Genomic DNA, 72089 nt, shown 5'->3' with positions numbered 1-72089 from the left:
TCCTCTGGAAATTCGAATGAATTTCCTCTGGAAATTCGAATGAATTTCCTCTGGAAATTCGAATGAATTTCCTCTGGAAATTCGAATGAATTTCCTCTGGAAATTCGAATGAATTTCCTCTGGAAATTCGAATGAATTTCCTCTGGAAATACGAATGAATTTCCTCTGGAAATTCGAATGAATTTCCTCTGGAAATTCGAATGAATTTCCTCTGGAAATTCGAATGAATTTCCTCTGGAAATTCGAATGAATTTCCTCTGGAAATTCGAATGAATTTCCTCTGGAAATTCGAATGAATTTCCTCTGGAAATTCGAATGAATTTCCTCTGGAAATTCGAATGAATTTCCTCTGGAAATTCGAATGAATTTCCTCTGGAAATTCGAATGAATTTCCTCTGGAAATTCGAATGAATTTCCTCTGGAATGAATTTCCTCTGGAAATTCGAATGAATTTCCTCTGGAAATTCGAATGAATTTCCTCTGGAAATTCGAATGAAGTTCGAATGAATTTCTCCTGGAAATTCGAATGAATTTCCACTGGAAATTCGAATGAATTTCCCGTGGAAATTCGAATGAATTTCCCGTGGAAATTCGAATGAATTTCCCGTGGAAATTCGAAAGAATTTCCTCTGGAAATTCGAAAGAATTTCCTCTGGAAATTCGAAAGAATTTCCTCTGGAAATTCGAAAGAATTTCCTCTGGAAATTCGAAAGAATTTCCTCTGGAAATTCGAAAGAATTTCCTCTGGAAATTCGAAAGAATTTCCTCTGGAAATTCGAAAGAATTTCCTCTGGAAATTCGAATGAATTTCCTCTGGAAATTCGAATGAATTTCCTCTGGAATATCGAATGAATTTCCTATGGAAATTTGAATGAATTTCCTATGGAAATTTGAATGAATTTCCTATGGAAATTTGAATAAATTTCCTATGGAAATTCGAATTAATTTTCTGTGGAAGTTCAACTGAATTTACTGTGGAAATTCGAATGAAATTCTTATGAATGATTTTTTCTTTGGAAATTTGAATGAATTTCCTCTGGAAATTTGAATGAATTTCTTCTGGAGTTTCCTCTGGAAATTCGAATAAAATTCCTCTGGACATCCGAATGAGTTCCCTCTGGTAATTTAAATGAATTTCTTCTGGAAGTTCGAATAAATTTCCTCTGGAAATTCGAATGAATTTCCCCTGGAAATTCGAATGAATTTCCCCTGGAAATTCGAATGAATTTCCTCTGGAAATTCGAATGAATTTCCTCTGGAAATTCGAATGAATTTCCTCTGGAAATTCGAATGAATTTCCTCTGGAAATTCGAATGAATTTCCTCTTGAAATTCGAATGAATTTCCTCTGGAAATTCGAATGAATTTCCTCTGGAAATTCGAATGAATTTCCTCTGGAAATTCGAATGAATTTCCTCTGGAAATTCGAATGAATTTCCTCTGAAATTCGAATGAATTTCCTCTGGAAATTCGAATGAATTTCCTCTGGAAATTCGAATGAATTTCCTCTGGAAATTCGAATGAATTTCCTCTGGAAATTCGAATGAATTTCCTCTGGAAATTCGAATGAATTTCCTCTGGAAATTCGAATGAATTTCCTCTGGAAAATTGAATGAATTTCCTCTGGAAATTCGAATGAATTTCCTCTGGAAATTCGAATGAATTTCCTCTGGAAATTCGAATGAATTTCCTCTGGAAATTCGAATGAATTTCCTCTGGAAATTCGAATGAATTTCCTCTGGAAATTCGAATGAATTTCCTCTGGAAACTCGGATGAATTTCCTCTGGAAATTCGAATGAATTTCCTCTGGAAATCGAATGAATTTCCTCTGGAAATTCGAATGAATTTCCTCTGGAAATTCGAATGAATTTCCTCTGGAAATTCGGATAAATTTCCTCTGGAAATTCGAATGAATTTCCTCTGGAAATTCGAATGAATTTCCTCTGGAAATTGGAATGAATTTCCTTTGCAAATTCGCATGAATTTCCTCTGCAAATTCGAATGAATTTCCTCTGGAAATTCGAATGAATTTCCTCTGGAAATCCAAATGAATTTCCTCTGAAAATTTGAATGAATTTTCTCTGGAAATTGAATGAATTTCCTCTGGAATTCAGATGAATTTCCTCTGGAAATTGAATGAATTTCCTCTGGAAATTGAATGAATTTCCTCTGGAAATTCGATTGAATTTCCTCTGGAAATTCGAATGAATTTCCTCTGGAAATTCGAATGAATTTCCTCTGGAAATTCGAATGAATTTCCTCTGGAAATTCGAATGAATTTCCTCTGGAAATTCGAATGAATTTCCTATGAAAATTTGAATGAATTTCCTCTGGAAATTCGAATGAATTTCCTCTGGAAATTCGAATGAATTTCCTCTGGAAATTCTGATGAATTCCCTCTGGAAATTCGAATGAATTTCCTCTGGAAATTCGAATGAATTTCCTCTGGAAATTCGAATGAATTTCCTCTGGAAATTCGAATGAATTTCCTCTGGAAATTCGAATGAATTTCCTCTGGAAATTCGAAAGAATTTCCTCTGGAAATTCGAAAGAATTTCCTCTGGAAATTCGAAAGAATTTCCTCTGGAAATTCGAAAGAATTTCCTCTGGAAATTCGAAAGAATTTCCTCTGGAAATTCGAAAGAATTTCCTCTGGAAATTCGAAAGAATTTCCTCTGGAAATTCGAATGAATTTCCTCTGGAAATTCGAATGAATTTCCTCTGGAAATTCGAATGAATTTCCTCTGGAAATTCGAATGAATTTCCTCTGGAAATTCGAATGAATTCCTCTGGAAATTCGAATGAATTCCTCTGGAAATTCGAATGAATTTCCCTCTGGAAATTCGAATGAATTCCCCCTGGGAAATAGAGTGAATTTCCCGTGGAAATTCGAACAAATTTCCTCTGGAAACTCGAACGAATTTCCTCTGGAAATTCGAATGAATTTCCTCTGGAAATTCGAATGAATTTCCTCTGGAAATTCGAATGAATTTCCTCTGGAAATTCGAATGAATTTCCTCTGGAAATTCGAATGAATTTCCTCTGGAAACTCGAATGAATTTCCTCTGGAAACTCGAATGAATTTCCTCTGGAAACTCGAATGAATTTCCTCTGGAAACTCGAATGAATTTCCTCTGGAAATTCGAATGAATTTCCTCTGGAAATTCGAATGAATTTCCTCTGGAAATTCGAATGAATTTCCTCTGGAAATTCGAATGAATTTCCTCTGGAAATTCGAATGAATTTCCTCTAGAAATTCGAATGAATTTCCTCTGGAAATTCGAATGAATTTCCCCTGGAAATTCGAATGAATTTCCCCTGGAAATTCAAATGAATTTCCTCTGGAAATTCGAATGAATTTCCTCTGGAAATTCGAATGAATTTCCTCTGGAAATTCGAATGAATTTCCTCTGGAAATTCGAATGAATTTCCTCTGGAAATTCGAATGAATTTCCTCTGGAAATTCGAATGAATTTCCTCTGGAAATTCGAATGAATTTCCTCTGGAAATTGTAATGAATTTCCTCTGGAAATTCGAATGAATTTCCTCTGGAAATTCGAATGAATTTCCTCTGGAAATTCGAATGAATTTCCTCTGGAAATTCGAATGAATTTCCTCTGGAAATTCGAATGAATTTCCTCTGGAAATTCGAATGAATTTCCTCTGGAAATTCGAATGAATTTCCTCTGGAAATTCGAATGAATTTCCTCTGGAAATTCGAATGAATTTCCTCTGGAAATTCGAATGAATTTCCTCTGGAAATTCGAATGAATTTCTTTTGGAAATTCGAATGAATTTCCTCTGGAAATATAAATGAATTTCCTCTGGAAATATAAATGAATTTCCTCTGGAAATTCAAATGAATTTCCTCTGGAAATTCGAATGAATTTCCTCTGGAAATTCGAATGAATTTCCTCTGGAAATTCGAATGAATTTCCTCTGGAAATTCGAATGAATTTCCTCTGGAAATTCGAATGAATTTCCTCTGGAAATTCGGATGAATTTCCTCTGGAAATTCGAATGAATTTCCTCTGGAAATTCGAATGAATTTCCTCTGGAAATTCGGATGAATTTCCTCTGGAAACTCGGATGAATTTCCTCTGGAAATTCGAATGAATTTCCTCTGGAAATTCGAATGAATTTCCTCTGGAAATTCGAATGAATTTCCTCTGGAAATTCGAATGAATTTCCTCTGGAAATTCGGATGAATTTCCTCTGGAAATTCGAATGAATTTCCTCTGGAAATTCGAATGAATTTCCTCTGGAAATTCGAATGAATTTCCTCTGGAAATTCGAATGAATTTCCTCTGAAAATTTGAATGAATTTCCTCTGGAAATTCGAATGAATTTCCTCTGGAAATTCGAATGAATTTCCTCTGGAAATTCGAATGAATTTCCTCTGGAAATTCGAATGAATTTCCTCTGGAAATTCGAATGAATTTCCTCTGGAAATTCGAATGAATTTCCTCTGGAAATTCGAATGAATTTCCTCTGGAAATTCGAAAGAATTTCCCCAGGAAATTCGAAAGAATTTCCCATGGAAATTCGAATGAATTTCCCATGGAAATTCAAAAGAATTTCCCATGGAAATTCGAATAAATTTCACCTGGAATTCGAAAGAATTTCACCTGGAAATTCGAAAGAATTTCCCCTGGAAATTCGAATGAATTTCCCCAGGAAATTCGAAAGAATTTCCCCAGGAAATTCGAATGAATTTCCTCTGGAAATTCAAATGAGTTTCCTCTGGAAATTCGAATGAATTTCCTCTGGAAATGAGTTCCCTCTGGAAATTCGAATGAGTTTCCTCTGGAAATTCGAATGAATGTCCTCTGGAAATTCGAATGAATTTCCTCTGAAAATTCGGATGAATTTCCTCTGGAAATTCGAATGAATTTCCTCTGGAAATTCGAATGAATTTCCTCTGGAAATTCAGTGAATTTCCTCTGGAAATTGAATGAATTTCCTATGGAAATTCGAAAGAATTTCCTATGGAAATTCGAAAGAATTTTCTCTGGTAATTTGAATGAATTTCCCCTTGAAATTTGATTGAATTTCCCCTGGAAATTCGAATGAATTATCTATGGAAATTCAAATGAATTTCCCCTGTAAATTAGAAAGAATTTCCCATGGAAATTCGAATGAATTTGCCTGGAAATTCGAATGAATTTCCCCTGTAAATTCAAATGAATTTCCCCTGTAAATTCGAATGAATTTCCCCTGGAAATTAGAATGAATTTCCTCTGGAAATTCGAATGAATTTCCCCTGGAAATTCGAATGAATTTCCTCTGGAAATTTGAATGAATTTCCTCTGGAAATTCGAATGAATTTCCTCTGGAAATTCGAATGAATTTCCTCTGAATATTCGAATGAATTTCCTCTGGAAATTCGAATGAAATTCTTATGAATGAATTTTTCCTTTGGAAATTTGAATGCACTTCCTCTGGAAATTTGAATGAATTTCTTCTGGAGTTTCCTCTGGAAATTCGAATGAATTTCCTCTGGAAATTCGAATGAATTTCCTCTGGAAATTCGGATGAATTTCCTCTGGAAATTCGGATGAATTTCCTCTGGAAAATCGGATGAATTTCCTCTGGAAATTCGGATGAATTTCCTCTGGAAATTCGGATGAATTTCCTCTGGAAATTCGGATGAATTTCCTCTGGAAATTCGGATGAATTTCCTCTGGAAATTCGGATGAATTTCCTCTGGAGCATCTCTCCATCATCTCTCCTCTCTCGAGGAGTTTTGGCTACACTGCCACACGTCGGTCGTATTATTTTTGTGCTCCGTGGAAATACGTGAATAATATTGTATTTATTGAGGATAAATCGCGAGTGAAAGATGGAAACAGAATGAAAATGTTTAATTTGGCATGATGTGATTGATATTGCTAAAAATCAAGTGGTAAATGCCAAGTGATGTCCATAATCTGTTGTGTTGTGATTCATAATCGTTCTCGCTATTTTCTTTGTTTCAAATGCTACCGTACGGAGAGTGTGTAGTAGTATTGGTGAAGAGTGAAATGAAGATGCACAGTCATTTATATGTGTATTTGTGCTTCTGACGTGCTTTCAAAAAGCTCGAAAAGCGGTGTTTGTTTTAAACATGTCCGATTACGGAAATTATATGAGACAATCGGAAACCTGCAGTTCGCTAAAAGTAATCAGGGATGCTGAACTTACTGAAAACTCCGGTGAGATCAATCCATGTTATACTTTTATGTTGTTGAAATGTATTGTTTTCTGTCTCGCCTCTCACGTCCTTCGAAGTCAACATATTTATAAGCCTTACTAATCTGCCCTTAAAAGCATATCTGTCCCATATAGAGAGATAATCAAGCAAATATGGGACACTAATGTTATGAACTAAATATCGGCAACTATGATACTTAATCTGTTCGATTTCCATGCGTTCCTATTTCCAAAAAAATCAGCAACAAGCTCCCAAGTTACCCAACAGATGGCAACAATTAGAAATAGTATCTCACTTGTTCTAATAAATAATTGTGGAAGTTTTCTTTCCTTTTTGAAATCTTTTTTTTTTAATTTGAAATATTTTATGAACGGGAAATCGCGCTTAGATTTTTTGAACTTGATTGCGCACCTGTTTGCAGTGTCAACATTTAGGTGGAAGCTTCATGTAGTAGTCGATGGCCTGGTAGCTATATTGAATTCGAATGATTGAATTTTAGGTCGATTTGGATGTTCGAAAGAATTCCCACTGGTATTACGTAGCTTGAATGTATTATGCTTCGCTTCGACTGAGAATATAATAAAGGATTCATCAAATCAACGCGTTCATATCGTCTCCGTCATTTGAACTAGTGTTCTGATTAAGAATTTTGAGCGAAGCGTAGCGTTGAGGGCCACACAGAGTGGATGCTTTTAGATAGATTTTCCCATGGAACCCATAAATCCCATATAGGAATTTGCGGATTAATTTTTATATCAACAATTATACAGGAAACACATTTACATACATTGCTTTACAGTTGATATAGTTCATTAAGTACCAATAAGTATCGAACATCTGCTAAGCTTACCCGTAACGCTGGGTAGACACCTTTACGTGGTGCGTTACGGGGTAAGTTGTTAATTTTCAGGATTATTGGCTTTCAGTCGCGTGGGGGTGTTGGTGATTTCGGGTCATTGCCACATTTCGACAACCCGCGGATCGAAACGTTGGCAATGATTTGAAGTTATCAGCATTTTCATGTGACTGAGAGCCGAGAGTCCCGAAAATTAGTTACGGGGTAAGGTCTACGACGGTCGCATTGCCGGTTACAGGCGGGTCCTGACCCAACGAATACCTTCCCAGTATCCAACTCCGTGGTACTTTATGAGTGGTACCGTGGTACGTGGTACAATATTCAACTCCGTGGTACTCATTTTATTTTCATATATTTATTTTTTCATACACATTTATGTTTTCATATTTTCATACTTTTGTTTTCTCATATTTTTCTTTTCATAGCATGTAGGGAACGGTTCGCCACTTCATCTCATTGCTCCTATTTCCATCCCATCAAAAACGAAGCAATGGAAAGGAATTTGGTTTGTTTATTATTTTTGTGATTTTTTTAGCAGTGAGCACGCATGTTGACAAAAAGAAGCGAAGATATTGGTGCCGTATTTCTTTGTTTAGCGATGAGATGGATATATGTACAGTGAGATGGAGATCGGAACAGTTCCCTATATATAATAGTGTGAAAGTGTGAAATTATTTTCATATTTTATACTTTCTTATTCTTATGCTTCCATGCGTTATATTCTCATAATCTTGTTTGTTTAAATGTTAAGAGATAAACATCTCTTATATTTCCATATGTTCATGATTTATATTTTAATATACGCACATTGTCATATTCTGCTACTTTCATATTTTTATATTTTCTTATTTTCAAATTTATATATTTTCATTTTGTTATATATTAACATTTAACATTTATTTTTATCATAAAGGTTCATGTTTTTTTCATATTTCCATATATTTATTTTCATTCCCTTCATATTGTCATATTTTCTAATATCTATTTTTCCATATTTCCATATAAATTTTTATTAAAAAATTACTAAAACTAAAAATACAGGAAGATTGAGAGGGCATCATTTACCTAGGTCGTTATTATCTGACAAAACTTTGATAGGTTCGGTGATATAAAAACGGGAGGAGCTGACAAGATACAAAGAAAGGTATTGCGCATAAGCCCCAAAATTTTATTCCCACCTTTGGGTTTCCGCGCCGAGCACTCAGCGCCAGACTCGGCGACAAGGAGATAGTGGTCAAGTTGGTACTCCTGATTTTTTGACAACTGATGTCGATTGGTTGTGTGAGTGCACCGGTGTCAAAAAATAGAGCTTTTAGCTGAAAATTTAGTTGTCAAATGCACATTTTGACAGCAATGTAGATGTATGAGTGAATGAAATGTGCAAATGCTCTATCGCGGAAGCAGTCGCTGAAGACAAGTGTCAATGGTTTCAGTGACGAAACGAAAAGTTTCAATGCAAAAAGCAATAACATTTCCAATACAATAGAAGAAACATATTTATTCAAATAATGTTTACCATATATTTTTATTGACACATTATATTGGTGATCTGGTGGCGCTGATTTCTTGAAGCTGAGGTCCTTGGGTCAGGGACATTGTGAACTATTTTTCAAATAATGTAATCCCAATCTAAACTTTAATATTTCCTTTACAGCTGAAACGTGTTGCTGGTGAAGTTAATTTCACACCAAGGATCAATTTGCTCTCCTTTGATTTTTGAAAATTTCAACGTTTTTTCTATACTTATTCTTAATATTTCCATGGAGCTCCATATATTTTAAACAATCTCACCTTTTACAATATCAATATCAATAAAAATATAATATTTACGCTTTTTCGCCAAGAAAAGCAACCCTAATAACCCATCCAAACTCCAACTCCAGATTACCTATGAAGGTCGCGCGAGTTCTCCGCATCTTCTTAAGTAGGTATCTAATCAACACTTCCCACCCAAATCCCCACTGATCGTAAGGACCTGGCCAGGTGTTGAACAAAGGGATCGTTGAATGAAAAACATGCCAAGCCCCAGGCTGTTTTTCTGGCGCATCTAACGTCCCTATCGACAGCCAACCCAGGATAGTGTGCGGTCAGATATGCTATGCTATGCTATGCTAAATTCGGATGAATTTCCTCTGGAAATTCGAATGAATTTTCTCTGGAAATTCGAATGAATTTCCTCTAAAAAACTCGAATGAATTCGGATGAATTTCCTCTGGAAATTCGGATGAATTTCCTCTGGAAATTCGGATGAATTTCCTCTGGAAATTCGGATGAATTTCCTCTGGAAATTCGGATGAATTTCCTCTGGAAATTCGGATGAATTTCCTCTGGAAATTCGGATGAATTTCCTCTAGAAATTCGGATGAATTTCCTCTGGAAATTCGGATGAATTTCCTCTGGAAATTCGGATGAATTTCCTCTGGAAATTCGGATGAATTTTGCAATAAACTCCTATGACGTCCTCACGCCTATGGAGCGGACGTCCTAACGTCCCTAACCAGCTCACCTCGTTCTTTTTATCTCAGGGTCGCGTATGACCTGCTTAGGGAAGCACGATACCAAACCGAAGCGGACAACCACAAAAGTAAACCAAATTCCATGCAGGGCTAGTACTTGAATAAATAAGATATACTGGTACATTTTAATTCAATTTTATTTGTGATTTACTTTTCTTTTCTCTCATTGTTAGGTTAGTGTTTTGTTAGTAATAACGTTGCGGCCATTTGAGGAAGTGAAGGAGGCATACCTTTGTAATTCGATCAGTGATCGCATGCGAGGAGATCGGTGTGCGATACAGGCTTGTACCGGGTCGGCGACGATTTGGTCCGGTAATACCAGACGATTGGGGAGGATAGCTCTTGCTGCGTAGTCTTCAAAACTGGAATCGCTTACTTTCGGCTGCACAGGCTAGTGCCAGGCTCCTTTCCGTCTTGGCTCTGGTATGGTATACCTTTGCATTTTGGCCGATGAGATGGGCCACCGCTGGAAGGCAAGTCGATTTCTCCGGCGGTAGATCCCAGGGTCAAATCAATCCCCTTGACTGGGTCGATTCGTCCTTCGGCGTCGGGTGATACTCCTTGGGCTCTACCGTGCCATGAGGGGGCGTTTTCGGTGAAACTTCGTACGATGGATGACTTCCGGTATGATCCGGGTTGGAAAATCCGAACACGTGCCGACAAGCACTGGAGTGAAGGGTACCCGGGGAAGCAATGACACATTCAGGGCTTCCCTTTTACTGAACCGACTTCGATGGGCTTCTCTAGCAGGAACCAACGCTTTGGGACGCCACAGGAAAAATATCCACGTTTTCTGGGCTCCTCATCCACGGAAACAACTTCGGTTCCCTTCCACGTGGAGTGACCGTCCCTTTGTCACAGCTAGAGCACGGTTCTACACTTGTTTTCCCGGAAACGACCGCTTATACCTTCGGTCCCTACGATTCCTGGTCCTACGACCTCTTTTCCGGATTCACCACCCAAGACACTCCGATTTTGCGACACGAGACCAGAGACACACGTTCCGTTTTTTTCCTTTTTCCTTTTCGTGGAAATAACACGTCCGCTTCCTTTCGAGGTCTCCTTTCAACTCCCCGTTCAGTCGGCCTTTTTTCTCTCCTCTTTCCCCATTTTCCTCACCCACCGGAATTCGCGATGACATCTCTTTATTCGCCCGTCCAGGGGTGATAAGTCGAATGTTAATCGATGCACACTTAAGGTGGAATAACCGCTTAATGAGCTTGTTATTCCATCTTCGGGGTACTGCATGCATAGTCTCACAGTATATTTTCTAATTAGCATTCGGTTAGTAAGTACCGTACTGTGCAAAATATTATGAAAATTGGTCACAATTGTTATCGTCGGTAACAATTTCCTCGGGAAATTCGGATGAATTTCTTCGGGAAATTCAGATTGAATTTATGAATTTCCTCTGGACGTTCGGATGAATTTCCTCTGGAAAGTCGGATGAATTTCCTCTGGAAATTCTGATGAATTTCTTCTGGAAATTCGGATGAATTTTCTTTGGAAATATCGATAAATTTTGAGTTCGGATGAGTTTTGTTTTGAAACTTGCATGATTTTTTTTCTGGAAAATCGAAAAGTTTTTTGCTTATTCTGTCATCAGATTTGGATAAATTTTTTCTGGATAGTGAAATTTCTTTTAAAATTTTTATGATCTCCCGTGCCTGACACTAATCCCAATGAGCCTGAATTTGTTTTCAGACGGCTGTTTGCATTTTCTTTGACAGAAAAAAATCTGTTCGTGCCTCGGTAGTATGTTGATGGTTACGATAACTAAGGTCTCAGTGTGAGAGTCATTTACCTGACATTGTTGGTTGTCACACATGCTCTTTTCTGGTATGGTGGTTCTTATAAAAGATACATTGTCAGAATTAGCGAAATAATGTTCACCTGTCATAAGACGAGTTTGTACAATCCCATTGAATTCCACCACTTAATTGTATCTTGACAGATACGTATTTCGACCTCAACAGTAAGGCCGTCTTCAGTATCTCATACTTGACTCGACTTCAGTCAAGTACGAGACACTGAAGACGGCCTTACTGTTGAGGTCGAAATACGTATCTGTCAAGAAACAATTAAGTGGTGGAATTCAATGGGATTGTATAAACTCGTCTTATGACAGGTGAAAACATTCCACTAAAAAGCTCAAAATAATTTTCTTATCGAAATAATGTTGACAACTGCCTAAGCATGCGTGGATTGTATTTTTATAATAAAGAATTTTTTCTCGCTAGAAAAATGACGGCCAAATATAATTTACATTGCTGGTTATAAACACATTTTTGTCATCATGAAAAAATTTATCAAGCCTATATAAAGATTGCACAACCGTGAGTACATCAATGATTTAGATTTCATTGGCTTTTATCTGTGAGACGATACCTACTTACTTAGGTACAAAGCACAAAGTTTAGCATTTTAAAAGTATAATGAAAAACAGAATCGCGTGTTATCGCAAGCAAGCGAGAAGTATGAAACCGTATAGAAGATGAAAAGTTGGCAAAGGGCCGTTGAAGACCAACATGAATTAAAATTGCTATTTTGTATAACGGCCACCCACACACTTAATTTTTTACCGGGATCTCACCAATTTGTTCAACTTTTACCGAGATTCGCACAGCCAAGCCCCAGCAAACATGTTCTTCGCCGAGATTTCTGTCAAAGATGCTGAAAATCAGCAAATAATTTGCCAAATATCACTTAACAAACTTAGTTTTTGCCAGGATATTAGTTTTAATTTGGCTGGGCTCACGGCTGTGCGGAGAATTAAAACTGAGTGTGCATATTCAGCTTTACAAAATTCTAAACTTTGAGCTTAGTACCTAGGTTTTTGTCACCAACGAAAGCCAATGAAATATCAATCAATTTGTTAAGTCTGCCTGATACCCATGTCGATATCTAACCAGTCTGCTAGAATAAGACAATGTGTTACTCCATTGCTTTCCACATTGTTGCAAAGTAGCTGATTTAAATAAAAAGTCCCCCACTGTGATTTCAAAATTATCACAAGAAAAAGTCACGGTGCGACTCCCAAATGATAAACATCTGCAACAGTTCCATCCGCTTTGGAACTGAACTGAAAGTGTCAATCCCCAACGTCGTCGCACGCGATTTGCCTTTTTCCGTGCTTGTCGACTACGTACTTATCCGCCAAACACATCAGCAAGTCAGTTAACCGGCCTCAAGTCGCAAGCAATGCAGAACCGATCTGAATCCGCCATATTATGGCGATGTTGACGACGACGACCGACCGACGTGGAGGGGGCGTCGCGTGGCGAGATTTACGATTCCGATTACCGCAGCAGCGCCCCGCAAACCCTCGAACCGATTGCGCCGGGGAGCCGCGTCCGAGTTTGGCTTTCGCACGAGGCCGTAAATTGTCACGCGATTTCTGTGATTGCTGCTGTCGGCAGTAAAATTTTCCTCCCATTACTGGCCACTGCCAAAAAAGGGGTTCCGTTGCGAATTGGGAACGACTTAGAACACGAAACGTTGGATTTGCGGGGAACGGTTGAACAGGAGACTGTGGTGCATAATGCACCTCTTTGGAAAAACTTTGTTTCATCGAGATTAGACTTGAGAAATCATTTCAACAACAAATGCTAGAAAAATCTCTTAAATTGGCATAGATAGCTCTGATGGGGGATGGTAAATCAAACTGAAGGTTGTAGACAGACCCACACGCGTTTGGCATCCTTGAAAGAAAGTTACTTCTCATACTACTTGTTCGCATGGACCATGTGAAAGGTGAATGAACTAAGATTGGCGGATATTTCGTGAGTAGCGTGGTAGAGGTGACGTACGACTACAGATGGATTTACGTACTAAACAGAATGATTCAAGGACCTTTTGCTGAGCGGTAAAATGCTTGACTTCAAAGCAAACCTTGTTGAAACTGATACTCCTATGTCCCGACGTGCATTAGAATTCATTTATGGATTTTACAAACGCAATAAATCTTCTGTTTACTCGTGTTGAGATCGGAAACGTGGAAGCAGTAAAAACTTTAAGAATCAATAAATTAAACGAGTATCCTTCGGTTAGGTCCACTTTTCCGCATGCTTTCCAAAGCTATGCTCCAGAAAGAAAGCAAAAAAAACGGCAAGAATCCCTCCACCGACATCGCACAGCAGGCGGTGGCCATTATTCGAAGACGGAAAACCAAGAAGAGCTTTCCAACACTCATCACGGCTCCTTAGTCACGGCCAGCTGCGATGGTGGTGGTCGGTCATCGCAGAGTAGCCAAGCGAAAGGAAAATGAGGAAAATTTCCGAGCATGTAACGAAGACGACGACGACGAAGGCGGGATGGCGCGGACTCGCCATGCTGAAAATTCTGGGTGATAAAGTGAATCCGGAGATTCGAAGCCACCAGAACCGTGAGCCAAGTGGAATTGAACGTCCTCCACCGTCCTCGGTAACAGCTGCAGATACTGTGGGGGAGGCTATTAAATAAATTATACTTTTGATTCCGTTCTGGAGTGGTTTTCTTCTTTTACGGTTGATGTCGGTAGCACATGGATCCCGTTTCTGAGGTTGTGTTCCGTTTAGCGGCTCCGAGTCGTCCGAAACACATGGAATAATATCCGTAATTACGGCTGATTAATGCATACTTTTCTGTTTGCAATCAGTATCACATTGCTATCATTTTGTGTGATTTGTCTGGTTATGTGATTGGACTGCGGATGACGAGAAGAACAGCAAGGACGATAGCTATGTGAAAATCGAAAAAATTACCAATCCGTGACCATCAAGTGATTTTGCTTCAGCCAATCCAATCGGTTTTGCACATCCTACTCCTTATCCAGCATTTTATATATTTTTTGCTACCATTAATTCTTTTATTTAGATGTTTGTAATTCTTCCATGGCTCACAATTTCCCGTCGATTCACAGTTTTCTTTCATCGGAAGAACTTTAAAAGGTTTTATTTTTATCATTATTTACAAATTTACTACCCAACAAACATTGGAAGCTGAAGAAAAGCTTTAGCTTTTTTTAACACTTGAACAGGAAAACCCGCTGGAGGTGAGCTCCTTCCTTTCAAGCTACCTCCTCCAGCAGGCACAAAACTTCATCTTTTCTTTATTAAATATTTCGAACAATTGGTTTTGGTGGTTAAAGCAGCTTTAGGTCGCTTTAGCTTAGCTTTAACAGCTTTAGCCACCAGCTTTAGCTTAGCTTTACCCCACTCCAGCCCCCACCTGTTCACCAGCTCCCCAGCCCCACCCTTAGCCCCTGTTAACAACCTGTTAGCTTAGCTTTCCCTGTTCCCACCCCCAGCACCCAGCTCACTGTTCCCAGCTTAGCTTTAGCTTGGCTTTCCCACCCCAGCTTTAACAGCCTTTAGCTTAGCTTTAACAGCTGTTAGCTCCCTGTTAACTGTTGCAAACTGTTCCTGTTCAGCCCCAGCCCACTCCCCCCTGTTAAACAGCTTCAACAGCTGTTCCACCTGTTAGCTTAGCTTTAGCTTGCACCCCACCTGTCTCTGTCTGTTCCTCAAACTGTTCAAATTCCTGTTCCAGCCCTGTTAGCCTGAAAGCTTTCCTGCACCTGTTCTGTTAGCTGTTCACCCAGCCCTGTTAACCTTAGCTTTCCCCTGCTCCACCTGTTCCTGTTCCGTTCCAGCTTTCCAACTAGCTTAGCTTTAAGCCCCAGCTTAGCCCTGTTAACCACCCCAGCTTTAAGCCCAGCTCCCACCTTTAAACTCAGCCTCACCCCAGCCCAGCTCTTCAGCCCTTTAGCCCCACCAGCTCCCAGCCTCACCCCTTCAAAGCCTCACCCCAGCCTCAGCCTCACTTAGCTCAGCTCCCAGCCTGCCTGGCCAACAGCCTGCCCAGCTGTTCCCGTAGCCCCCACCCAAATTAGCTGTTAACAGCTCCCTGTTAGCTTTCCTTCAGCCCCTTTAACTCAGCTTTAACCACTGACTGTTAACAGTCTGTTCCACCAGCTGTTCCCACCCCTGTCTGTTCTGTTCACCAACCAGCTGTTCCACCCCACCTGTTCCTGTTCCCCACCGTTCCACCACCCTGTTCCTACACCTGTTAAGCTGTAGCTGTTCTCCAGCCCTAAGCCCCAATGTGTTCAACAGCTTTCCCACTCCCCAGCAACGACCTGTTAACCACTTTAAGCTTCCTGTTCAACTGTTAAACCTGTTCCCTGTTCAAATCTCCAACTGTCCACTCCACCTGTTCACCCCTGTTCGATTCCTGTTCCTGTCTCCTGTTCTGTTCCGTTCCACTGTTCCTGTACCACAAGCACCCCAACTGTTAAAGCAACCTCCGTTCCCAAACCACCAGTTCTCTTTAAGTTCCTGTTCCATCTGTTCCCCAGCCCTGTAGCTTTGTTCCCAGCTCCCCACCTGTTCCCAGTTCTCAGCTCCCTGTTCACCCCTGTTCCACCCCTGTTCACTCAGTCTCCAGCCCCCACCAGTTCCTCACCTCAGCTCACCCCCCACCTCCACCACAGCTCTCAGCCCAGCTCACCCCACCACCCCACTGTTCTTCAAACTGGCTGTTCCACCCCAGCCCCAGCCACTTCCACCCCAGTTCAGCCCACCCTGTTCCACCTGCACCCTGTTCCCCACCCCTTTCCCAGCCCACCTGTTCCTGTTCCCACCCCACCACCTGGTGCCCTGAGCAAACTTACCTGTTCCCCACCTGTTCCCACCCCTGTTCAGTCCCCAAGTCCACCAGTTCCAGCTGTTCCTGTTCCAGCTCCATTCCAGGCTCCCACCACCAGTTCCCACCCCACCCCTGTTCCACCGTGTCTCCACCCCAGCATCCCTGTCTGAGTTCCTCAGCAGCTTTAAACGGGCTTTCCTGTTAGCTTCCACTCCCCACACCCCAGGTTCCTGTTCCCAGTTCCCCTGTTCCCCAGCTCCCCACCTGCAGCTCCCAGTCTCTGTACCCCTGTTCAGCCTCCCCAGCCCAGCTCACTCAGCCTCACTGTTCCCAGCCCCCTTGAATTCAGCTCGAAGCTTCACCCCACTGTACTGTTCCCCACCACTTTAGCTAGCTTTCCCAGCCTAGCAAACGTTTTCAGCTCAGCCTCAGCTTAACTGCAACGGGGCTGCACTACCCCAGCTTTAGCTTATTTAACTAGCTTTAGCTTAGCTTTAGCTTATTTAGCTTAGCTATTTAGCTAGCTTTAGCTTAGCTTTAGCTAGCTTTAGCTTAGCTTAGCTTATTTAGCTTAGCTTTAGCTTAGCTTTAGCTAGCTTTAGCTTAGCTTTAGCTTAGCTTAGCTTTCAGCTTTAGCTTAGCTTTAGCTAGCTTTTAGCTAGCTTTAGCTTTAGCTTTGGCTTAGCTTTGGCTTAGCTTTGGCTAGCTTTTAGCTTAGCTTTTTTAGCTTAGCTTTAGCTTAGCTTTAGCTTAGTTCTAATGGTTTACCTTGGTGGGGCATAGCAGCCAATAGAACACACCATTGATCTTGGCTATCGCGACACCCTCAGCAGAGGATTGTACTTCGTATTGGATCTGGTCTAGATCCTGGACCCGTCCGCCACCTAGTAGCCGTTATCGACAGGGACGTTGTACGGGTCTTCCCGGAGAGCGACATCGGTCCTCAATTCTGAGACCGACTGCCACAGCAGCTGCTGGGTAGTTGCACAATGGTTAAGATTCAGCTGTGTTACTTGCACGGCTTCTTCTTGTATGTCTCTCCGATGGGACACGAAGATCCACCCATAACGTGGTTACAGGCTTGCTTTCTGCTGGCTCAGATGAAGCACTTTGGTGCCTTATCGCATTCCTGTGCCTTGTTCCCTTCCTCACCACAAAGTCGACACAGGTTGCTACGGTCTGGGCCCGTACAGTTGTAGAACTTGTGCCCCGAATCTAAGCACCGATCGCACCTGTCCACTGAGAGCGGCTGGAGTTTGCTTACTGGACATACCGACCAGCCTTCAACTTCCCTCGCTACAATACCTTTTGGCTTCTCTTTTGGTCTTCTCGACCTCTGTTCCGCACTGGCCTCTAACGGCAGAGACGACGTCGGCAGCGTTCGCGACCTTGTCCAGTTACTTGCACCGGAGGATTACTTCCGCCCCCGACGACCTCACCTCGGTTCCGTAACCCAAGACATCTTGAGCCAGCTTTCTATAGTCCAAGTTCAGCTCCCCGGTCTTACGGTCATGCTTCGCACGCCCTGACCCAGCGCCGAAAGCTTTTTGGCCGCCCACATCGATTTAAGAACTTCGGCGTACCTATCCTTATCAATTTTCACCAACAAGGCCTCGCCTCTGTCCTTAGCGGGTCAAGATGCGTTCGACTTCCGCTTTGCCCAACTGACCAGCTGCCAGGGATTTTCGGTCCCTTGTGCCGATGGCACCGGTCGGCTGGTACCCTCTTGCGGCCCGGCGACTTGCGTCTGGTTGGTGCCTTTCGCCTTTTTGGGCTGAGAGCTCCTCTTGGGCTCCTCTGCACTCCGATCTGCTTCGTCCATACAATGCATTGTGGTAAACTAAAATTGGTTTTCAGAGGATCTTGAAATTTTCAGCCGATTTGCTTTTCAGTCCTTGACAACCAAACAAACACGACCTTCTGACGCAAAACCGGTTTGAAGAATGATCTTTGATCTAACTCAACGGTAAGATCTACCAAACAGAGACCTAGCCTAATCCATTTTTTCTAGCTAGGGCAATAAGTTGTGGTAATTAAGGATTCATCGTATTTAGTCCCCGCTACCAACAGCAGTCTCAGAAATAAAACATATTAAATGTTACCTTGCAGACAGCTGAAAGACTCGAATTCCTCTTGTTTGAGGCTAAACTGTATGCAGCGGAAACAACTTTTCAAGCAATTAGTTAAAAAACCTCGGTGCCCGGTCCTAGGCTGAACTGACTGCTGGAAAATCGAGCTAGGGGTGAACTGGTGAAAATTCTAGTGAGAGGAACACACGGAAGTTCTTATTACTGAATAAATTTTCTTTCTTGAAATGTCTTGTAGACAGAGCTAAATCCCGGGTTTTAAGAGTTTTACTGGTGATATTCCAGAAGCAAGACAAGGATGTGGCTAGGGCTCTGATGCATGGACAAAACAGTATTACTGTTCTGTTTTCTCAAGAAAGGATTGATTTCCTATTGATAAGGGGCGCGCCTTCAATGGAATTGCTCTCTATGAAGGGTCTAAATAGCGGGACCTTGTCATGGTGGTCTTGAGAAAACAAAACAACAACTGTATCGAAACCGATACTGCATTGCTTCTCAATAGCACTGGAGTAATTCGACATGCACTTAAACACTAAGGATACGGGTAACGCTACAATAGATCTAATAATTGGTCGCAGTGGCACACCCGAACAGGAAAAAAACTCAACGGTAACTAGATAGATCAATAATATAGCAGGATCATGCTCTGTAGTGTAAAACGGTTATCAATCATTTTTATTTTTTTTAATTTGATTGATTTGATTTGAATATGTACACATTATATGCATATATATTTGAATGCATTACATTAATGATTTAGGTGTTATCATAATACAAATTTATATTTCAGATAAATAGAATATGTTAGTCGCTATTAACTGCGATGTTTAACAAAAGTTTATTTATTCGATTCTCTTCACTACATGCGCGGAAAAGTGGACGCAATTTTCACAAGCTGCTGTCATTCTTTTTATTTTTCAAATTTTTCTTCTAGTTCTTAGGTGTAAAACTATGGAGATGTAGTTCATAATTTAGTGAGAGAAGAGGTGTTTAGGTACAAGAGGTTCATATTAATGTAAGTGTCAGATGCCCCAAAACCATGCTCAAAATTTCCTGGAAGACACGAAGATGACCAAAACACTCATTGCAATGCCACAGTGTTGCTTTTTGCCGATTTCGTGCGCTTTTTAATAACATCGTTTCTGTTGATTTTTTCACTGCAGTTTGTTTGGAGAAGACGTAAAGATATGAACAGGGCCTTTTTTTAGAAAATCTGTAAAATGATTAATCCACCTAAAAGTGAGATAAAACATTTGCTTAACCATCGAAATCAGATATGAGAATAGTTTCTTCAGGAATGTTGTAGCGGATGGTATTTCAAGCCACTTTGGCAAAGAGACCCCATACCTATGACTTATATAGCACGAGATATGTGACATTTTCTGTGGAAGGTCCTAAAATCAGTTTTTGAGCATAACTTTTTTCCATGTGTCAGACATTTTTACCACTTTGAGCTTGAGCTTGAGCTTGATTGACTGCTCGTAGTTGCTACTCCATTATGACCAGATCAGCTGTTCTTGCACAGGGAACCAACAGATGTTTGCTTGGGACTAGCACACATCTTCAATGTACAAGTACTGGTGATCTCATTTGTTAGGTCATACTGGCGCCTGCCACGTCAGAATGCAAGTCAATGTAGGGAAGGGGAGGAAATGATGATGCAATCACTCGCCCGCTGCAAGCCGAATATACCTCTGCACTTGCCACGAGGTCATGCGGAATTTGTTGGAATTTCTGGGTTAGGTTGGAGGGCAGAGGTCCGTCTTGGTTAACGAGCTGCCAATGTGATAGATAGGAGAAGGTTACTGATGGAATTTCTAATTGGATGTAGGAAACGAGCTCTTTAGTTCATTTCCAATTCTAGCAGATTACTGTTAGAATACTCAAGTTGAAGGTATAGGAATAAAAATGGAAACGGTATGAAAGTCCATTTCCAGTTCTAGCGATTGCTAGAACATGAGAAATATAGAGGAAGATACAAAGTAGGAGAATGGAACGGAACTGGGATTGAACCTACGACCTCCTGCGTATGAGGCAGAAGCAGTAGCCATATGACTACCAAGCCCGCTTCGAAACAAGAGAGATCACGCTCAGAACTGATAAATTGTATTACCGGCCGCGCAATGCAGAACGCAATAATTTGGCCGACCGCGCGATCGTTCTGCTGTCTGAAACAAGAGAGATCACGCACTGAGCTGATAAATTTTATTACCGGCCGCGCAATGCAGATCACAATAATTCGTCCGACCGCGCAATCGTTCTGCTGTCCGAAACAAGAGAGATCACGCACTGAACTCTTCATGTGTCAGACATTTTTACTACTGTCTACAAAGTTGTTTGGCTAACAAAAATACACGTTTTTGTAGAACATTGCGAAGCTCTATCTCTTGAAATTGAAAAGTTATTTGAGAAAATGTGTTTTTTCTAGGGGTGTTTTAGAATCGTGTAACTTGTTCCGGCGCAAAATGGCGCACACAACTTTTTAGTACACTGAAACTGCTGTATGTCTACTCTTATCTCGTGGTTGAACCTTGTGTTTACACGAAATTACACGTGAGTTATATATATTTCAAATGTCCCACTTTTTGCTCTACGTGTACACTAAGTTTATGTAAATACTGTAGGATTTAAATAAAAATTAACCTTTGATAGGTGGCCAATAGGCCAACAGTATATCACAGTATATTGCAACACGATGAACTGAGCTGATGTCTGTATGTGTGTATATTCGTGTGTATCTGAGTGTGTATAAACATTTTGAAGACCCATTTTTTGGAATTTAGCAATGAACATTTTCACAGAAAAATGCTTGGGTAATATGAGTCTATTATTTATTCTCGAAGCAAGGTGGGGTGCGTTTTAGAAGAAAACACTGTTTTCCAGATTGATCGCGACACTCGAAATATTTACTTCGTTTGTCAACAGAAAATACTTGATATATCAATAGAAAACTTATTTTCACAAAATACTGCAAGAAGGTAATGGAAAAGTTTTGAAAAACCAGAATACTACACACATCGGTAAAGATTCCTTTCTCATTTACTATAGTCCAACAATCCGCCACCGTTCATTATTCACAAATTTTCAATAATAAATAATGAACTCAAATTCCTCTTGAAGGTTTTTGTGAACAATTGTAATTATCTAATTTCCAAACAGTGTGTCTATAAAATGACTATACTAGGGTGGTTCAAAAAATCGATTTTGCTCCACAGTGCTCATCTGATTCTTTACCATGTTCTGAGTGTCCTCTGAAACTTTGAGCTCATTTGGATTAAAACTGATTTAGCACAAGCCGTTTCAAGTTTGCATGCAAATTAGTATGGGGAATTTATTTTTCATTATACTGTTAATGACGTTTCCCCATAAGGCGCAGGTTAAAGAAAACCTACATAGCTAAAGGGATACTCAACAGCTTTCACCCAACGAAAACCGCATGTTGATTAATCGTCCCAATAATTAGTAATCGGAGAAAGTATCAGAGGAATTTTCGGAAAAACTGCTAGAGGAACTTCTAGATGAATTTATTGAAGAACTACAGGAAGAATTTCCGAGGAAATCCTGGAGGAACCTCGTAAGAACTTCTGGATGAATTCCAGGACAAACTCCTGGAAGAATTCTTGAAGGACCTCCCGGAGGAGCTCCCAGAGAAATTTTCCGAGGAACTTCTGAAGGAATTTGTAGATAAATTCCCAAAGAAAGCCTTAATGAACTCCTGAAAGAAAGTCTGAATAAATTTCCGGAGGACCTACTCGTGGAACTCCCGGAGAAATTTTCAGTGGAACAGCCGATGGAAAACCCGGAGTTGAATTTCTAGAGGAACTTCCGAAATCCCATTTTCCTTGAAATTCCTGCCAAATATCCTCAAAGAATCCCCTGTGAAGTTCCTGGAGAGATTACTAGAGGAACTTTTGGAAAAACTCCTGGGGAGCTCCCGGAGAAATATCAGAGGAGGAATTAATGCAGAAATTACCAGATGAAATCCAGAAAGTATTCCCAGATGAATTGCTGTTCTTTGTTTGTTCTGAAGAAATTCCTGTAAGAACTCTTGGAAGATATCCTGGAGGAACTCTAACATTAATTTCCGAATGAAATTCTGGAGTAAATTCCGAGTGAAGTCCGGAAAGAATTTTAGGACAATTTCGCGGAAAAAATCCCGGAGAAATTCCTGAAGTAAGAGAAGAATTTCCGGGGAAATACTTGGACGAATTCTTGGAGAAATTCCTAAAGAAATTTCTAGATGAATTCTTGAAGGGTATTCTGAATAATTGCGGAAAGAATTCCAAAATGTAATTCTAGAGGAATTCGCTATTGAATTTATTGAGGTGTTTCCGGAAAATATCCTGGAAGATATCCTGGAGGAATTTCAGGAAGAGTTCCTGGAGGAATGCCGGAGCAGTTTCTTATAGATTAGAAGATGAAATTATGGAGCGAAATCGGAGGATTCCTGTCATAAATTACTGAAGAAACTTCTAGTGGAATTTTGTGAGGAAATTCCGTATGTATTCTTGGAGGAACTCTAGAATGCATTTCTGAAGGAAGTGTTGCAGATTTTCCTGGAAGAATAGCCGAAGAAATGTCTAGATGTAAAACTTGAAGGAAGAAAAAATCTTCAAGAAACTTCCACATGAATTTCCGAAAAAAAAAATAGTTGGGGTTTCTAGGTAAGGAGAAATTACATACAGGAGAAGGATTTTAAAACGATTTTCAGAGGAATTTGTGGATAACTTTCCGGAGGAATTTAGAAGTTCCCAGGGGAGCTTCTAGAAGGATTTCTAGGAGAATTCTTGAGCCCGAAATGTTTCGAGTTGTTTTGAAATTTCATATAGTATGGATCCTGGATACCCTTATAAGTTTTTTTTGGGAATCTTTTGAATTTCAAAAACCTATTTCTGAATATGGTAAAGTGCACATGTTTAAACGAATTCATTTAAGTACCCGTTCAATCTTTCTAACATTTAGGGGGCGGAGCTTCCAGTAGAAGTCATGGATCACAGAAATGTGTATAAATATTCAATGGGTCCAATCAATTTAATTAATTTTATTAACATTCAGAAATGGTTATGGATCTACCGATTCAAAGCAAACATCCTAGAAATCGTATGATTGTCTAAAAATCTTTATGGGAGCTCAGAATTCATGACGGAGCAGATCTGTTTTTGGTTCTTCAGTTTTCAACGAATCTTTCGAAGTTTCTAGAAACACTTTTTTCCGTGGGCTTCTAACAATCCACACTCCTCACAGAGTCCAAAACTAAATGCACACGCGTTTTCAAAGGCAAGCCATTCAATAAATAATAAAAATGACAGTCGTGCGTTACTTCCGTATTGAATGGTGTGCCTTTGAAAACGCGAGTGCATTTAGTTTTGGATTCCGTAAGGATTGTCCTTAAACGTACTTTTTTTCTTATTTTATTGATTGTTGATTTCAGCAACTATTCTTTCACCTCTGGAAAACTTTTAGACCAAAGATGTTTTCGATCATTTAGTAATCTGGGTTCTATCATTCATAAGTGTGTCTATCACTCATTTCAGAGGATGAATTCCAAAATGTGAATGGTGAACTTCTACAACTCTTCCTACTTACAGATAAAAGTATGTTGTGATTTAAAATGTACATTCATACACATATTTGGAGCTTGTAAATAAGCGTAAAAATCAATCGATCTTACTGTTCTTTTAACTCGATATAAATATAAACTGTGTTTGTTTCTAAAATTTAATCAAATTTAATTGAATATCCAATGTTTATTCGTTTGATAGAGTTAGCTGCAATTTTACACGTCGTTGAATTTTCAAAATTATTTGCTGTGTAGTTCGTTGTTCGCACTATTTTCAATAACTAAAACTCAATGATTGATATTTTGTTATCATTTATTATAAGTTACTGCAACTAGCGTTTGAACTTCCTTTTTAGTTGAATTCATAGAATGATTTGTTAGTTGTAGAAAAACCTTCACGCTAAAAGTCCAGCATACAACACATTTTTTAATTTAGGAATGAGTTATTGACAAACTATTAAATAATCGAGCCCGGATTGCTAAATGATCGAAAACATCCTTGCTTTAGACATCCTGAGCGCTATCGGGATTATAAAGTGTCTAAAGTTCTGAAGAACAATCAAAACTCTATTCCTTTAGAATCCCAGAACCGTCTATGATTATTCTAAAGACTCCTATTAACTTTGAAATCACCATTTGATAATGCACAAATTCTTGTCAGTCAATGACTTCATATGTTCTTACCATAATCGTGGGTAGGACAATGCTTTGACTGTCCCACCCAGGCAAATTCATGCGTAGGACATGTCCTACTTGTCCCACCCACTCCCGGCGCCACTGTAGGTACTTATCTAGTTACATTTGCTACGGTGCTTACTTCTACTCGCTTGTTGCGCTTAATGCTTAGGTATAAACTTCAAGAGCCAGGAGCTACCATTTCCTTGATCTTTATTCAATAAACGCATTTGTACCTGTCGCTAAATTTCCAAGCTCTCAGCAGCATAAAGTTTCCACGGAGAAGAGACATTTCTCCGGAAGTGAAAGATTCCAATAACCACCATCCAAATAGATCGGTGGCCAATAATATTGAAAACACAGCACCTGAGCCCCCTCCTCCGGGGACCGAGGACGTTGTCCCTTTGTCAGGATATATCGGAAAAAGTGCCAATAATGAACCGAATGCGGAATCACTGCCTGCAGGAACGGAGAGCGCAGTTCCCGCCCAGCTGTCGGCAAACACCCTGGCCACCAGCAGCAGCGCTATCGATGACGATCATGAGGAGGGGGAAATTGCAGATGACGATGAAGACGAGGGAACTCTGGAGTACGAAAAGATTAATTCCGAGAAGGAGACGAACATCCGAGAACATATCGCGCTACTAGAAGCTATGGATGATGAGCTGAAGAAAATCCATGAAATTTCTGGTACCAACAACGAAGACTTGGGACATTTAGGTAATTTTCTATTTGCGGAACAGGGGTAGCATCCTTTATAAATACCGAAAAGATAGTGTGGCCGATAGCACAGTTTTCTGAGGATAGACAATTTTAAAGACTTAAATAATATTTACCGTTATTCTCAAACTAAATTTCTTATAGTCCACGTTTATTATCCAATGATCAAAGTAAAACATATTTCGTATAATTTTGCAAGTAACTTAATCTAGGAGAGTAAAAATGCCCACTGGAAAGAAAATCCGAGGCATTCTAGCGTGTTCTGTAAGAATTTGTTTATAGTCATAATTTCCGAAGATAAGATTCTAAATTAACTGGAAGTTCATCGTTGATTATTTTTAATATTTAATTCAATAGTTTTTTATACGATGCATGAAACTGTAACCCTCTATTTTTTTTATCATGTGATAAGCCATCAATAACAGACTGAAACAATGAGGACGTTTTTGAATGCATTTCGGATGAGGAGTATTTCAAACAGTATTAACGACGATACTAGCCGATTCCCAAGCCGAAACTGCTTCCGCTTCTGAGGGGTAGGAAAGTCCGCTCAATTCGACTGTCAGGCTCACTAAGATATGTCGGCCCGTCGAGTACATATCGAAGACATGAAACAAGGGACATAAAACGTAGAGCTGAAAAACGTAAGCATGAGCAATCGTCAGTGAGGAAAAGCAATGTGCATCGAACTCGGCATAAGCGAAGAAAACAACACATGGCACCTTCTACCTTGGTGAACATTGTCGATTCCACTGATTCGGATCAGGAATATCCACTAGATAGAGCACGGTTACAGGCGGCATGCAATATTAATGCTGGGAAAAAAACTAATAAATAAAACTGGGATGCATTGAAGCAGAAGTTGAAACTGCAAATGCAGAAAAGAATGCGAAAACAATTAGAAACTGACAAAGATAGTGCGACGAAGAGAAAGACGAAGAAGTACTTGAACTGCGACTACGTGCACTACAAAGCAAATCACTACTTCATCAAGCTGAAGTTATTAGCCTGGAAGAAGATCCATTTCCACCGAAGGTTGTGAACGAAGACCAACAGCTTCGTTTGGACGCTCTCCGTTCAGCTTTCACCAAAAAGCACGATAAAAGATTGCGTAAGAAGCAAGAAGAAAGACCCTACTCGCCTAGTGATGAGTTGTTCCTTCTTGCTTCGCCGATTGAAGATGAAGAAGATGACGAAGCTCAAATAATCGAAAAATTTCCTGTTGAAATTGCGGACAGCTCGTCAGAATCACATGGAAATCAGTTCTAATCCACAGTGCCATGAGCCACCAGAATTTCCTCGGAAGATTGATATGCCGCAAACATTGGATAATGGCTCCCGTAATCCCTCAATGATAGCAGTATCTAGTCATGACAACAACGATACCAAAAATTCGGATTCTACCATTGCAGAACCTCCCCCACCACCGATCATAGGCGATTTACAAAGTAGGCTTCCTGAAGAAGATGACGAAGAAACTCTTAGAAATCAACTGTTCCGAAACCGGCAACTGTTCGCATGACTGAAAACCGTACCATGACTCCAGATTCGATGGGTGAAGAGGAAACCGAAGAATTACGCGAGCTAATTATGTCCAAAATGCATAAAAAAAGTTTCAAGAAGCAGATCACATCTTTTGAAACTTCTCCTCTGTCATCAGAAGTTCCCCAAAAGTCTTTTTCGCAATACATTCCATGCAATTCAGTTGTTCTTCCATACGAAATGGAACTTCTTACCATCAGAATTGCAAACACTCTTCCGGTTCCAGATGAACCAAGCCAAATTGCATCACCCGCCTCAGTAAACCCAATCGTTACCGCAAGTCAATCAAAAGTACAATCCAATTCCAATCTAATAACATTGATTGGTAAGTAAAAAATTCTCGTAAGAAACGTAAAAAGTCTCTCTCGGCAGCAAAGAAAATGCTACAACAGCCCCAGCCTCCAATGTCGAGCGATCAGGTTGTAGCGATTGCCGTTCCGCGTCCTTCGCAAACGCTAATCAAAATTCCCATAGTTCAAACACCTTCCCCTCCATCACTAATGGTCACCACCAAGAAACTAGTAAACAACCCGAACAAACTTATCAATCTGAACGCGCCAGTACGAATTGTCCACTCCCCTAGGGATCTATCTGCCCTACTGAAAATATACGTCCAGAAGCCGGTTGCCAAAATGATTATACAGTTGGGCCATTCCGATTCGGACTCCGATCCGGATTAATATCCCACTTCTGATACGGTATCCAACCATCCCGAGGATATCGCGGCTGAGATCGCCTTGGAAGAAGCATTCCTCCGCGATATAGACAACGCAAGTCCGTCGCGAGTTATGCTGGAAAGTCCCAGTTACTCGCCAACACCGACGCCTGCACTCAATCCCGATGGGGATAAGGATTCGTTACCGGAAGCTCCCACTGTAGCTGCAGGCAGCAGCAACGAAGTGCCGTTCGAGCAACGGTTGAATCAGTTCCTAAAAACGGTGCGAAGCAAGATAGACCAAAGCCAGGTTGTGGCTGCCACAGTGGCCACGGCCGTTGCCAGGGATGCCGAGCCGACAAAAGTTGTAGCGAGAAAAGTGACTCCCACTTCGATGACGGCTAGAGGCGAAGCAGGTACGGAGCGGGGACCGGTTGTTCGAGCGACAAGGAAACCTATCACGGCACCGGCAGCGCCAATTACACCATCGGTGAGTATGCAAGGTTGCGGTTATGTTATACGGGGTGGTCGGTTAATGGGCGTCAATAGTCAATCAAGCTCAAGCTCAAGCTGTGTAGTATCGTTGCTTTGATTTAGAGATTGTCGCATTTTTTATGGGCCATACTGAACATGTTATTGACCCCACTACGGTCAGTAGAGGTTCCAAATTATAAACTGACCCACTATAAACTTGGAGTTTTATTGATCCAAATAGGTCCAAGAACCATTCCGACCATATAGATCGATCCAGGTTTGCATATATTTGTCAAATCTGGCTGAAATTCGGTAAAATTTAATGGTTCCACTGCTTCATTAATATTTGAACATATGTTTTTCTTGATTGATGACTTGTGAGGGAAAGGTGTTTAATTTTGATACACATAGTTAAGCTTGCCATTTTAAGATGTTTTTATGAGATATTGCGAAAAAAGATTCGGCTGCCGGTGGGACTTGAACCCACACTATTCCACGGACGTATTACCAATTCTACAACAGCTGCCCTTGCGAGAAGTTGTTCCATAACCAGCTAATAACGATGGGATATCCGTCAATTCCCCGTATCTATCGAATCTGCTGAAATGGCAAACTTTACTATGTGTATCAAAATTAAATATCTATTCCAAAAAAAAAAATTGAACATATGTTACGGGGGCTTACAGAAATTATAAAGAAAGTATTCAGTTAGTTGATGATTTTCAACCCTTCTCTCATGATCACATTTGATGTTTTATATGTTTCATCTGATATTTATATTCATATTTTATCATGCTTTTCAATCCCCCTTTCTTCCTGATGAACATTATAGTGCACGTCAGTTTCTTGATCTTCTAAAAAACTCATCGCGGCTTTAATCTACAATACCGCCGAATATTGACTGCTTTTTGCAGCATATTTAATCTACTAAATCTTTTAATTTCACTACTGTCAGGCGAGATTCAAATGTGATGCATATTTAGTTTGCCTTGGTCTGCCTTGGGCGCCTTTGAAGATTTCGCCAATGGCGCTAAGAATTCACGATACGGCTCTGTATGTAGCATACCGCGAGAGACTTTTTTTTTCGCAAGCTGTCATGATATCTATACCTCATAATAAATTTCTTTGAAAAAACTCCAAACGCGGGTATCACTGGTTCTGTAGATGCATTTTAACTTGTTCTACACAGCTGTGCGGTTCCCTGTCTAAAACTGTATGGAAGAAAAAGATTAAAATGGAAGTCAATCATTTAAATTTGTTTTTTCATCCAATCTTGACACATCTTCTTATTGCACCAATTCATTGGCGTTCGAGTAAGAAGAGCATTTTTCCAAAAGAATCCACTGCTTCCACAAGCAAATGATGAAGCTTCATATTGTTGAGCTTCCCGAAACACTCACTCAAACTCGAACCATCAACAGGAAAAAGAAAAGTTCGACGTCGTATCTAACGATGGCATGGTTTTCATAGTTCTGTGACTAATTAGTGTTTTGATGTTCGTCTACAAAAACAATTAAGTCGTGTTCAAAATTTGTTCTTGCAGTTTTCTAAGTGGTTCCTTTGAACTTCCAACGTTCGTTTATCCCGCTACCTCAGTATGTACTCAGGACGTCTTCCCGCTGCCTTGCACCGCTCGCTCGCTCGTTGGAACCCACATTAGATAACAGCACGACAGACACTTAACTAAATCGACAACAGCGTGCTAATGGTGTGTTAATTCACTCAAGCGCAACCGATCAGAGACGGCCGCAGCATCGCACCGTCGTCCCGCGGCGAAAGAAGAACCTCACGTGGTTCGGGGCGGCGGGGGAGCGATGCAAATGTGCATCGATCGACGATGACGGCCGCACAGCAGGCGACGACAATTTGGTGATGGAACAGAAAGAGAGTTGTCACGATGTGAGGCGCCTCGCAGCAGCCTGCTATGGGTTCGGTCGTAAACTGCATCTTCTTGTTTTGTTGCTGTTTCTGTTGTTTTCGGGCACATGTCGCTTGTCGCCGCGCGGTTTGATGCCGTACAATTCGCATCCATTTGTGGTTGAGCGGGACGACGACGACCGTTTGGGGGAGCGCGAGGCGGCACAAATCAATGAACGGAACGTGCGCTTCGATAATGATGCCGGGCGATTGTCGAACGAGCCAAATGGGACTCATTATGTTCGATGGGGACGAGTTTGAGTGCAGCGCAGGTAAAGGTGCTCTGCATGAAGGTATGTACGTAGTCGCAGTACAAACGAATCATCAAGAACTTGATGATTTGATGAACAAGAAAAAGAAAAACGAGACAACTTTAGTTTTGAAATTTGTCCCGTTGAATGTGTAATTCTTTGATAGTGTCAGAGAAAGGTCACCTAATTGAAATTCGGTACCAGTTGCATGTCTGGCTTCATTATACATTGATAGAAAAAAAACTGTATTTTTAAAGGTCAAAAATTTGAGAACTGTTGTTCGTGGCCTTTAACTAAAAGATTCTATGTGAAGCAATTCGAGTGAATTATAACTTTCAACAAAAGTCTATACCATGTCTACTTTTAAATTATCTTGAGACTGCTTGCGAATATATGCTAGCTTGACAATGACAAATAAAACGCGTTAGTTGCCAATTTGGTAAACACAAAACAGCAAATTTAGCTCTTTCCAACAAAACCCCTTCTGAAGAATAAAAAGTTTTCGCGTGCCGTGTGCAATAAAAAGATGTGCCTTCGAGAAAGTTTAAAGTTTTTTTTTAATGCATTTAGCTGCCAATGGCATGGTTTCACAGAAGAAAACTGATCCAAATAGTGCAAAATATGCTGCAAGTATCACAGCGAGAACGAGCCGAATGAAGGGGGAAGGACAGAAAACAGATAAAACTTTTCAATGGGTTGATTTGAGCAAAGTTAGTAAGAAAATAAAACTACTTCGGGAAGCGGTGTAAAAAGTGCTTTTTTTTGTTTTAGTCAGATGAGGCAAAAATAAGGAGTTGCAGAACCAAGTTGTCCGTGTAAACGGAATAGTACAGCATGTTTTTCGTGCCAATTGTAATCATTCTGGAAAAGTTTTATCTATTCACTGCGTGATATTTTTGTCGTTTCAAATAGTGAGGTTTGCTATTGTGTATCCGGAACAAAGTTAGTACGCTTTTTGTACCGAATTTTGATTTTTCTCCAGATGCAGGCAGTTAACCCGACTTCGGAAGTAGTGCGCTGTATTCGCCCAAAGATCCGCTAAACACCTACATCGAGTACAGCTAGGTTGACTGCTGATCTTTGGAATATTCCCCCTGCTGTCTGTACTGTTGCTTGACGCACTTGGCCATCTTTTGCGAGTAATGTGGACAAAACTCTTCCTTTCGGCCAACAGTTCCCCGGTAGCTTGGAATCTACGATGACGACTATATCACCAACTGAGATAGGTTTCGCCGGTGCGAACCATTTAGTACGTCGAGTGATGACGGGTATGTACTCGTTAATCCAGCGTCTCCAAAAATAGTTAGCCAAAATCTGTGATGTCTTGAACGATTGTTTTAGAGCTGCGGCACTATCGTCGAACGGCACAAGCGGCTTAAGACCATTGGTCGATCCTACCAAAAAATGATTTGGCGTTAACGCTGGAGATGATTCTTTTTCCACTGGCACGTGCGTAAGTGGTCTGCTATTCACTATATTCTCTATTTCTATCAGACTATTTCTCAGCACTTCATTTTTTGGCAGGCGGTTTGGTTTTGGCAGGCGGTTGGTTGGCAAGCTCGTACAGGACCTTTTTAACCGTTTGTATCAACCTCTCCCAAGGGCCACCCATATGTGGTGTAGATGGAGGGTTGAACATCCACGTTGTTGACAGTGTAGTGAATTCTCTCATTATCGCCTCTTGGAACACCACGACGAGCAAAGCAATTACGCAAGGCCATAATACACGAACCTGTGTCGAGGCTGTGAACCAGTTCTATGTGTATTGCACGCACTGTGAGGCATGTTACTAGAACTCTTCAACGTTTTTCTACACGATGTCCGACTGCCACTTGGATAGGTCCAAAATAATCGACGCCGACATACGAGAAGGGACGAACAAAGGCAGCTAGACGTGCTTTAGGTAGGTTCCCCATCGCCGGTGGTATTGGTAATGCACAGCGTACCTTACAGTGTTGACACTCAGAGCGCACCCTTTTGCATTCCGTTCGAAGCTTTGGAATATAAAATTTCTTGCGTGTCTCATTAACGAAGGTTTCATGACACTGGTGATGGTACGTTTCATGGATGTTTTGGAGAATCAGTTTTGTGAGCGCATGCCCTCGTGGCAGTATAATTGGGAATTTAGTGTAGTCCCCAACATAATCACATGCATCGATGCGTCCATGGATACGCAGTACTCCATCGTCGTCGATAGTAGGACTAAGTTTATAAAGGCGATTATTTTTTGGGAGAAGCTTACCTTTCTTCAGCAGGTTCAGTTCTTCAGCATAAATATCTTCTTGGGCACGTCTGTAATGGATCACTTCTGCTTTATGAAGTTCGGTCCGCGTTAATGGCCCGATCAAGGGAGGCTCACAAGGAATTATACGTCTAAAGCGCATTTTACACCTCCCGTGAACGTGAACGTGAACAAACTGTTTTTCGATAATAACTTCTTGATACGTACTCAAATCGTTAGGGAATCTTACTCAAATGAAAGGTAGATGCTGCATTTAGTAGTGAGATGCATAAAAACATGAAAAACATCAATAATATAGGATTTATGAGCATTCCACGGTCACGCCTGTGAAATCATCGTGAAATCGTATCTGCGGTGAACTCACCGCAAGTATAAATGCGACGGTGAACATGAACGTGGAGCTGTGGTGAATTCAAAAATAGAAGGAGAATGGATTGATTTTGATTGGGAGTTCACATCGACCGAGAGTGTTTACTGTTCGCGTTGAATCGGTTTCGGGTGGATTCCTGCTTTGTGCGTCACTGTCGCCCATTTTAATACTCGTATCGGTTTGGTCGGAAGGAAACTAACTCAGTAGTTTCTCATAAATAAATTGTTTCTTTTTGTTTCTTTTTTATTATTTTATTTCTTTTTAAATATTTTTGATTTTAATTTTTCAATCATTCGTATATTCAATCGAAAAAATATATTTTCATAGATAGATTACTTCATTCATAAAAAATAAATTCATTCTTTTTCTTCTTCTCCTTCCTCTTCAATGGCTCTATATTACCACTGAATCTTGGCCTGCTTCTTTACTCAATGTTCCATTAACATTTCCACAGTTATTATTTGATGTTTCTATTTCTGTGCCCGTCAATTGCATGGATATGTGTCTTATGTGGCAAGTACAAAGATACGCTATGCCCAGTCAGTCGAGAATGCCCAAAAACCCAAAAAAAAAATCTTTTGGACCGCACCGAAAATCGAGAATACTACGCCTATGTTGACAAGGCTAACTAGAAACCATTGTATTTGATCATAATTTTATTTATTATTTTGACGTAGGACTTACGTCTCTCTTTACTATACCGGGTGTCATTTCAAAATATTCAAATCGACCGCGTTACGCTGTGTTGAAAGATTTTAAACGTTAATAGCGTTCGTCTCAGTGGACGAATTTCTGCGGTAAGCCCCTCAATCGACAGATTTCAAGTATGCCTTCCATGTTCATGCTTAATAAGACCCGAAAAACTTGTTTCAATAGGCATGAAACTGTTTTCAATGAAAAACATTGAGATCAAGGGAACCTATAAATATGGGTACCGCCCAATTCTTGCATCATTCCATTACCACGTTCTGATTGGTGCAGACACCAGCGAATGAGCAGCCGCTGGGTCTGCCGAGAAGCCATAAAATAGCGCAACGCGATTTTTTCCTTTCATTCTGAACGGGACAAGCGAAGCAACCGCATCATCGATTGAACAGCACTCACACCTTTTAGCAGGGAATGAAGTCTGCACCGACCGCAGAAATTGCAGAGTTGTTACGGAGATCCTGAAATATTTTCCGCGCCAAATCCAGGAAATTTTTTAGCATTCCTTCAGATATTCCACAAAAATTTAGAAATTTCGATAAAAACTTCTATAGAAAAAAAAATGTATTTATCGGATAAAGCCTGAAGATTTTTTCTAGTGAACTCTTGCAGAAATTTTGGAGGAACTACCTGGAGATATTTTTTAAATTTTCGGCGGTAAATTCTGGAATTGAGTTTTAGTAAAGTTTGTTGAGTTGGAGAAGTAATTTTAAAAGAGTTTCAGAGGATTTTCTGGACGAACTCCAGAGAGAACTTTTATAGAACTTCTCAGAGGAATTGATTGCGGAATTACTGATAGAATTTCCGAGAAAGCTTATCTAAAAAATAAATCCGGGGAAGTTTTCGGAGGAATTCACGCTTGAACTTTTGAAGCAAATTTTAGCGGAAATCATTGACAGATTCCCAGAAAATTTCTTTGGAATATCCACAGATTGAAAGTGAATAACCTTTCGAAGGAATTTCTGGAGGAATACAATGAGGACTTTCAAAACGAGCTCTAGGAGTACCTTCCGGAAGAAATCCAAAAGGAATACATGAAGGAACTCTTAGATGAACTTCCGGAGGAATCCCTTGAGGAACTTCCGGAGGAATTCCTGTAGGATTTTTTTGTGGAATTCCTGGAGGTACTTCCGGAGGAACTTCCAGAGATTTTCAAAACGAGCTCTAGGAGTACCTTCCGGAAGAAATCCAAAAGGAATACATGGAGGAACTCTTAGATGAACTTCCGGAGGAATCCCTTGAGGAACTTCCGGAGGAATTCCTGTAGGATTTTTTTGTGGAATTCCTGGAGGTACTTCCGGAGGAACTTCCAGAGAAATTCTTTTAGGAACTTCCGGAGAAAATCCTTGGATAACTTCCGGAGGAATTCCTAGAGGAACTTTCTGTGATTTTTTTGGAGGAATTTCCGTGGGAATTCTGGGAGGAACTTCCGTAGGAATTCCTGGAGGAACTTCTGGAGGAATTCCGGGCGGAATTTCCGTAGTTACACCAGAAGGAATATCCAACTCTGGGAGGAATATCCGGAGTAACTCCGGAAAGAATTTCCGGGGAAATTCCTGGAGGAATTCCCGGAGGAATTCCTGGAGGAATTTCCGGAGCAATTCCTGGAGGAACTTACGGAGCAATTCATGGAGGAACTTCCGGAGCAATTTCTGGAGGAACTTCCGGAGGAATGTTTGGAGGAACTTCCGGTGGAATTCCGGGAGGAACTTCTGGAGGAATTCCGTGTGGAACTGCCGGAGAAATTCTTGGAGGAACATCTGGTGGAGTTGCGGAAAGAACTCCGAGGAGTTCCTGCAAGAACTTTCGGAAAAATTCCGGGAGGAACTTCCGGAGGAATTTCCAGAGGAATCCGGGGAGGAACTTCCGGAGAAATTCTGGGAAGAATTTCCAGGGGGAACTTTCGATTCTTGGAGGAACATCCGGTGGAATTTTGGGAAGAACTCCTGAGGAGTTCCGCCAAGAGCTTCCGGAAAAATTCCGGCAAGAACTTCCGAAAAAGTTCCGAGAGGAACTTCCGGAGGAATCTCGGGAGAAACTTGCGGGGAATTTGCTGAAGGAGGTTCCTGGAGGAACTTCCGGAGGAATTCCTGGAGGAACTTCTGGAGGAATTCCGGGTGGAACTTCTGGAGGAATTCCGGGTGGAGCTTCTGGAGGAATTCCGGGTGGAACTTCGGGGGGAATTCCGGGTGGAACTTCCGGTTGAATTCCGGGTGGAACTTCCGGTTGAATTCCGGGTGGAACTTCCGGTTGAATTCCGGGTGGAACTTCCGGTTGAATTCCGGGTGGAACTTCTGGAGGAATTCCGGGTGGAACTTCCGGTTGAATTCCGGGTGGAACTTCCGGTTGAATTCCGGGTGGAACTTCCGGAGCAATTCTTGGAGGAACATCCGGTGGAGTTCCGGGAAGAACTCCGGAGGAGTTCCGGCAAGAACTTCCGGAAAAAATCCGGGAGGAACTTCCGGAGGAATTTCCAGAGGAATTCCCAGAGGAATCCCGGGAGGAACTTCCGGAGAAATTCTGGGAAGAATTTCCGAAGGAATTCCGGGGGGAACTTCCGATTGAATTCCTGGTGGAACTTCCGGAACAATTCTTGGAGGAACATCCGGTGGAATTTTGGGAAGAACTCCTGAGGAGTTCCGCCAAGAGCTTCCGGAAAAATTCCGGCAAGAGCTTCCGAAAAAGTTCCGAGAGGAACTTCCCGAGGAATTCGTGAAGGAAATTCCGGAAAAATTCGGATGAATTTCTAGAGGAATCCCGGGAGGAACTTCCCGAGGAATTCGGGGAAGAACTTTTGGAGGAACTCTGGGAGCACCTTGAACTAGGAACTTTGGGGAATTTCGGGAGGAACTTTCCGAGTAATTCGTGGAGGATTTTCCGGAGAAATTTTGGGAGGAACTTCCGCGGAATTCTGGCTAGAAGTTCCGAAAAAAATTCCGGGAGGAATTTCTAGAGGAATCCCAGGAGGAACTTCCCGAGGACTTCCGGGAAGAACTTTTGGAGGAATTCTGGGAGGGCTTTGAACTAGGAACTATGGAGGAATTTCGGGAGGAGCTTCCCGAGGAATTCGAGAAGGATTTTCCGGAGAAAATCCCGGATGGAACTTCTGCAGGAATTCCAGGATGAACTTCAGGTTGAATTCGGGTGGAGCTTCCGGAGCAATTCTTGGAGGAACTTCCGGTGGAATTCCAGGAAGAACTTCCTGAGGAATTCTGGCAAGAAGTTCCGGAAAAAATCCGAGAGGAGCTGCCGGAGGAATTTTTAGAGGAATCCCGGGAGGAACTTCGCGAGGAATTCCGGGAAGAACTTTTGGAGGAATTCTGGGAGGACCTTGAACTTGGAAGTTAGGAGGAATTCCGTGAGGAACTACCCGAGGAATTCTGGGAGGAACTTCCCGAGGACTTCGTGGAAGAACTTCCGGAGAAATTCCGGGAGGAACTTCAGCAGGAATTTCAGGAGGAACTTCCGGTTGAATTCGGGAGGAGCTTCCGCAGCAATTCTTGGAGGAACTTTTTGGAAGAACTTCCTGAATAATTCTGGCTAAAATTTCTGGAGTAATTCCGGTAGGAATTACGGGAAGAACTTATGGAGGAATTCCGAATGGAACTTCTGAAGGAATTCCAGAAGGAACTTCCAGAGGAATTCCGGGAAAAACTACTGGTGGAGTCCCAAAGGATGAAGGTATACCTGCACGGAAACAAAAACATACCCACAGGCATGAATAAAAAACCATGAAATCATGCTTCAGGCCAGTTCATGAAACCATGATTATAATTCATGATTCCAGGAACATTATTCATGGTACTAGGCAATCCTCATCAGTCGACAGTATGCATAACCGGTTATACTTCGAACACTCCATATCCAAGAAGTAAGAACGGCTGAGAGGTAGCACGCCGGACTCTCGCTCAGTGTACTCGAGTTCAAATCCCCTGTTGATCTTTTTTTTATTCTGTCGATCTTAATAACCAAATTGTAACGCATTGGTTGCGTTACGCGAAAATAAATCATGAAATCATGATTTATATTCATGGTGTATTTTCATAGCATGAAAACACGACGGATTCATGGAATCATGAATTATTTTCTCTTTTCTGGGAACGGATTTTTACCCGTGTGGAAGAACTTCCGGAGGAATTGCTAGAGGAACTTCCGAAGGAACTTGAACTTGGAAAAATCCAATTCTATTTTCCGGACGAATTTCCGAAGGAATTTCGGGATGAGCTTCCAGAGGAATTCAGGGAGGAACTTATGGAAGATATCAGGGAGGAGCTTCTATAGGAATTCCGGGAAGAACTTTCGGTTTCGAGCTTCCGGTCAAATCTCGGGAGGAACTTCTGAACGAAATCCAGAACGATCTTCTTCCCGAGGAATTTCGATTGGAACTGCGGGAGAAACTTCCCGTGGAGTTTCGGGAGGAACTGCGGGAGAAAATTCCCGAGGAGTTTCGGGAGCAATTCTGAGAGAAACTTCTGGAAGAACTCCCGGATGAATTTCAGGAGGAACTTCCGGATAAATTCCGGGTGGAGCATCTGTAAGAATTCCTATATGGACTATGAAAATATTATTCCAGTACAATTCAAATCAACTTCCAATCCGTTCACAATCAAATTCAATTCCAACTCTAAATAAATTTCAATCGCATTCCAATCCATCATCACTAAAATTCCAATAATACGCCATTCTCGTTCCAACAAAATTCAATTCAATCCACAAACAATCTTTCAATCAATTCAAATCCAATCTAATTGCACTCCAATTCAATTCATCCATTTCAGTATTCGTGAAAAAGCACCATGGTTGCCAACAGCATATACACAAAGAAAATGACGAAATATTACGTTTGTTGGAGTTTTGGTTGTACCAACTGTTCGTCAGACGGTTGTACAAACTGAATTGGTCGCACACACTTGGGGGCGGAGTCAAAGTTGTACAACATGTTGGACGTGTGTGGGGCCCGTCACCTGTGCACATGTTACTCACGCTTTACGCTTCCGCATTCTATTGTCAGCGGGTCGGCATTGTTCGCTCAGTTTCCTCTATTGTCCGACGGCGTGGCTTGGGTCCCTTTGTCCGTCGGCTTGGCTTTGCTCCCGATAGCGTGGGAACCGCTATTGTTCGCCGGCGTGGGAAAAGAAGCAGGAAACGCGTTGACCTACAGCGTTAAGGCTCAAGGCTCCATCACAATGTTTTGAAAATTAATGACTGTATCGCTTGTCTGTAATAGTGATGGAATTGGTACGGAAAAGTGCAGCAGCGATAAATAAATTCTGTTTACAATTGGGGTGGGTGGAAATGGGGTGTTAAAAATATAGCAGCTGATGCATAATGTTGCCAGAATTGACGAAATGCTTATTTTATATCATAACACATGTTCATGGTGTATCAAATATATTGGTATTTATCGGTTTAAAAAATTTTATACACCACTTGGAATGTAACAGAAGCTTACATACCATGTTTAAATATTTATTTCTGGTTTATTTGTTCAATCCGATAAACAAAAATGATTTTTTCCAATAAATAAATCTGGCAACGATGAAGAGATGATTATTTTCTTGTGTATGCACACCTTTGTTTTCGTGTTGGCTGGCGTATGCGTTGTATTGTTCGGATTGAATGAAGTTGCATCGCGTAGATTTTGTACTCACCATTTCACTTATTGCGCTAGTGAATTTGAGTCTTCCGCATTTTATTGCATTCACAATACGGTCCTCAAATTTGTCTCTCACTTCGATTTTTGGAAAGCAGTTTTTAACAGTTTTTGAACGTGAAGTGAATTAATTGGTAGTCAAGGTTGAAGAAAAATGTGAAACTCAGTTAGTGAATATGTTTTAGGAGTGATAAAATCAAGGAAACAGTGGGAAAAGATCAAGTAAGAAATCAAGTGCGTGTGTATGTGTTTGCTCCGAACGTTTGGAGTTAGTATGCGTTCGATAAAAATGTGAATGTCGTCCTAGGAAAAAAGCAGTTTTCGCCGTTTTTCCACCAATTTCTCAGTGAATGTTAATTTGGATGAGTGAAAAATTTATATGGAAATGTAATGAATATGAAATTATGGAGGTAAGTTGGCAAATAGCCCCACAATATTGAATTTAGTTCAAAACTTTATTAGTATTAGTTAGGATTCGAATAAAATCATCGTCATTATCGGATTGATTACGGTTTATAGAGCCTTAAGCGGTCTTGCTGGTGAGTTGATTCCCGATCACGTGGTGGTCCAAATACTTGAAACTGGACCGCCGATGCTGTTAAGCTTATCGACGGCAGACCGGCTTGGGGATTCAAAACGGCCCCGGTTACGGTTCGCACTATGAAGGTTTACAGGTGGGATCACTCACTTACGTGGACGTAGATGCGGGATGATGTTGGGCGCGATATGAACGGCGCGGCCCCTTCGGCCACCGATGGATGTGGGCCGGCGGCTTGCCTGGTGGATGTTCACGACGGTTGTTTCACAAAGTGCCTATATCCGAAACATAAAGCCGTCGAACGGCTGTTCGACAGATAAAGGGTTAAGAGAGCAACGCAACATCACTAAGCACGACTTCAATACCTTTCTTAACTTTTCTTGGCTCACACTATAACGAACAATCGGCACTTGGGGGAAACTAGCTAATCCTGCAAAATTCAAACTGTTATTCACTGAGCTACCTCCTTTTTTAATTTATCTCACTTTTGAGAAATCGCGGATCACGGGAAAAACTTTTGAAACGTTTGAACTAACCAGGCAAAGTGAAATGGAATCTTGGAGCCCTCAGATTAAATAGTCAGGGCACAGTCATCTTTTCGCGAAGAGTTCCGAATCGGATTTCATGTCCGCGCTCTAGTTGCTGACTTCTCGCTCCCACCAGTAGTCATAAAGTTACGCTTCTTCGTTCTTTTCCCCAATCCCCAAAGGTTCTCCACCAAATTCAACATTCGGTTGATTCTCGATCGCGGGCAATCAATTAATTCTCGCGAGAGATTTAACGAATCTTCTGGAGGCTCAGGTGTTGTGTCTACCGATTGCATGGATGTAGGCGGAACTTTAATTTTGTCTTAAGCGCGTAGTTCTTGAAATATTATGCTGTTCTTGAGTCGTTTTATGTGATGTGGCGCAAAAAAAAAAAATTAATTATAATTAAGAATTCAAATATTATTTACAAGATAAATAAAATTTGTTTCGTGTAACGGCCTACTGTTACAAACAGTTACATGCACGATATAATAAGTAGTTAGAAGTGAAAAGTGGTAAGCGAAGAAGTGAAAATGAGAAGTGAGAAGTGAAAAGTGAGAAGTGAAAAGTGAGAAATAAGGCGTAAGAAGTGCAAAGTAAGAAGTGATTAATGGCTATTGAAAAATGAAAAGTGAGAAACTCGATGTGAGGAGAGATAGGTGAGAAGTGAGAAGTGGTAAGGAAAAAGCTAGAAGTTAGAAGTGAGAAGTGGTAAGTGAGAAATAAGAAATCCGAAGTGAGATATAAGAATGTATAAGTGAGAAGTGAAATGGGAAAAATGAGAAGTCTAAGCGAGAGGTAAGATGTGTGAAGTGAGAAATGAATATGAGAAGTGAAAAGTTTAAAGTGAGCAGTGAGATATTTGAAGAAATTTGAAGAAGCAAAAAATGTGAAGTGAGTCGTGAGAAATGAGAAATGAGGAGTGAGAAGTGCGAAATGAGTATTGAAAAGAAGGGAAAATGAGAAGTCAAAAGTGAGATATAAGAAGGTATACGTGAGAAGTGAAAAGTGAAAAATGAGAAGTATGGAGTGAGAAGTGAGATGTGTGAAATGAGAAGTGAGACATGAATAGTGAGAAGTGAGAAGTTAAAAGTGAGCAGCGAAAAATTCGAGATAATTAGTGAGTAGTGGGCCCTCCTTAGCCGTGCGGTTAGACGCGCGGCTACAAAGCAAGACAGGGTGTCTACTACCTGGAAAAACCTGGAAAACCTGGAATTATCAGGGAATTTCTCCCCACCTGGAAAATACCTGGAATTATCAGGGAATTCCTGACATAATCAGGGAAATTTCAATACCCGGTGATCATGAGCGTAATTCTCTCAAAAGATGAGAAAAATTTAAGGATTTGAATAAATATACCAATAAAATCTATTAAAAATGTAGTAAAAGTTAATGGATTGTTGTTCCCAAAAAAAACGTTTTGCCATCTTCTAAAAACTTCCTGGAGAATTTCTGAAGCTATTCTTGGTGAAATCCAGGAATTCATTCGGGAAATCAATTAGGGATTGCTTTGTAAATTCTTTTGAGTATTCCCTCGGGTTTTCTTTAGGAATATACTAAAAAAATACTTAATTTTTTTTATTAAAAGGATTTTTCAAAGCAATTCTTGGAGGAATTTCGGGATCAGTTTTCCAAGCAATTATTCAAAGAAATCACTTAAAGAGTGTCTATAAGAATGATTAGCAATTTTCTAAATTATTTATGGAGCAATTTCCAAGATAAAAACTGAAAAGAATTCCCGGAGGAATTTCAAAACGAAATTCCGAACGATTTTTCGTATGGTTTCTTTATGAAATTCCCGAAAGGGAACATGAAGGGATTCTCAAAAAAAGTGTAGAGTGATTTGTGAAGGATTTCTGCTAAAGGAATTCTCGAAAGAATAGCTGAAGGATTCCCGAATGGATTTTTTAAACGATTTTCTAAAGATATTCTCGATTACCAAAGAATTCTTAAAAGCAAAATATCCGGAAAAACTGGTCCAGGTGTTTTCTAAAGTTTTTCTCAAGATTCTTCTGAACGAGTTCCTGAAAAATCCAAAGGAATTTCAAAAAAAATATCCGAAGCATTTTTCGAAGGTTTTTACAGTAAAGCAGTAATAGAACGCTAGTGGCGCTGTAACCATTAAAATTATTCTGCCAAAATATGCTTCAATAAACTTAATAGTCTATTCTGATTACGATTAGATTATTTATCGTAACAAATATCGTGTTAAAGCGAAGAAAGAAATTTTAATGTATGGGAATGGCATCAGGTTGCTGTTTATCATGATATTTATGATCATAAATGGCGTACTCTGAATAGGCTATAACTTGGCCGTTTGACACTTGTAGTACCGGTAACTCGGCTGCTAGGTACAAGCAAACTAGATGTTGGTCACAAACTAGAACAAACTGTTGGTCACGCGAACAGGTATAAGGACGTTAGGCATGCGTACGTTAGGTGTAAAGGATGTTAAGTATAAAATGGTATTATGCCTAACGTCATGGATCCAGCAATCTCATATTTTTGCATCGAAACATATCCTGGAGGAGTTTTCGAAAGAAGGTCTGAAGAATTTCATGAAGAAATTCTCAAACATATTTCCGGAACATTTCCTTAAGAAGTTTTCTTAAGTTTCTTTAAAAAAAACAGCTGAAATAAAATTCAAAGGGATTTCCGAAAGGATTCTTAACCAAGTTTCCGTAGAAATTCCGAAAAAAAAATCAGAAGAAATCTGCAAAGTATTTTATAAAACTGTTTCTGAGGGATTTTCACTAGACATTTTCGAACAAACAGCTAAAGGAATTTAAAAAAAATCGTAAAGGAATCGCCAAATGCACCTCTTAAGGAATTTCCGAAAGTTTTAGCAAAGAAATTTTCAAATCAAATCCTGGAGGAAGTTCTGAAGCAATTCCGATGAAATCTATGGAGAAATTTTCAAAGGACTACCTGGAAGTATTTCCTATGTGATTCCTGAAGCAAGGTCTGGGTGAACTTGCGAAGGAATTCCTGGAGGAGTTTCTTAAGTAATTTACAACATTGTTTTGTGAAGCCACCAAAATATTCTTTAAATATTTTTCGCAATATTTACTTGAATTGCTTATTTTGCCTGGAAATAAATGTAAAACACCTGGAAAAAACCTGGAAAAATCAGGGAATTTTGTTTTTACAGATGAGTAGACACCCTGGCAAGACCATGCTAAGGGTGGCTGGGCCGATTCCCGGTGCCGATCTAGGCAATTTTCGGATAGGAAACTGTCTCGACTTCCCTGATCATAAAAGTATCATCGTGCTAGCCTCATGATATACAAATGCAAAAATGGTAACCTGGCTTAGAAACCTCGCAGTTAATAACTGTGGAATTGCTTAATGAACACTAAGCTGTGGGGCGGCTCTGTCCCAGTGTGGGATGTAATGCCAATAAGAAGAAGAAGAAGTGGGAAATGAGTAGTGCTAAGTGAGAAGTAAGAAATGCGACATTTATAATGCGAAGTAGTAGTGAAAAGTGACATGAGCGAAGTGAGAAATGAATGGTGAAAAGTGCGAAATGAGGAGTGATTAGTGGGAAGAAGGAGGAGAGAAGTAAGAATTTGGAAATGAGGTGTGAGAAGGGAGTTGTGAGAAGGGACCAGTAAGAAGTGAAAACTGAGCGCCTAGGAACTTCTTCTTCCTTCTTGTTTATGTCTTATGTCCCTCCACCCACTTCTCACTACTCAACATCTCACTTCTCACTACCAAATTATCATCTCTCATTGCTCACCCCTTGCTACTGTTTATGTAACTACTCATATCATACTATCCTTACTTTGCAACTATCAGATCTCACTCCTAACTCATCATTTCTCATGTCTCACTTCCCCCTACTCACATGTTACTGCATACATCACACTACTTAATACTCACTTCCGTTTCTCAGTACTCACTTCTCACTACTCTGTACTCATTTCTCATTTCTCAGGTCTCGCTTTTCACTATTCACTCTGAACTTCTCACTTCTCACTTCACTTTATAAGGAAACAAATTTAAACTATTCGTCCAAATATAAATGTGTTCTCGATACCTCCCTAACTCGATGGTCCCTTCAATATCGAGTAAGGGAGAGTTCACTGTATTACTCTTTGGGATACAGAAAGTATATGCGAAAATAAATATTGTACATAGATACAAAATCAAACTAAAAATAATCAAATTTTGGGAATAAAAGCAATTTTTTATCCAAAAAGGCATTGTATCTCAGAACCAAAAGCCTTTTCGAAGATGGTTCCTTCACATGAATCATAATACTAAATTCTTAAACTTTTCAGAAGACACGATCATCCTATCATGCGCATATAAAAAGTTAGCTAAAGCGCCGCCCTAGTGGGAATGTTACGAACTATTTTTTTTATCACCATATGAAGGCCTACTTATCATGCAACCCAACTTCTATGAGGCAACCCTAAGGAGTTATTTATTAGACCTATTCATGTTTTCAAAAAGTTTCAAAAATTAAACCGGTCAGCCCAGAATCGCAATTCTTATGCCAAAATAAGCCTCCTGTCAAATTTTCAGCTGATTCGGATAAAATTTCGAGGTGGCTCAAGTCGATTTAGTGATTTTGGGTCAATTTCAATTTTGAAAAAAAAATTAACAAGAGATAGAAACGCCGGATATTGTCGCAATAACCTCTAAACGGAAGCTTTTGGTGTGCTCTACAAGTCTTGTGAACATTGCGATTCGTTCCGTTTACGTTTTGACCATGTTAAAGTGATTTTCAAGCTTTTAAGTGCATTAAAATATTGATTCTCCTGAAAATCGTTGTTCTACAAAATCCTAGACTTTATTACAAATCATTGCTTATAATAAATATTATCATTCCTCTTTTTTCCCTGGTCATTTTTGTAATATGATTGCCAATGTGCGACTTACCGTCAAATTTTTAAAAATCAGAAGCTGAACATTTGTCATAAATTTGCACGTTAGGATTTCTTCAAACAAGTTATTCGAACAAAACTTAAATCAAATCATATGATATTTGATGCTTACAACAAACGACTTCCAAATTTGGTTCATTTCACCATATGTCTGTATGTTTTTACCATTGAGTGCATCGTAGTAACAAGTGGAATCAAAGATTCTTTGTTCGAATAACTTGTTTGAAGAAATCGTAACATGCATTATGACAAAGGTTTAGATTCTGATTTTTAAGAATTAAACGGTAAGTCGCACATTGGCAATTAAACCACTCAAATATCCAGGGAAAAAAGAGGAATAATAATATAATAAATTAGCAATGATTTGTAATAAATTCAATAATTTTATAGAACAACGACTTTTAAAGAAAACAGTGTTTTATGCACTTAAAAGCTCGAAAATCATTTGCACATGGTCAAAACGTAAACGGAACGAATCGCAATGTTCACAAGATTTGTAGAGCACACCAAAAGCTTCCGTTTAGAGGTTGTTGCGTTGATATCCGGCGTTTCTATCTCTCGTTAGATTTTTTTCAAAATTGAAAATAGTCCGAAAACACTAAATCGACTGGCAGAGGTGAACCAGTCAAGAGCTGAAAGCCTCTTTAATAAAGAAGAAAAAAAACTAAATCGACTTGATTTTATACGAATTAGCTGAAAATTTGACAGAAAGTTTATTTTAGCATAAGAATTGTGATTCTGGGCTGACCGGTTCAATATTCGATACTTTTTGAAAACAGGTCTATTATTTATTAATGTCATGGTTGCATGATAACCGACTACAGTGTGGCAGGGTCCAACGTGGCTGGAACTACAATTAGAATTTTGACGAAAAGCACCTACAAGTTTTGGAGAGGAAGGAGAGGAAGAAAAATGTCGGATGGTAGTTGCAAGCTCAGCGTCACCATATTCGGAGTTAAATGACCAATACATTGCAAGGTTTGCTTCATACACCGACATGATTCGTCGGACTGCATATTGACTGCGTTTGATGAAACTACTTCGTAAACCAAAAGAAGAGAGAAAGGGTGGGTCGTTCTTGTCCACCGCAGAACGAGTTGATGACGTGGCGCCCGATATCGCCCATGTGGCGGACGATTCATACCGTAACTATTGACTTAAAACACATGATTGGAATATTGCGTACTCTTACCCCACCCGATCCGCACTTTTACTCCACCAGTACGTGGGGTAAAAAAGCGTTTTTCACGTGTCTATATAAGGTTCTACTGAAACGAATTTCAATAATTTCGATATTTTTTCCGCTGGGTAACATATAGGAAGAGTATACGAATCGTTCACTTTGATTTCATAAGCAGAAGCTTGATCGATGCAAAACTAAGTGCGTACCATTGCCCCACTCTACTCTACGAGGGTTGAAGGTCGAGGGCGGTGAAAATGATTCATTCTGGCGTTGTGTAATTTGCGAACTTCTTCGAACAAGTCTCGTAGAAGTCGAAGATTAATTCAATTAATTCTTATGATTTGATTGTAGGATTACTGCTTCTAGACTTCATCTCATAGCTCCTATATTCATCTCATCAAAAACAAAGCAATGAAAATTAATCAGACTTGTATCTGATTTTTATGATTTTTTTCAGCAGTTATGTTAGCAAATATTATGTTAGCAAAAAAAAGTGACAATTCGTGCTTTATTTCTTTGTTTCGCGATGAGATGAATATATGATCAATGAGATGGAAAGCGGAACTGTTCTTCTATTTTGTATACTTACAAACACTGTCATCTCCGAGAGTTTTGCTTTCATTTGTCATGTTTTACTAATGTGAGTGGGTAGTATTTAAGATAAATGTCTATTTCGATTCTTTACAAGCACTTAGGCCCGACCGATGCCCACGTCGCGTCTTCTTAACGCAACGTGCACGCAGCATTAAAATAAGACAGATGTGCATTGTTGCGGCGACGCTGTGTTACCGCTTTTCTCGATGCACATCTACGTGCAGCGTTGAAATGACGCTACGTGGGCATCGGGCCTTAATCCCTTTTCCTAGAATTCATTTTGCTTTCTGCCTTCAGGCTAGTCAGTTGTAACAACTCGTGAACGTTTTATGGATTTCCTATAATTTAAGTTTTGCCCAGCATGTAACTGCTAAAAAGCAGAAGGTTCCACTTACCTTGAACACCTCCCAGGTGGCCGAAAACGGCAATACAGCTAATCCAACTAACAAATCGGCAACGGCTAGACTAACGATGAAAAAATTGGTAACACTCCTAAGCTTATGCGAGCTGGTGACGGCGGCCACCACGAGCGTATTGCCGACGATGACCAGCACGTCGATGAAGATGAGGATGGCCAGCAGCAGGATCTTCCGCGGCTCGGTCCACTCGACCGAGGCAATCAGGCTGTTGCACTCGGTCGCATTCATCTCGGTGGTTTGGACTTCGAGTTCCGCCGCGCCGTTGCCAGTGCCGATGGCCCAGTAAGCGATGACCACCACCAACCAGTACCAACTCTTCTGCTGCCGGTCCTAGTGGCGACCGGTGATCATCTGAAACGGGAAACCGGAAAAGAGAAGAGGAGAACACTACCGTCAGTGCGACTGGGGCTAATCATTTAGGGTAATGCTGCGACTAAGTGATTCGTGAATGGCACCCATCAATCAATCCATTTTCCGCCCTCGAAAGACAGCACCATGTAATCATTGGGAATTAATCATACTCCAGGACGGTCTTAGTTTTATTAGGTTGGCTCTCTGGCTTTTAGAATGTTCTGCCGAAATCGCTTTTGGATTAATTACTACCGCTCAATTTCTATAAAACACAACAACTGAACTCTTTTTGTTTATATTAAAATGTTTTCTGTAATATTGTCTTAATTGGACATCGAGAGATATTATTCTCTGTTGATTATTGAATTAGAATATAACTTTTCAGGAACGTATTATTGATCGTATTAAAGCATTATTGGAATTAAATTTGTCAGGAGACATGTGGCAGGAGCACCCTAATGCGCAACCAACAACACGATAATTATTGGCACGACTTTCCATCCCTGAAATAACGTTTGCTTTTACAGGCAAAGGCATCGTCTCGGTCGTGGGCCTAACTGACTAACTGAATCAGCTTTCCGATTACGATGGGGAGGAATCGATACGCCAATTCGATGAATCCCGCAAACGAGGGCCATCCCTTCCCGTTGGATAATAAGCGCAGCCGGAAGCCACATAAGAGCGTCTCTTCAGCCGAATGATGGATGCCCCGGGGTGGCGCGCGGCTGGATGGCGGTCGGGCCGAACAAGATGGGCGGAGATGGCGAGCGTGAGTTATCTGTGAACAATCGCTCCAGTTACGAACCACACATAGGCCTTCCTTCGTGCTTCCGTATCCGCCGAAGACTGGATGGAACCAGCAGCAGTGGGCGATTAATCATCATCGCAGTAGGTGACGATGGTGGCGGTGGCACTGTTAGCATCGAAGTAGGCTATGGCGGTCGCTGGCCGCAGATAGAGTTGGGTTGGGCTCACATGTGCTGCCGTCAGCGGGGAGCCAGGACGCTTGAGGATGGGGATGTATGTAATTATGCCAATTTACGAACAAGCTTCGTCCGGGTAAGGATTTCCCCAATTTCGTTCGATCTCAATTGGAGGGATGGAAAAATGTTGTAATGGATTTCAAGCATGACCTGAATACCTCTTTTGACAACGGATAACGTCTTATGGAATGAAAATACAAAAAATTGGAAGCATCTCAAAATCATGTAAGATTTTAAACGGAAATATTCCAAAAAGTCGACTCAGATGCTCTGTACCAATTTGGTAAACCGTTGAAAATTATTTACTAACAACGGTTAAATACACATTTGCATCAAGTGTAGTAGAAATAAGCAAAATTAATTTTCACGACATTTTTAAAGACATTTTAACGACATTTCCCTGTTAGAGAATTATATGAAAATAATTGTAATTCATTTTTGATGCAATGTGCTGCCAGTTGAAAAAATCGATCTACTGAAAAATATATTAAGATATATTTTTTTTATATGAGACTTCTTTCTCCAAAACACAATTGGCAAATTTATGGACCGTCACTTGTCACATTAGCGAGCTATAAATTATATCGAATGGTTATATTAGCACGCACCGATCACAACAGCCAGCTACCAACCGGCAATGCTTACAAAATTAGTCACTAATCAATCAGAAAACATTCGTAGGCAGCACTCCCAAACAGCCGGACCAACGGAAACAAAATTCCGAAACCCAACTTCGCTATCTGGAAGTGTGTGGGAGAACAAACGAGTTCACACTTTGGTAAGAATGCGAGCCTAAACACCAGCCCGTTCGACAAATGCCTGCCTCAACAAACCGGGCCGCACACCCCGGTAGTCGATAATTCATCGGCTTTTTGACACCACCGTCCGGCGTCCGTCAATAATCCGACGGTGGCGGCGGTTCCCCCATCAGAACAGACGATGCGTAGGTTTACTTTCGATTTCTGACTCATGGAACCGCACACTTCGCATACCCAGTTTTTACGGATCCGATACAAAGCAGGTATGGTGGAGTGCCTGTTTGAGTTTCACTGAACTTGAGGGCGTCGCGAGTAGATTGGTATGTAGTGTTGTTAGAACGCTCCAATCGATTTATCAGTAAGGGGAAAAGTTTCAAGCACTTTCCGCGCTCGATAGTAAGTTTCTTGGTTCTAGTGAATGGCGTGCAAGCAACGATATATCCTTGAACTCTGTTGTAATGAACTTCAAAGTTTTTTTTTCTTTGATTGAAGGAATGTAAGACCACATGCTGTACTGGAATGGTAAATAAAGTTCAACTATAATTCAACTAGAAATGAAACTTGTTTGATCCAACAATTAATATGAAAGTAATAACTATCGGATTTTGGTAGTTTCAGGGTGGTCTTACGTAATTTATAAATTCAAAGTAGAGATTCAAAAGGATCACCGTTTTCTGGTAAAGTATCTAATGAACCACATCTACTATATCGGAAGCGACAAAGCAGAATGCCCCAACGAACGATAATGCTTGAGTAGGAATCATGGAGAAGGCCCAATACACGATGTAAAGATTGTCATGCATGGGATAGGATGCAAACAATCAGATCGCGAGAGAAAGCTTCTTTCCCTTTATCATTGGAACCAATGATAATTAAATTCGACTAGGGTTTCTTCTCCATTCCCGGCCTAACATGCATGCGACTGCATTATTTAATTGATATTTATGACAAGAACCAACTTTTCCTAAATTTTGTGAGCCGTGCAATAATGTAATGGAGATCGCTTCTGCCTAAAAATAGCATTTCCCGGTATACATCGATTGAAAAAACTTTTCGTTGATGCAAATGAACGAGGTGCAGCACTAATTGCAGTCATAGCGATTTAATTTCCGGCCCACTTCCAAACCGGTTCCCGACCTAAGCAAAATTTCGCTCAATCTCTCAATACCTTACTCTCATTCTCTCTTGGGACGGTAGAAAATGCGACGTAAACAAAAATAAGCACGTTCAACGCCGACATGATGCCAGATGGTATTATTTATAATAATTTTTATTTGGTTGGAAAGATATATTCACTCATCCAAATAACTTCCAAACGCTTAAAACCTATATTTTTGTCCCTTTTGAAATCAAGAAAATTACAAATGAGAAGAATTACATGATACGGTTAACTAATTAGATAGTTTTCCTATTAACGATGAAGGATTATCTTCATACTAAAATAAGACTCCTGGCATCCTGGCAGCACGATGCGGCTAGAAATTCTTAGGCCGAGGTGAATTTTTGTTCGGTTTGAGGATACATTTTTAAATGTATTTTAATATGTTTATATTAGTTCTAGTAAAACAAACAAATAGAAAAGATTAAAGTGCGCGAGTTTAGAATTATTGTGTGGTGATTAACAGCTTCCAGCAATGATTGTATCGAGAACTGTGACGATTTTTAGGTAGGTCTTCTTCTTCTTCTACTATGGCTCTACATTCCAACTGGAACTTGGCCAGCTTTACAACTTTGTATTCTATTAGCATTTCCTCAGTTATTAATTGGAAGCTTTTCTATGGTCCCGTTGCATGAATATGTATCTTGTGTGGCAAGTACAATGGATACACTATGCCCACGGAGTCAATAATGTTTCCAACCCGAAAACACCTTAGACCAAACTGAGAATCGAACTCGCCACCTCCGGATTAGCAATCCTACGCCTTTGCTCACAAGACTACTGGAGACCCAAGGTAGGTGTATATATGAAAATACCGTTTTGTAAAAGTGGAAAGATTCACTTCGGCTCAGTGGTGTAGCAACGGAGAGTGATTGTTCGGAATACACATTTTATTTTATCGGAAGCCTCCTTACAAGAGGCTCAGAAGCCTCCTTACAAGAGGCTCAAGCCTCCTTACAAGAGGCTCAGCCTCCTTTCAAGAGGCTCAGGAAGCCTCCTTTCAAGAGGCTCAAGCCTCCTTTCAAGAGGCTCTCAAGCCTCCTTTCAAGAGGCCTCAGAAGCCTCCTTTCAAGAGGCTCAGAAGCCTCCTTTGAAGAGGCCTCAGGCCTCCTTTAAAAAATGCTCTCAAGCCTCCTTTCAAGAGGCCTGGAAGCCTCCTTTCAAGAGGCTCAGAAGCCTCCTTTAAAAGGGCCTCAAGCCTCCTTTCAAGAGGCCTGAAGCCTACTTTCAAGAGGCCTCAAGCCTCCTTTCAAGAGGCTCAGAAGCCTCCTTTAAAAGGGCTCAGAAGCCTCCTTTCAAGAGGCTCAGAAGCCTCCTTTCAAGGGGCTCCAGCCTCCCTTAAAGAGGCTCAAAGCCTCCTTTCAAGAGGCTCAGAGCCTCCTTTCAAGAGGCCTGGAAGCCTCCTTTCAAGAGGCTCAGCCTCCTTTCAAGAGGCTCAAGCCTCCTTTCAAGAGGCCTGGAAGCCTCCTTTCAAGAGGCTCTCAAGCCTCCTTTCAAGAGGCTCAGAAGCCTCCTTTCAAGGGGCCTCAGCCTCCTTTCAAGAGGCCTCAGAGCCTCCTTTCAAGAGGCCTGAAGCCTCCTTTCAAGAGGCCTCAGAAGCCTCCTTTCAAGAGGCCTCAAGCCTCCTTTCAAGAGGCTCAGAAGCCTCCTTTCAAGAGGCCTGGAAGCCTCCTTTAAAAAGGGCTCAGCCTCCTTCAAGAGGCCTCAAGCCTCCTTTCAAGAGGCCTGAAAGCCTCCTTTCAAGAGGCTCAGCCTCCTTTCAAGAGACTCGGAAGCCTCCTTTCAAGAGACTCAGAGCCTCCTTTCAAGAGGCCTGAAGCCTCATTTCAAGAGGCCTGAAGCCTCCTTTGAAGAGGCCTGAAGCCTCCTTTGAAGAGGCTCAGAAGCCTCCTTTGAAGAGGCTCAGCCTCCTTTGAAGAGGCTCAGAAGCCTCCCTTTGAAGAGGCTCAGAAGCCTCCTTTGAAGAGGCTCAGAAGCCTCCTTTGAAGAGGCCTCAGAAGCCTCCTTTAAAAGTGCTCGAAGCCTCCTTGCAAGAGGCTCAGGAAGCCTCCTTTCAAGAGGCCTGGAAGCCTACTTTCAAGAGGCTCAAGCCTCCTTTCAAGAGGCCTCAGGCCTCCTTTCAAGAGGCTCAAGCCTCCTTTCAAGAGGCTCAGAAGCCTCCTTTCAAAAGGCTCAGAAGCCTCCTTTCAAGAGGCCTCAAGCCTCCTTCAAGAGGCTCAGAAGCCTCCTTTCAAGAGGCCTGCAAGCCTCCTTTCAAGAGGCTCAGCCTCCTTTCAAGAGGCCTCAAGCCTTCTTTCAAGAGGCCTGAAGCCTCCTTTAAAAAGGGCTCAGAAGCCTCTTTCTAAAGGCTCAAGCCTACTTTCAAGAGGCTCAGAGCCTCCTTTCAAGAGGCCTCAGAAGCCTCCTTTAAAAGGGCTGAAGCCTCCTTTAAAGAGGCTCAGAGCCTCCTTTCAAGAGGCTCCAGCCTCCTTTAAAAGGGCTCTCAAGCCTCCTTTCAAGAGGCTCAGCCTCCTTTAAAAGGGCTCGGAAGCCTGCTTTCAAGAGGCCCGAAACCTCATTTTAAGAGGCCTGTAAGCCTCTTTTCATGAACCCCAAAAGCCTTCTTCCAAGAGACCCGGAAGCCTCTTTTCAAAAGGCCCGGAAGCCTCCTTTCAAGAGGCCCGGAAGCCTTCTTTCAATAGGTCCGGAAGCTTTCTTTAAACAGACCCGGAAGCCTCTTTTCAACAGGCCCGGAAACCTTCTTTCAAGAGGCCTGGAAGCCTCCTTTCAAATGGCTCGAAAGCCTGCTTTCAAGAGGCCTGAAAGCCTGCTTTCAAGAGGCCCGGAAGCCTCCTTTCGAGAGGCCAGGAAGGCCGGAGGCCTGGAGAAATCTTTTCAAGAGGTCCGAAGCCTCCTTTAAACAGGACCGGAACCCTCTTTCCAACAGGCCTGGAAGCCTGCTATCAAGAGGCCCGGAAGCCTCCTTTCAAAAGGCCTGAAAGCCTGCTTTCAAGAGGCCGGAGGCTCCTCTGAAGAGACCTGAAACCTCCTTTAAACAGGCCCGGAAGCCTTTTTCAACATGCCTGGAAGCCTCCTTTCAAGAGGCCCGGAAGCCTCCTTTATGAGGCCTGTAAGCCTCCTTTTAAGAGGCCTGTGAGCCTCTTTTCATGAACCCCAAAGCCTTCCTCCAAGAGGCCCGGAAGCCTCTTTCCAAAAATCCTGGAAGCCTCCTTTCAAAAGGCCCGGAAGCCTTCTTCCAACAGGTCCGGAAGCCTTCTTTAAACAGACCTGGAAGCCACTTTTCAACAGGCCTGGAAACCTCCTTTCAAGAGGCCTGGAAGCCTCCTTTCAAAAGGCTCAGCCTGCTTTCAAGAGGCTCGAAAGCCTGCTTTCAAGAGGCCCGGAAGCCTCCTTTCAAGAGGCCAGGAAGGCCGGAGGCCTGGAGAAATCTTTTCAAGAGGTCCGAAGCCTCCTTCAAACAGGCCTGGAAGCCTCTTTCTAACAGGCCTGGACGCCTGCTATCAAGAGGCCCGGAAGCCTCCTTTCAAAGGCTCGAAAGCCTGCTTTCAAGAGGCCTGAAAGCCTGCTTTCAAGAGGCCCGGAAGCCTCCTTTCAAGAGGCCAGGAGACTCCTTTCAAGAGGCCCGGAAGCCTCCTTTCAAGAGGCCCGAAGCCTCCTTTCAAGAGGCCCGGAAGCCTCCTTTCAAGTGGCCCGGAAGCCTTCTTTCAAGAGGCCCAAGCCTCCTTTCAAGAGGCCCAGGAAGCCTCCTTTCGAGAGGCCCGAAGCCTCCTTACAAAAGGCCTGGAAGCCTCCCTACAAGACTCAGAAGCCTCCTTTCAAGAGGCTCAAGCCTTCTTTCAAGAGGCTCAGGCTTCCTTTCAAGAGGCTCAGAAGCTTCCTTTCAAGAGGCTCAAGCTTCCTTTCAAGAGGCCTGGAAGCCTCCTTTCAAGAGGCTCAGAAGCCTCCTGTCAAGAGGCCTCAGAGCCTCCTGTCAAGAGGCTCGAAGTCTCCTTTCAAGAGGCTCAGCCTTATTTCAGGAGGCCCGAAAGCCTCATTTCATGAGGCCCTGGAAGCCTTCTTTCAAGAAGCCTGAAAGCCTCCTTTCAAGAGCCTCGAAAGCCGCCTTTCAAGAGGCTCAGGAAGCCTCCTTTCAAGAGGCCCAGGCTTCCTTTCAAGAGGCCCGGAAGCCTTCTTTCAAGAGGCTCTCAAGCCTCCTTTCAAGAGGCTGGAAGCCTCCTTTCAAGAGGCTCAGGAAGCCTCCTTTCAAGAGGCCTGAAAGCCTCCTTTCAAGAGGCCTGAAAGCCTCCTTTCAAGAGACTCGAAGCCTCCTTTCAAGAGGCCTCCAAGCCTCATTTCAAGAGGCCTGAAGCCTCCTTTGAAGAGGCTCAGGAAGCCTCCTTTGAAGAGGCTCAGAAGCCTCCTTTAAAGTGCCTGAAGCCTCCTTGCAAGAGGCTCAGCCTCCTTCAAGAGGCCTGGAAGCCTCCTTTCAAGAGGCCTCAAGCCTCCTTTCAAGAGGCTCAGAAGCCTCCTTTCAAGAGGCTCAGAAGCCTCCTTTCAAGAGGCCTCAGAAGCCTCCTTTCAAGAGGCTCAGAAGCCTCCTTTCAAAGGCCTCAGGCCTCCTTTCACGAGGCCTGGAAGCCTCCTTTCAAGAGGCTCAGGCCTCCTTTCAAGAGGCCTGCAAGCCTCCTTTCAAGAGGCCTCAGAGCCTCCTTTCAAGAGGCTCAAAGCCTTCTTTCAAGAGGCCTGAAGCCTCCTTTAAAAGGGCTCAGAAGCCTCTTTTCTAGAGGCCTCGAGCCTACTTTCAAGAGGCCTGAAGCCTCCTTTCAAGAGGCTCTCAAGCCTCCTTTAAAAGGGCTCGAAGCCTCCTTTAAAGAGGCTCAGAAGCCTCCTTTCAAGAGGCTCAGAAGCCTCCTTTCAAGAGGCCTCAGAGCCTCCTTTAAAAGGGCCTGAAGCCTCCTTTCAAGAGGCCTCAAGCCTCCTTTAAAAGGGCTCGAAGCCTCCTTTCAAGAGGCTCAAGCCTCCTTTCAAGAGGCTCTCAAGCCTCTTTTCATGAACCCCAAAAGCCTTCTTCCAAGAGACCCGGAAGCCTCTTTTCAAAAGGCCCGGAAGCATCGTTTCAAGAGGACCGGAAGCCTTCTTTCAATAGCTCCGGAAGCCTTCTTTAACCAGACCCGGAAGCCTCTTTTCAACAGGCCTGGAAACCTCCTTTCAAGAGGCCTGGAAGCCTCCTTTCAAAGGCTCAGCCTGCTTTCAAGAGGCCTGAAAGCCTGCTTTCAAGAGGCCCGGAAGCCTCCTTTCGAGAGGCCAGGAAGGCCGGAGGCCTGGAGAAATCTTTTCAAGAGGTCCGAAGCCTCCTTTAAACAGGACCGGAACCCTCTTTCCAACAGGCCTGGAAGCCTCCTATCAAGAGGCCCGGAAGCCTCCTTTCAAAAGGCTCCAAAGCATGCTTTCAAGAGGCCCGAAAGCCTCCTTTCAAGAGGCTCGGAAGCCTCCTTTGAACAGGCCCGGAAGCTTTTTTTTAACATGCCTGGCAGCCTCTTTTCAAGAGGCTCGGAAGCCTTCTGTCAAGAGGCCCGGAAGCTTCATTTAAAGAGGCCCGGAAGCTTCCTTTCAAGAGGCCCGGAAGCCTTCTTTCAAGAGGCTCAGAGCCTCCTTTCAAGAGGCCTCAGAAGCCTCCTTTCAAGAGGCTCTCAAGCCTCCTTTCAAGAGGCCTGAAAGCCTCCTTTCAAGAGGCCTGAAAGCCTCCTTTCAAGAGACTCTCAAGCCTCCTTTCAAGAGGCTCAGAAGCCTCATTTCAAGAGGCTCAAGCCTCCTTTGAAGAGGCTCAAGCCTCCTTTGAAGAGGCTCTCAAGCCTCCTTTGAAGAGGCTCAGAAGCCTCCTTTAAAAAGTGCTCAGAAGCCTCCTTGCAAGAGGCTCAGGCCTCCTTTCAAGAGGCTCAGAAGCCTCCTTTCAAGAGGCTCAGAAGCCTCCTTTCAAGAGGCTCAGAAGCCTCCTTTCAAGAGGCTCAGAAGCCTCCTTTCAAGAGGCTCAGAGCCTCCTTTCAAAGGCTCTCGAAGCCTCCTTTCAAGAGGCCTGCAAGCCTCCTTTCAAGAGGCTCAGAAGCCTCCTTTCAAGAGGCTCAGAGCCTTCTTTCAAGAGGCCTCAGGCCTCCTTTAAAAGGGCTCAGAAGCCTCTTTCTAGAGGCCTCAGCCTACTTTCAAGAGGCCTCAAGCCTCCTTTCAAGAGGCTCAAGCCTCCTTTAAAAAGGGCCTGAAGCCTCCTTTAAAGAGGCTCGAGCCTCCTTTCAAGAGGCTCAAGCCTCCTTTCAAGAGGCCTGAAAGCCTCCTTTCAAGAGACTCAAGCCTCCTTTCAAGAGGCCTGAAGCCTCATTTCAAGAGGCCTGAAGCCTCCTTTGAAGAGGCTCAGAGCCTCCTTTGAAGAGGCCTGAAGCCTCCTTTGAAGAGGCCTGAAGCCTCCTTTAAAAAGTGCTCTCAAGCCTCCTTGCAAGAGGCCTGAAGCCTCCTTTCAAGAGGCTCAGAAGCCTCCTTTCAAGAGGCCTCAGGCCTCCTTTCAAGAGGCCTCAAGCCTCCTTTCAAGAGGCCTGAAGCCTCCTTTCAAAAGGCCTGGAAGCCTCCTTTCAAGAGGCCTCAGAGCCTCCTTTCAAGAGGCCTGCAAGCCTCCTTTCAAGAGGCCTCAGAGCCTCCTTTCAAGAGGCCTGGAAGCCTTCTTTCAAGAGGCCTCAAGCCTCCTTTAAAAGGGCTCAAGCCTCTTTCTAGAGGCTCAAGCCTACTTTCAAGAGGCTCTCAAGCCTCCTTTCAAGAGGCCTGGAAGCCTCCTTTAAAAGGGCCTGAAGCCTCCTTTCAAGAGGCCTCAAGCCTCCTTTCAAGAGGCCTCAGAGCCTCCTTTAAAAAGGGCCTCAAGCCTCCTTTCAAGAGGCTCAGAGCCTCCTTTAAAAGGGCTCTGAAGCCTCCTTTCAAGAGGCCTCAAGCCTCCTTTCAAGAGGCTCAGGAAGCCTCTTTCATGAACCCCAAACGCCTTCTTCCAAGAAGCCCGGAAGCCTCATTTCAAAAGGCCCTGAAGCCTCCTTTCAAAAGGCCCGGAAGCCTCCTTTCAACAGGTCCGGAAGCCTTCTTTAAACAGACCCGGAAGCCTCTTTTCAACAGGCCTGGAAACCTCCTTTCAAGAGGCCTGGAAGCCTCCTTTCAAAGGCTCGAAAGCCTGCTTTCAAGAGGCCTGAAAGCCTGCTTTCAAGAGGCCCGGAAGCCTCCTTTCGAGAGGCCAGGAAGGCCGGAGGCCTGGAGAAATCTTTTCAAGAGGTCCGAAGCCTCCTTTAAACAGGACCGGAACCCTCTTTCCAACAGGCCTGGAAGCCTCCTATCAAGAGGCCCGGAAGCCTCCTTTCAAAAGGCTCCAAAGCATGCTTTCAAGAGGCCCGAAAGACTCCTTTCAAGAGGCTCGGAAGCCTCCTTTGAACAGGCCCGGAAGCTTTTTTTTAACATGCCTGGAAGCCTCCTTTCAAGAGGCCAGGAAGCCTCCTTTCAAGAGGCCTGAAGCCTCCTTTATGAGGCCTGTAAGCCTCCTTTCAAGAGGCCTGTAAGCCTCCTCTCATGAACCCCAAAAGCCTTCTTCCAAGAGGCCCGGAAGCCTCCTTCCAAAAGGCCCGGAAGCCTCCATTCAACAGGCCCAGAAGCCTCCTTTCAAGAGGCCCGGAAGCCTCCTTTGAACAGGCCCGGGAGCCTCTTTTCAACAGGCCTGGAAGCCTCCTATCAAGCGGCCCGGAAGCCTCCTTTCAAAAGGCTCGAAAGCCTGCTTTCAAGATGCTCGACAGCCTGCTTTCAAGAGGCCCGGAAGCCTCCTTTCAAGAGGCCAGGAAGGCCGGAGGCCTGGAGAAATCTTTTCAAGAGGTCCGAAGCCTCCTTCAAACAGGCCGGAAGCCTCTTTCTAACAGGCCTGGACGCCTGCTATCAAGAGGCCCGGAAGCCTCCTTTCAAAGGCCTGAAAGCCTGCTTTCAAGAGGCTCAGCCTGCTTTCAAGAGGCCCGGAAGCCTCCTTTCAAGAGGCCGGAGACTCCTTTCAAGAGGCCCGAAGCCTTCTTTCAAGAAGCCTGAAAGCCTCCTTTCAAGAGCCTCGAAAGCCGCCTTTCAAGAGGCTCGAAGCTTCCTTTCAAGAGGCCCGGAAGCCTTCTTTCAAGAGGCCTCCAGCCTCCTTTCAAAAGGCTCGGAAGCCTCTTTTCAAGAGGCTATAATATGTTATAATATTTATCTTTCAAGAATCCATCCTTACAAGAGTCCTAGAAGCCTCCTTTTAAGAGGCCCGGAAGCCTTCTTTCAAGAGGCTTGGAAGCCTCCTTTCAATTGGCCTGGAAGCCTTCTTCCAAGAGGACCGGAGGCTCTATTTCAAGAGGCCCGTAAGCCTCCTTTTTAAGAGGCCGGAAGCCTCCTTTCAAGAGGACCGGAAGCCTCCTTTCAAGAGGCCCGGAGACCTCTTTTCAAGAGACCCGTAGGCTTCCTTTTAAGAGGCCCATAAGCCTCCTTCCAAGAGGCCTGGAAGCTTCCTTTTAAGAGGGTCGAAAGCCTAGAAGCCTCGTTTCGAGAGGCCCGGAAAACCTTGTTCGAAATACTGGAAGTCTCTTTTCAAGGGGCTTGGAATTCACCCTTCTTGGAGCTTGGAAGCCTAGGTTCAAGAGGTTTAGAGGCATCCTTTCAAAATGCTTAGAAGCCTCCTTTGAGTGGCTCGAAAGCCGCTTCTCAAGAGGCTCGGAATCCTCTTCTCAAGAGCTCGGAATAATGAAAATTTCAGCCATCTTTATGGAGAGTAACATATTCCGTTATTTTTCAGTATCATTTTTCATATATCTTGTGAGTTACACTTATTTTCGTGTACAGCAAAAATAGGCGGTACCACAAGTAATTCAAAAGGGCGAAGTGGTACCGCTCAATAAAAAGGTAAGAACCGCTGCCCTTAATAAAAATCCATTCAAGGTCATTGTATTATACTCCATAATGGTTATTAGATCCTTCAAATGATGGCTCATGCTCTTTGTAATTCATATAGGGGAAAGACGGCTTTGGCAGGTTTTGTTCTATTCTTGTCAGGGTGGTTTTGTCGACCTTATTTTATGAAATTTGGCCACAATATTCTTTGATATGCAAAGAATATTTAAGCCAAATTTGAGCATAATCATTCATAAAAAAAACCCCTCTGACAATAATAGAACAAACCCTGCCAAAGCCGTCATTCCCTAACTGTGTGGCTCCAAATGGCTGGAGCGAAAGACATTGACCGCGATCTGACAAAAGAGGCTGAATCATGGCTTGCTGCTCACCGATTGACACGCTGATGTTTATTTACTCAAACCCAACATTTCTCGCTTAACTTTTCAAAAGGACTAAAGTAACATTTTTTTCATGAATTAATTTGAGTACTGGAATCGAAAGCTTTCATGTTTTTCTGTTGATTGCGCTATTCAAATTAATTCATGAAAAATGTTACTTAGGTCCTTTGAAAAGTTAAGCTGAGATTTTCCTTCTTTCTCATAAAGGCAAAAAAACCTCTTGCATAGGTTTTTTTTCAAAGATATTTGCGCGAGACTAAGATGAACATTCAGCATGTTGCATTTGAGAAACAGATTAATTCCTTTAAAGCTCAAGACAAATTGGGGAATGAGAAGACCTCTCTGCGTCGTCTGTCTCTTTCCGTCCTTCGAAGAATTGAGATTGTGGTAGTGCAACAATCGAGAAATACCTCAAATCTCATTAAAAAATACGGATTTATGTAGTGGTTAGTGTCCAATATGTGTTCCCCCTTCAAAGCTAAACTCCCATGTAAACCTGTTAAGTCTTAACATCGTGATTTTCATTCGCAAAACAACGGTATGGAGGTCAATAGATTGTATCATTTAAATGTTAAATTAAATTATTATCTAGTGTTAAAATATTTATCTTTTAAGAATCATTATTGATTGTAGCAATATTAACAACATCTTATTTCGTTCATTTGATCCAACTTTTAGCCTTGCGTATAGTAACACAACCAAACATTCCTTTTGTAGCATTCGATAGTTTTCCATATATCCAAGATTCCGTTAGAACTAACTTATCTGGTATGTAAACTGAAGCTGCCAAGTGTATAAATTTCTAACAAAAAAGACTCACCATGGTAATTTCTTGATCGCAAAGCCTTCTCTCGGCAGTCTCCCAGATGCGCATTGAGGTATTCCAAACCACGAACCATTTTACTATATTTATGCGCCTGTGATTTTCCAATTTTCAATCAATTTTCCAGCGGTCTTCGAGACGTGCTTTGTGCTTTTCCAAAACACAATCCATTTTCCAGCGGTCTTGGAGACGCGCTTTGCTGCGCCTTGGGCTTTTTTTTAATCCATCCAATATTTCAACAAATTAGCACATTAACCACTTCAAATCAACCCACCTTTTGAAATAAGCGTCAGGATCCAGAAAATAATCTGTTAGGATCACCAACATGTGTGGCTCCAAATGCGTTTAAGTTAAGTTTAAACTTCATGAAGAAGTTTAGGGAAAAATTGTTTAATTTTAGTTTAAGTCCACTCTTCAACGTGTAGGTATCGGGTGCTGATAGTCCTCTGCTGTTCTGTTCTCGATATGTTTCAGCGAGAGATGCCATTGCTGTCCAGGTCTGTCGCAGGATGTCAATCGTTCTTATGAAGCGGGTTCCTGAAAGGCGCGTGCTGTCCATTGGGGTCAGCTAAGAATGAATTAAAATAAAAACTAGTAATTTAAGCAAAAATTCGTAAAATGAGGGTTGAGTGTATGTGTTCTAAAACCAGTAGCTCCAACCGTAGTATATGTTTGTAGGTGCTAAATGTTCAGCTTTTCCCTTGAAAAGGACCCAATAAACGGGCCGAAACGTGCGTCATGTCATGCAAATGTAAACCCGATTGAGTATATCAGACTTAGATAACGCCAAAAGTTATTAATTAAATTTAGTTTGGCTTCATTCATTTGAATACTACAAAAAGCTTCTATAGCATTTAAAAATATGTAATCTGTCGATTGTCGAAATAAAAAAGAAAGAAAATGTGCGCATTTCAACCTAATATTCGATGACTACTATGAGAGGCTCTAAGATACGGCGTAAGTTAGAAAGGTGTTGAAATAGATGAAACATGACGTTGGAGGAATTCGCCCACAAGACGTAAACCAATATAACAAGCAACTTTTGCGCAACAAATTTGCTATTTATGTACACTGGATAGAAACGGCGGAATACATTCTTAGAAATAACGGGGCTATCAATAGCCCGAGCCAAAAATTCCTATTCATATGATCCAAGGCGACCACCACACCGATCCTATCAGCTCGAATAACAATCAACAGACTTGACGTGCGGTGAACCAGCCAGCCAGCAGCCGGCGGCCAAGTCCCAGTCCATTCGCGGTCGCCCGTGTGTAGGTATGGGAGTTCGAATTTCATTTTGGCAGCCTCAGTCATCGGGCAAGCTTAGCGCCATTCAACACCTCGTATTACATCACGACGCACGACGACGCCCCATCCATTGGCACCCGACCACCCCCAGAAGCACTCTTTTATTGATGAGGAAAGCAAAATTTGTGTTATGCTTGCTGCTCGCATCCTGTAGTAAGAGTAGGAGGAGGAAAATAACAAATCGGTATTATCGCGCAGTATTTTCGGACGGCTAACATGAATCAATTCCCGGCCATTAAGCTTTTATGGCGCGTAGGTATCTTGCCTACGACCATTCGATGGGAACGTGCGGGCAGAAAGTTTGGCTGATTTTATCAACGCCGTTCTTTCACTCGCCCCGGAAAAGGGACTGTCAGCTTCGATTGTGCTTCCGAATAGATTTGCTCAATGGCGTAGCTCAAATTCGTTCCCAATATGTTTATCAATGATCGCATCAGATAGATGCTATTCTATTTTGATTTTATTATGGTTCTGCTTTAATGTTGTTCCAAATAATTTTGGACTTCCTTCCATTTACGATTTGAAAGTCATTCTGCTCTAATCTCTTATAATTTTGTTCAAACAAACTCTGTGAAATTTCTTTTTGGTGTTTATTTATAGTTTTATTTGCTCAATCGATTCCTTAAAACATTTAAGGTCATCACCCCATATTTTTAACAATTCGAAAATCTTAAACAAAATATCGAAAAATTGCTGTTTTTTAAGTTTGGTTTAACATTCGTCCGATTTTGAACCAAAATCAGGCAACATAATGCCATAAGCCCACATAATGCTTCAAGCTGATACACACGTGCATCACTTTATCGGTTTTGATTTTTTTTTTCAAATAGTTAGAGGCTTTAAAAAATATGAGCTGTTGGGGAAAGTTGAACCGAAATAAGCCAATGAATCGACTGAGACAATAAAACGAGATAAAATTGTTGACAGGAAAAGTCGGTTTCAATTAGTAAGCAACTATTTGAAAAGCATCAATTCTTAGCAACTATTTGAAAAATCGAAAAGAAAAACTGAAAAAGTGCTGCCCGCCTAAACCGACTTCAACAGTTGAACTATTGTTGGTTCAAAATCGAGTAAACTTTAGGCAAAACCAAAAACCGCACCTTTTTTAATTTTTTATTCAAATTTTTATAAAAAAATCTAAAAAGAATATGGGATGGGTGGGAATTTATTTAAGGTCGAAAATAAATTAAAGACTTAACTGAGCAAATAAAAATTGTTGACGGAAATGGTCAATCGGGTATGATTTTGTCCTGATCCTGATCTGATATATCGGAAGTTCCTCCGGAGGTTCCTCCGGAAGTTCCTCCGGAGGTTCCTCCGAAAGTTCCTCCGGAAGTTCCTCCGGGAATTCCTCCGGAAGTTCCTCCGGGAATTCCTCCGGAAGTTCCTCCGGGAATTCCTCCGGAAGTTCCTCCGGAAGTTCCTCCGGGAATTCCTCCGGAAGTTCCTCCGGAAGTTCCTCCGGGAATTCCTCCGGAAGTTCCTCCGGAAGTTCCTCCGGGAATTCCTCCGGAAGTTCCTCCGGGAATTCCTCCGGAAGTTCCTCCGGGAATTCCTCCGGAAGTTCCTCCGGGAATTCCTCCGGAAGTTCCTCCGAATTCTTCCGGAAGTTCCTCCGGGAATTCCTCCGGAAGTTCCTCCCGGAATTCCTCCGCAAGCTCCTCCGGGACTTCCTCCCGCAGTTCCTCTGCGCATTCCTCCGGCAGTTCCTCCGGGAATTCCTCCGGAAGTTCCTCCGAATTCCTCCGGAAGTTCCTCCGGAATTCCTCCGAAGTTCCTCCAATTCCTCCGGAAGTTCCTCCGGGAATTCCTCCGAAGTTCCTCTGGGAATTCCTCCAGAAGTTCCTCCTGAAATTCCTCTGGAAGTTCCTCCGGGAATTCCTCCGGAAGTTCCTCCAGAAGTTCCTCCGGAAGTTCCTCCGGGAATTCCTCCGGAAGTTCCTCCGGGAATTCCTCCGGAAGTTCCTCCGGGAATTCCTCCGGAAGTTCCTCCGGGAATTCCTCCGGAAGTTCCTCCAGGAAATCCTCCGGAAGTTCCTCCAGGAAATCCTCCGGAAGTTCCTACGGGAATTCCTCCGAAGTTCCTACGGGAATTCCTCCAGAAGTTCCTCCGAATTCCTCCGGAAGTTCCTCCGAATTCCTCCGGAAGTTTCTCCGGGAATTCCTCCGGAAGTTTCTCCGGGAATTCCTCCGGAAGTTCCTCCGGGAATTCCTCCCGAAGTTCCTCCGGGAATTCCTCCCGAAGTTCCTCCGGGAATTCCTCCGGAAGTTCCTCCGGTAGTTATTTCAGGAATTCCTTCGGAAGATCTTACACAAATTCCTTTGGAAGTTCCTCCAGGAATTCTTTTGAAAGTTTCTTCAGGATTTCCTCCGGAAGCTCCTTCAGAAATTCCTCCGGAAGTTCCTCCAGGAATTCTTTTGAAAGTTTCTTCAGGAATTCTTTTGAAAGTTTCTTCAGGAATTCCTCCGAAACTCCTTCAGGAATTCCTCCGGAAGTTCCTCCAGGAATTCTTTTGAAAGTTTCTTCAGGAATTCCTCCGGAAGCTCCTTCAGAAATTCCTCCGGAAGTTCCTCCAGGAATTCCTCCGGAAGTTCCTCCAGGAATTCCTCCGGAAGTTCCTCCAGGAATTCCTCCGGAAGTTCCTCCAGGAATTCCTCCGGAAGTTCCTCCAGGAATTCCTCCGGAAGTTCCTCCAGGAATTCCTCCGGAAATTCCTCCAGGAATTCCTCCGGAAATTCCTCCAGGAATTCCTCCGGAAGTTCCTCCAGGAATTCCTCCGGAAGTTCCTCCAGGAATTCCTCCCAAAGTTCCTCAAGGAATTCTTCCGTAAGTGCCTCCAGGAATTCCTCCGCAAATTCCTCCAGGAATTCCTCCAGAAGTTCCTCCAGAAATTCCTCAGGAAGTTCCTCCAGGAATTCTTCCGTAACTTCCTCCAGGAAATCCTCTGGAAATTCCTCCGGGCATTCTTCCGGAAGTTCCTCCGGTTGTTGCTTCAGGAATTCCTGCAGAAGATCTTCCACGAATTCCTTTGGAATGTCCTCCAGGAATTCTTTTGAAAGTTACTTCAGGAATTGCTCCGGAAGTTCCTCCAGGAATTCCTCTGGAAGTGCCTCCAGGAACTTCTCCGGCAGTTCCTCCAGGATTTCCTCCAGAAGTTTCTCCAGGAATTCCTCCCTAAGTTTCTTCGGAAGTTCGTCCGGGAATTCCTCCGGAAGTTTCTTCCGGAATTCCTCCAGAAGTTTCTCCCGGAATTCCACCGGAAGTTCCTCCCAGAATTCTCCCGGAAGTTCTTCCAGGAATTCCTCTGGAAGTTCTTCCAGGAATTCCTCTGAAAGTTCTTCCAGGGTTTCCTCCGGAAGTTCCTCCAAGAATTCCTCCGGAAGTTCCTCCGGTAGCTGCTTCAGGAATTCCTGCGGAAGATCTTCCACGAACTCCTTTGGAAGTTCCTCCAGGAATTCTTTTGAAAGTTTCTCCAGGAATTCCTCCGAAAGTTCCTCAAGGAGTTCATCCGGAAGTTCCTCCAGGAATTCCTCCTTAAGTTCTTCCAGGAATTCCTCTGAAAGTTCTTCCAGGGTTTCCTCCGGAAGTTCCTCCAAGAATTCCTCCGGAAGTTCCGCCGGTAGTTGCTTCAGGAATTCCTGCGGAAGATCTTCCACGAACTCCTTTCAAAGTTCCTCCAGGAATTCTTTTGAAAGTTTCTCCAGGAATTCCTCCGAAAGTTCCTAAAGGAGTTCATCCGGAAGTTCCTCCAGGAATTCCTCCTTAAGTTCCTCCAGGAATTCCTCCGGAAGTTCCTCCAGGAAATCCTCCGGAAGTTCCTCCAGGGATTCCTCCGGAAGTTCCTCCAGGAATTCTTCCGGAAATTCCTCTGGGAATTCCTCCGGAAGTTCCTCCAGGAATTCCTCCGGAAATTTTTTCAGGAATTCCTCCGGAAGTTCCTCCGGTAGTTGCTTCAGGAATTACTGCGGAAGATCTTGCACGAATACCTTTGGAATTTCCTCCAGGAATTCTTTTGAAAGTTTCTTTAGGAATTCGTCCGGAAGTTCTTCCAGGAATTCCTCCGGAAGTTCCTCCAGGATTTTTTTCCGGAAGTTCCTCCAGTAATTCCTCCGGAAGTTTCTTCGGAAGTTCGTCCTGGAGTTCCTCCGGAAGTTTCTCTCGGAATTCCTCCGGGAGTTCCTCCCAGAATTCTTCAGGAAGTTCTTCCAGGAATTCCTCCGGAAGTTCCTCCAGGAATTTCTCCGGAAATTCCTCCAGGAATTTCTCCGGAAATTCCTCCAAGAATTCCTCCGGAAGTTCCTCCGGTAGTTGCTTCAGGAATTCCTGCGGAAAATCTTCTACGAATTCGTTTGCAAGTTCCTCCAGGAAGTTTTTGAAAGTTTCTCTAGGAATTCCTCCGGAAGTTCCTCCAGGAGTTCATCCGGAAGTTCCTCCAGGAATTCCTTCGGAAGTTCCTCCAGGAATATCACCGAAAATTCCTCTTGGAAGTTCTCTGAAAGTTCCTCCAAGAACTGCACCGGAAGTTCCTCCAGGAATTCTAGGAACAATTCTCCAAATTCCTTAAGAATATTTTCACTATTTTCTGGAATATTAAATGTCAGGTGGACTCTCCGTAACAAATGTTATTATCTTTGGCTGAGCACACATTATATAGCAAGAGATGTAGTGGCCTTTCCTTCGACGTATTTTGCTGTTTTGGGTAGATCAGCTCACAATGATTTCAATTTATAAACCTTTTCGGAAATGAAATACAGCAATAGCATAACTGTAAGTGGAAACCCAGTTCTGTTCTTGTTCTAATTCTGCTCAAATTCTGTTATGATTGTATTCTAATTTGCTCCAGATTTGGATCTGCTATTGTTCCGAATTTGCTTTGATGCTGTTATAAATCTGTTCTAGATCCCAATAATGCTCTAGCTCTTTTCCATACCTTTCCACATCATCTCCTTTGATATCTTTTTCTACGTCAACCCGTTTACTGAAAAAATATCACCCCAAGATCCAATGAAAACGATTCCCCTTTCATTGTAAACCAGTTGTAAACCATCAAGTATCAATTAGGTATCTAAGCTTCTAGTGTTGATGAGCCATAGCCGTGTAAAAGCCGGAAATCCAATCCCAATCCCCATTCCCTTCAACAGCAGCGGTGCAAAGTCAACTTATTCCTTCGGCAGAAGCGCCCCGACCGACCGACCGACCGGGAGTATCATCACCATAAAGTGTCGAATTTCCATTTCAAATAGCTTGAATCGCTACCACTGACTGACTGACTGGAGTACAGAACTGGCACAGTCTGATCGGCGTCGAGTGGTGGGTGCGGCGCGGGGGCACTGGAGTGTGGTGCTTCAAACCGCATCCCCACTGAACAACGACCGAACGAACCCGTGCAGCAACCGATCATCATCGGTGCCGTGTCAATGCCAACCCGGCCAGATGAGATGAGATGAATAAATAACCGGCTAATGTTTCTTCTCCGACACCGACGAGGCGTGAAGTGAACCAGAAATGGGAACAGAAGCTCATCTTCAGTATCCAATTTGGGGCAGGGTTGACCTCTGCCAGCAATCGATAAAGTACACAAACAGAACCGGACGAAAGTGAGAAGGCGGTATAGGAGTTGGTAATCCGTTTGTTTTTTTTTTTGTTTCGATCCAAAGCAAATCCAATGGTCGTCTGATGATGGCTGCTGCTGCCGGTAACCTTTCGTCACCTTCTCGGGTTCTTCCGTTTCTTTGCATATATGCGCATATTATATGCTGTGCTGTCTGACACCGAAATAAGATTAATGGAGATGAATTCGTATGGACTGACATTAGCATTACATTTGGTGACTGTCTCCGCAGCAGCGATTTGTATTCGCGACAAATTTGCGATGCAAAGTTATCGAACCCTCGAAACGCGAGGAAAAGTGACTAACCTTTCTATGGTCAGTGGCGTTGACTTATCCAATAAAACTTGATATTTAAAAATTAATGTTGATTATTTAATATAATTAAATAATGATTCAGTACCATCTCAACATAATTGCATCAACCCTACGTTTACAAGTGCTTGTACAAAACTAACAGTTAACAATAAACTCCAAAATATACCTCATCAAATAAATCACCCAGATATCCATTTTGTGTAATCAACAATATCAAACGAATATTTAACTATTTTCGATCCGGACTAATCCACGATCCCACAAAAGAAAACGAAAGTCCAATGAAACAGTGCCTGATGGATTCGTTCTGTTCGGGGTAAAAAGCTACGATTCTGATTTCGCTATTAATTAGTCACGAAAAGTGTCGACCCAGATAAGCCTCGGACAAAGAAAGGAAATCCCAAAATGTCAGACGACGACGACCACGCAGCGACGTTCGGTCGGTCACTCATTAGCGATTAATCCGTTTCCAGTCCATACATTTATTGGGAACACGTTTCTCCAATTGTGTGGCAGTTTCTTGGTTTCATGAAATAAACATGCGATCCTGGCACAGCTTGTGGAAAGTGGTGTATCAGCATCTCATTGTACCATTTTCAATGGAAATTGTGATGGAAATTCGGTGCCCACACGCAGCAGCTAATGGAATCGGGTGTGTGTGTGAAATCGATTCAAATTACATTAATAGAAGCATTTTCATTATATTACGGCGTATCGCCATCGGATCCTTTCAGAATAGTTGATCACTGACGGAGATAGTAGGGCTGGACACAAACATTGAATTAAAATGTTTTTGATGAGCACGCGAAACAAGCATCAAAATAATGTTTGATATATTTTTATTCATTCTTATGTACTTCTAGAAATCGGTTTCAATCGCAATAAAATTTAAATCTATGAGCTTTCCCTGTGCTAGCACGTCGAATTGGCCTGGCGGAAATCCCATATAAAAATTAGGAAATAAGGCTACAACTAAGGGTGTGACACGCCCCGCTGGTCTATAATTTTCCACGCCGATAAAAACTTGTGGAAGTTCGCCGATTTTTCCGTGGAATTTTCGAAGAACAAGTGGAATTTCCATAGAATTTACTTATCGATATCCCCAAAACAAATCCAGTAAAATAAACAGTTCAATCCGAATAAACCATAGTACAATTGATTCTATCCCCGAAAGTGATTTCGATCGTGATCATATCACGGACTTTTGAAGAATTAGTCGATTGAAAAGTAAATTAATTCGTCATGAGTGATCACTGCATGCATTGCGATCATTAACACTATCATTTTTTTCATAGGAATTTCGAACAATTTCTCTTTGAAGCAGAAGAATTTTGCAAAATTTTGTATGGAAATTCCAAGCAATTATCCGTAAAAATAAGCAAGGATTTCCCGTTGAAATCCAAAGAATTTCCAGTTGAAATTAAATTTTCGAGCGGGAAAGGACCGTTTGGGCGGATGTCATTTGACCACAAGGCCGTAAGTTGATTGCCCGAATATGTCATTTGTCGGAAAGAGCCATTTTACTGAAAATGTAATTTGACCAAAATGAACATACGGCCGGAAAGGCTTTGGGACAGTTCGTCGAATGACATTTAGTCGAATGTCATGTAGTCGAAAGGACATTTGGTCGAATAGAAATGTAGTCAAATGGACAATTAGTCGCATGGACATTTAGTCGAAACGACATTTAACCAGAAATTTAGTCGAATGTGGAAAGTGTTTAGTCGATAATTAGTAATTAGATAAATGTATAATTCGCCAATAGATTTTTGGTTAAATTTGAATAAATAACCCACAAGATACATGGATAAACTGATTGAAGGAATTCGATAGACGTGAGGAAGTTCAATCAACAGCAGAAGAAAAGAATACGGAAGCCAATGAGGAGTTTACACCTGAGCTAGCAAAAACTTCTGGAGACCCGTGTGGATTATAGAACAATTAAAAACCAGAAATAGCTAAATATTAATTATTGATGGTGAATAACCGTCTTATTTTTCGGCACATGGTCGAAATCCAATTATATGAATGTTATTTTGCTAATACTCCATCGTAGTCGGCTTTGAAACATTTCAATGATTGACGATTTAGTCGAATGACATTTCGTCGTAAGAATGTTTAATCGAAAGGACATTTGGTCGAATGGAAATAGTTTTCTTATTCTTTTCATTGATACTCTTTTTTTTTCACTCAATATTTATACAATAATTAGTTAGTTTAAAATTGTTTTCCAGCCATAATTCTTTAATTATTGGCCGAAATTTTATTTCGACCAAATGGTCATATGATCTGAAATGTTTATTCGACGTCATGTCTACTGACGGAACATCATTCGACTAAATTTCTTCTGACCAGGTGGTATAGATTCATTGTAGATGGTCGCCAAAGTCAATATCCAGTCGGGAATATTCTCGGAATATTCACCGTTTTCGTATTATTTATTCTTTTTAATAACCCATCATTCTGATGACAGTATTGGAGCAATAATTGTGTGCGGTTGAAAGACTATTATTCTTCCATTTACTACTACTAATTAATTTTAAGGCATCAAACAGATACGCATTTCGTTTTCTAGATGAAAACTTCTTCAGTATTTTGTTATCAACTAATCACAGTAATTATGTGACTTTTTAATTGTTATTGACTAAATTTCTTTTCTTTCAAATATCCATTCGAAAATCCGCTTTCGATCAAATTTACGAATATTCTTCATTCTAAAAGCTGATTTCGACCAAATGTCCTATGTCTTGATTCAAATAAAAATTCATTTTCGACTAAATGTCCCTTCGACCAAATGTCATTCGGCTACATGAAAATTAACGAAATGTGCGAAATGTCTTTCGATGAATTGGTATAGATTCGGTCGAAAATGTCATTTGGCCGAACAGGTCATTTAGCAGCAGCGCCATTTGGCCGAAATAGACCTACGGCCAAATATGTCATTTGATCGTTTTTGTAACACTAGTATTCTGACCACCACGTACGATTCCACTGTTACAAATGCCTCCACAGCTACCCACCTTCAGTTCGTAACGAGGACTACCGCATTTCCATCCACTACGCCTGAACAAACCAATCAGATCTCAAGAACCAGCCTGTCAGCGCCTTTCGCAATGACACTACCCGGTCGGTCAATGCCTACCATCAAATACGCGAGTGCCGAGTTACTTCTCTCAAGTGGTTACGTAAGCTCAGTGTTTTGCAGTTCCTTTGTATAAAAATCAAGTGATTCCACCCCTCTGTCGTCGCGAAATACCCCAATCGCCAGTCTATCTGAGAGATAACCAAGAACGCTGTTTTCACCTTGACAGGAAACAACCAACCTCAAACCAAGACGCAAGATCAGGAAGAGCACCAGAAAACCGAAAAAAGCCAATTAAAACAACAAAAGAGCACCAAAACGTCTGAGAAAGAAAGAAGGCTGCAGTGGGAACTACAAATCCTGGACGAAGAAAGAAAGTAGCAAGAAGAAGAACAAGCGAAGAAACGTGAGTATCTCCAGAGTATCTCCTATTGAGGGATATGGCCAGCAAATCGTCATCGAAAGAAGAAAAAGAAGAATCTTCATCTGAGAAAGATCAACAAGCATTGAATTGCAAGGTTAATCAATGGACGCAAGATGTAGCGCCAGCTACATCAACACAGAACCAGCCGTCCAGCCCTGTCGTCGTAAAATTTGGGGTACTTAGTCGCCTATTTTTAAGGGGGCGCTCATACAATAAGACTATTTTGAGGGCGCATATTCGAAAACTAAGAATTTCGGTGGGACTAGGGTTTAGAAGTTCGGTTCGTGAAACTGCGAATCTCAACTTCTCCGGAAGCATACGCATACACGTCGATGTGCTGTAATACCACGGATTTGACATCGTAGCGTTGCAGGGGGTGTTGGAAGGGATCAATGGTGCGAATGAATAGAAGTAATCGCCATCTACCAGAGCTGCGGCAACACACGCGAGCTGGAAACCTTTTTCAACGTGATGGGCGATATGCAAAGAAGCGTGATCGGGTGGTAACCGATCATTAAGAGGTTCTAAATCCGGGTCATCAACTATAGCATAATCATCGTCCATAGCCCACTCTGGAAGCACTGAATATTATAAGGACGCATTCTACGCACAGCTCAAACATAAATTCGAAAGCTGCCCAAGCCAATACGTCAAAATCATCATGAGTCATGTAAATGCTCTGCTCAGGTTGGTCAGGGGGAGGAGTTCAGAAAGACTATTGCAAAGTTCAGCGCCCACTGGTTGACGAAGGAAAGCGGACTACGGATAATTAATTACGCGGCCTT

The 72089-nt window shown here is 42.1% G+C and overlaps 1 protein-coding gene and 1 pseudogene across 1 annotated transcript; one reads left to right on the top strand and one right to left on the bottom strand.

Annotated features, from left to right (window-relative positions):
• The first annotated feature begins 13828 nt into the window (after positions 1-13828).
• On the top strand, positions 13829-30083 carry LOC134207427 (uncharacterized; annotated as a pseudogene).
• A 1051-nt stretch (positions 30084-31134) lies between these two features.
• Positions 31135-48185, bottom strand: LOC134207426 (trace amine-associated receptor 7a-like). The gene is made up of 3 exons (XM_062683153.1): positions 48114-48185; positions 47173-47526; positions 31135-31266 (listed from the first exon to the last, which is right to left on the bottom strand). Exons 1-3 carry the CDS (start codon positions 48183-48185, stop codon positions 31135-31137), a joined length of 558 nt encoding a protein of 185 aa, XP_062539137.1.
• Between the last annotated feature and the right edge of the window lie 23904 nt (positions 48186-72089).

This window comes from Armigeres subalbatus, chromosome 1 (assembly GCF_024139115.2).
Source record: "Armigeres subalbatus isolate Guangzhou_Male chromosome 1, GZ_Asu_2, whole genome shotgun sequence".
NCBI lineage: Eukaryota > Metazoa > Arthropoda > Insecta > Diptera > Culicidae > Armigeres > Armigeres subalbatus.
Note: the sequence above shows the minus strand (reverse complement) of the source record. Positions and strands in the feature narration are given on the sequence as shown.

What these genes read in the sequence shown, in the direction of transcription:
- LOC134207426 (XM_062683153.1), bottom strand. Translation starts at nt 48,185, where the DNA reads ATGGCCCTCGTTTGCGGGATTCATCGAATTGGCGTATCGATTCCTCCC. An exon ending in GTAATCGGAAAGCTGATTCA is followed by an intron (nt 47,527 to 48,113) that starts GTTAGTCAGTTA and finishes GGTCGCCACTAG; the next exon opens with GACCGGCAGCAGAAGAGTTG. An exon ending in CCACCTGGGAGGTGTTCAAG is followed by an intron (nt 31,267 to 47,172) that starts GTAAGTGGAACC and finishes TCGTCATCGTAG; the next exon opens with ATTCCAAGCTACCGGGGAAC.